This window comes from Manacus candei, unplaced genomic scaffold (assembly GCF_025592945.1).
Source record: "Manacus candei isolate 608988 ecotype Guabito, Panama unplaced genomic scaffold, ASM2559294v1 h1tg000117l, whole genome shotgun sequence".
NCBI lineage: Eukaryota > Metazoa > Chordata > Aves > Passeriformes > Pipridae > Manacus > Manacus candei.
The window spans coordinates 775,067-844,708 of NW_026138165.1; the positions used below are offsets into that span (position 1 = coordinate 775,067).

The window sequence follows — 69,642 nt, forward strand, 5'->3', positions numbered from 1 at the left end:
ATGGCATGTGCAATCTCTTGCTTGATCTGCCTGAAAGCTTGTTGTTGTTCAGGACCCCACTGGAAATTGTTCTTTTTACGGGTCACAAAGGAAAGAGGGCTCACCATCTGGCTGTACTCTGGGATGTGCATCCTCCAGAAGCCAATGGTTCCCAGAAAAGCTTGGGTTTCTTTCTTGTTTGTGGGTGGAGCCATTGCTACAATCTTGTGGATGACGTCTGTTGGTATCTGGTGTCGTCCATTTGCCATTTCAGCCCTAGGAACTGGATCTCTTGGGCAGGGCCCTTGACCTTACTCTTCTTGATGGCAAAACCAGCCTTGAGGAGAATCTGGATGATCTTCTGTCCTTTCTCGAAAACTTCTTCTGCTGTGTCCCCCCACACAATGATGTCATGGATGTACTGGATGTATGGATGGGGGTCACAGCATCTCGGTTCCTCCGATACTGTTGCCTGTGTACAGTTGTCGTGGTCCTTGGCACTTCTTGTCCCCAGAGCTCCAGCGATTCCTTTCGTACAACAAGGGGACCAATGCAGCACCACCTCTCCAATTTTAAGTAGCATTTTCGCTGCCTTCACCACTAGGATCATTGTCACTGAGCAATGGAGGGATGGGTTAGAGCTGATCTTGGAGTCTTTGCTACCAAACCTTGAAGGCCACCATTAAGGAAACTGGCTACCAGGTCGTGGATGTCCAAATTAAGGAAAGGAAGCAATTTGTTCCATCCATCTGAACGGTCCCTTACAGGATGTCCTAGGACAGGCACAAAACCAGCAAGAATCAGGAAAAAAATTAGTAAAAAGACCATTGTTATTATTTTTCTTTCTCCTTGTTCCTAAACAAAGCTATGTTTAGATAAACACAATCCTTCTTGGCAGTTCTCCCAGGAGTGTCCCAAAACAATGGTGGATGTTTACAAACAAACCTGCTCTTGGCAGCTTTCCCAGACAATATTCCCACAAAACCAAAGGAACCAAAACAATCCCACTTCTGACACCAAAACCATCTGTAGCCAGTTGGAGTTGGCTTCCTGCCAAACCCCACAGACTACAGAAGATTACTACGTGTAAATTTAGGGTAGAACTTAGGTGGGAGGTTCCTGTGCCACAGAGCTCTTGCCCACAGTTTCTCTTGGAAAAGAATGGAGTTCCACAGCTCATTGCTTCCATTTCAATCTTTTTTGACCACTCTGGAAAATCTGGACAAACCTGATGAGCAGAAGTCTTGGGCTTTACCACAGGTGTCTGGGTGGTGTTCTGAGAGCCAGACTTCTGCTCAGCCCAAACTGATGCCAAGATGTCCCAGGTCAGGTGAATCCAGAAGTGGACTTGCAGCCAGAAGTCCGCTGACAGCGCTGCTTGGGACTGCAGATCTGCTTCTGTGGCGCTCCAAAAAGAGCTTGGTGTTGGCCTCTGCAAGTCTCTCAGTAGCTCTGAAACATTCACAAGCACACACAGAGTCATCTTTGGCAGGAAGGCTTTCGCAAAGTTACCCTCCACAGCCTTGGCTACTACTCGACTTCTAAAAGCCAAGGGCATGAAGAGCGTCCAAAACCAGCACATCCTTTGATCTGAGCTTGTTCACAGGGCCTGTTTCTAAGAAATCACACCAAGTGCAAGGAGTAGGCAGTGTCACCTCCAGAAGAACTCTGGTCTACCCTGGCCTTCTCAAGGAAAGCTCAACCCTCAGACCCGCTGCCAAAACAGAAGCCAAGAAAGAGCCGCCTTATTTTGGATTCACAGAATCCAACTCTCTTCTCCCAGAGGCCTCTCCTTATTCAAACAGGAAAGGGCACAAGATTCATCTTTTCTGTCACCCACGGGATGAGGAGAGTAGAGACTGGCAGAAAGACTGCCTGCTAAAACAACCTCAACTTGAAAAGACACCAATAATGCCATAGTGGTGGTGCTGTGGGGTTACTGCTGGAACTCTAAAGAGAAAGGAAGACAGGCCTGAGGAAGGGAAGGGTCTGAAGGAACGTTCCCCACAAAGATGCCACATTCTGCTTTCACACCTGACGCTGGCCAGATGTAGAAAAGGGATTTCCAAGGAAAATGCAGGAGGAAAAAGGAGTCTGTTCTTACCAGTCCAAAAAAGCATGGACTTACCTTTCCAGTCTCTTGGCGAAGCTTTTTCTTCTTTGGGCTTCCACCAGATACAGCTCTTTGTACTTGTCCACTTCTGCCTGGGTGGATTCCTTTTGAAAAGGTCTTTCTGCTTGGTTGCTTTTTGTCCTTCCCAGTGCACGTTCAAGATCTCTAATTCTGTCTTCCAGCTGCTTTTTCAGTGAGTCGAAATGACTGGTTCTGATTTCTTCTAATGTGTCCTGGTGGGCTGCCTGTGCCTGAAGGAGACAGTGCACCTTCAACCACCACAAGAAAAAGTGAGCTCTGCCCAGCACAAAATTGCACACACCCACTTTCAAGGGTCCAGCCTTACTCAGAGAGGTGGCTCTGCCTCCTCACTCCCAGCAGCAACCAAGGCAGAACCCAGGAGCTGCCAGGGCAAACAATTCTTTTCATTGGGAAAGAAGCCCAAATGAGCACTCTGCTTCAAAGTTCCTAATGAAGAGACACTGGGTCTGTAGGACAGGGCATGTCCAAAGGGATTCTTCAAAGACAAGAAGAGCTTCCACCTCCACCTCCACCCCCTCCCTCCCATCCCTGGAATTTCAGTGACTCCTTTTCTGAGCACTTTCACCCCCTACAAGGACAAAGCAGCACCTGTAGGTCTGGCCATGACAGCTGCAAGTTGCCAAACCCATTCAAGGATGAGCAGTGAGAAGCAGAGCAGCGCACAGAGATCCCCCCAAGCACTGCAAAGTGGGAATCTGCCTTGGGCAGCCTTTGCATTCAGGGACCTGCCGGCACATTCCACACCCATGACAGCACTCCTGCCCAACCAGATTGCCTTCTGCCACTGCCTTCAGCAAAGACAGAAGCTAACCCACAGAATACAGGAGCAAAAGAAAAAGACCAAACACCATGGCCACAAGAGAAGTTTAGGAAGTGCCTGTGGACACTGGGGAGAAATTCACTTACTTGCAAAAACTCATTGACTTCTTGGAGTTTTTGTCTTATTTCCTGGTCTGCTTCTTCTTCCACCTCTCTTTTACACTGTTCGAGTTGGCTGCGATCCACCACGTTGGTCTCCAAATGATGGTGGAGTTTTGCCAGCTCTTCTTGCAGCTGGCATTTGTCCATGGCCAGGTTCTCGCACTCCCCACGCAGGGTAGACAGCTCTTCTTGCAAAGCCTGATTTTTGGCCTCCAGCTGCGTGCACTGTTCACGTTCCCTGTCCAACTGCTGGGAAAGTTCAGCAACCTGCAGACAGAAAATAAAAAAAGGAGCTCAGCGTGGTGTAAAGGCAGTGAATTCTGGGAAAATCCAAAACTGGCTGCCCAGGGAGACTTTATTCATCATCTGCTGGCTCAGGACTAGACACAAAGTGCAACCAGGCTTTTCTTTTCCAGCAAGAACAGCTTTCCCATCATTTGCCATAGGATTCCTCAGCTTCCCAGCCTTTTGGAGTTCCTCATGCAAAAATGCTCCACGCTTCTGGACTCCAAAGGAATCACTGCAAAGGCAGGAAGCCATTCTACAGGGATGCCTTCAAACCCAGGCGTGACTCTGACAGACGCCGCTTTAGCAACGGATCCGAGTGACGAGCGGAGAAGGGATGAGAGGTTCTGTGCCACTGCTGCACAGGTAGAGCAGTCTCAAAAGCACTGCTGGGAACAGCCCTTCTGGCTCCCCACCACAGGATGGGCTGAAACAGCTCCCTGTGAGCAAGAAGGGACAGATTTTCCCCTGGGAGGCCCCTGTCCTCCTTGGGCCCTGGGCAGCAACAACACTGTGCAGAAAAGCAAAGCCTCAAGTGCCTCCTGCTCAGCTCGTGCCTGAGACAGGGTTCAGGGGCTGATGGTGCCCTGCCAGTGACAGTGCTGTTCCTCCCCTCTCTGCCAGGGCAGCAATTCATCTGTCACACCCAGAGGACGCTGTCACAGCCTCCCTCCAGCTGCAGCCAGGCCTCAGCTGGGCCCCACTGCTCTCAGCCCATGGACGTGATGTCCTGCCAGGACGGCAGACCTGCCCATCCCTAGGGCCCAGCCGAGGGATCTGCACTCTTGGCTGACCCCGCTCACTGTCAGGGGGCCTGTTCTGCTCTTCCTGCTCAGGGCCTGTGGGACGGCTCCCTGGCCCGGGAGCTCACGCACCCTGCCAGGTTGGCTGCCACTCCTGGCTTGCCCCTCCTCTGCAGGACAGCCTGGCCTCCATCAGCCCTTACACCTACTGCTTTGCCCTCAACATTTGCATCTTTCCCCAGAAGGAGAACTACCCCGGATTAGTTCGAGTCATCTCCCACTGGAACAGCAGGAGGAGCATTAAGAAAAGCCCATCACATCCAAAATGCAACCAAGGGGAATAAAAATCATCAGCATGACAAGAAACAGAGGGAAAGCATATCCCAGCTTTCAAAAGAAGGAACACCACAACCAAAGAGCCCCACCCAGAGCGCAGCTCACCTCTCTTTGGAATCTATCAACTTCCTTGACCTTTTCAGAATATCTCTTCTTCATTTCTTCCAGCTGGGACTGACTTTCTTTCTCTTCATTAACCTGGAGTTTCCTCCTCTCTATCCTCAGAAGCTTTTCCAGCCTGCACAGCAAATTAGTCAAGAAAACCATGAAACACAGGAAGAACCAGCCTTTCCCCCACAGTCTCACAGAAACAGCACAGACAGCATCCAAGCCTAGAATGGCTTGGCTTGGCAGGAATCTTAAAGATCATCCAGTTCCAAGCCTCCTGCTCTGGGCAGGGACACCTTCCACCAGACCAGCTTGTTCACAACCCCATCCAACCTGGCCTTGAACACTTCCAGCCATGGGGCATCCACAGCTTCTCTGGGCAACCTGTTGCAGTTCCTCACCACCCCCACAGCAACCAATTTCTTCCTAGGATCAAATCTAAACCTACTCTCTTTCCATTTGAAGCCATTCCCCCTTGTCCTCTCACTACCTGCTCTTTTAAATGCACTCTCTCCATCCTTCTTGTAGGCTCCCTTCACACCCCAAAAGGTCACAATTAGGTCACCCCAAAGCCTTCTCTTTTCCAGGCTGAAGTGTTGCAATTGTCCCAGCCTTTCCTCCTAGCAGAGGTGCTCCATCTTTCCAAGCACCTTGGTGGCCTCCTCTGGGCTCAGTCCAACAGCTGGAGGTCCTTGCTGTGCTGAGGAGCCCAGAGCTGGATGCAGCACTCCAGCTGGGCTCTCCCAAGGGTAGAGCAGAGAGGCAGAATGCCCTCCCTCCACCCGCTGGCCACGCTGCCTTGGACACAGCCCAGGACACAATTGGCTTTCTGGGCTGCGAGCGCACATCGCCGGCTCATGTCCGGCCTCTCCTCCAGCCCAAGGGCTTCTCGGCAGGGCTGCTCTGCCCCTCTTCACCCCCCAGCCTGCACTGATACAGGGGCTGCCCTGAGCCACGGCCAGCATCTTGCACTGGCTCTTGGTAAACCATCAGCAGATTGCCATGGGCCCACTTCTCCAGCTTGTCCAGGGCCCTCTGGATGGCATCAGCTGTGTCAACCACACCCCTCAGCTTGGTGTCAGCTGCAAATTTGCTGAGGGTGCACTCCATCCCTTCCTCTGGATCATTAGTGAAGACATTAAAGAACACTGGGCCCAGTCCAGACCCCTGAGGGACACCACTTGGCACTGATGACCCTCAGCACTCTGAGCCATTGATCACCACCTCTGCATGGCACTGTTCACCCAATTTCTTCTCCATCTAACAGTCCACACATCCAATCTATCTCTCTCCGCTTTGGAGAGAAGGATGTTGTGGGGGACTGTGTCAAAGGGTTTCCAGAATGACAGGGAGATGACATGGGTAGCCCTTGTCCACTGAGGCAGTCGCTCCATCTTAGAAGGCCACCAGGTCGGTCAAGCAGCACTTGCCCTTGGGGAAGCTGTGCTGGTGCTTCCAATCATCTCCCTGCCGTCCATGTGCCTTGACAGAGCTTCTAGAAGGATCTTTTCCATCACCTCCCCAGGCACAGAGGGCAGGCTGACACGTTGGCAGTTCCCAGGGCCCTCTTTTCTACCCCTTTCAAAGATGGGCACAGTGGGTTTCCCTTTTCCCCCTCACCTGGGACTTCCCCTGACTGCCACGACTTTTCAAATATCAAGGAGAGGGTCTTGGCAACTCCATCAGACCCTGTTGGCCAATGGAGGGCAATAATGCTGGCCAGATGTAGAAGATGGATTTCCAAGGAAAATGCAGGAAGAAAAGGACTCTCTTATTACCACTCCAAACAAGCACGGACGTACCTTTCCAGTTTCTTGGCAAGGCATCTTCTGGTTTTCACTTCCTCCAGATACAGCTCTTTGTACATCCCCATCTCTCCCTGCGTTGCTTCTTTACGAGAAGCACTCTCTTGTTGGGTGTTTTTGATCCTCTCCAATTCACTTTCCAGATTTCTAATCCTTTCTTCCAACTGGATTCTCATGGAATCACAATGACTGTCTCCAGTTTGTCCTAGTGGGGCCTGGTGGGCTGCCTGTGCCTGAAGGAGACAGTGCACCTTCAACCACCACAAGAAAAAGAGAGCTCTGCCCAGCACAAAATTGCACACACCCACTTTCAAGGGCCCAGCCTTACTCAGAGAGGCGGCTCTGCCTCCTCACTCCCAGCAGCAACCAAGGCAGAACCCAGGAGCTGCCAGGGCAAACAATTCTTTGCATTGGGAAAGAAGCCCAAATGAGCACTCTGCTTCCAAGCTCCTAATGAAGAGCCTGTGGACACTGGGGAGAAATTCACTTACTTGCAAAACGAGGCTGACCTCTTGTAGCTTTGCACTTCTTTCCTGGTCAGCTCCTTCTGCCACCTCTCTTGTACACTGTTCTCTTTGGCTGCCATCCAGCACCAAAGTCTCCAAATGGTGGTGGTGTTTTGTCACCTCTTCTTGCAGCTGACATTTGCTCTTCTCCAGTTGTTCACACTTCCCAAGCAGAGTGGACAGCTCTTCTTGCACAGCCTGGTTTAGGGCCTCGAGCTGCATGCCTGTTCCAGGCTCCATGTCCAGCTGCTGGGAAAGTTCACCACCCTGGACACAGAAAAATAAAAGAAAAGGAAACTCTAAAGGCAGTGAATTCTGGGACAATCTCTGAAGGGGGTGGCCATGGCAACTGTATTTATCATCTACTGGAAATGAGCGTAGGAAACACTTGAAAGATTCCCTGACAGAAAGAAGAAACTTTACACCTACTTAAGAATTTGGGAGACACTTCTGGCAACAATACTTCTGGCAACAATACTTCTGGGTCCCTTGGAGCTCATGATGAAACTCCTCATTTAGAATCTAAGAATTCCTCCAGTGTCCAGCACACCAAATACCCTCAGGGCTTTTGTAGCAGCTGGGGAAAGGACCAGGCTGCTTTCTGAGCAGCCTCTGCAGAGGAGAAGGCAGAAACTGAGCTCCCCAGGCTCTCCAGGAAAACTTCATCTGACAATTGCCCCTTACAAGCAACTAGGCTCCAGAGTCACAAAAAGGCAAATTTAGGACCAGCTTACTGAGGCAGAGGCTTGCAGGGCTCTCGGAAGGGCTTCAACGCTCTCGCTTGGCTGCTGGACAGTGGCTTCCAATCTGCTGTTCTCACTTGCAAAGCTTAAGAAGAAATACAGCTCTTATTACCAGAAAAGCCAATGCCAGACAAACTGTGCTAAGGAACAGAAGCCACAGCAGAAGTGTCCTTCAAAATCCCACTGACTCTTCCCCTGTTTCCACCCAATCCCCAAAGCCACAGACCCCTCACTTCACTGGGTTCCTCTCTTACTCTTGTGTGTCTTCTTCCAGTTGGTTCACAGTCGGATTGGTCTCGCAAGATGCCAACAGGAGGTCCTGCAGTTCCTGGGAAGAAGTTACTGCCTCTCTTTTCTTGGCATCCAAAGCAGTCTTCAAGTCAGGAACACAATGTTCAGACTGAAGATGCTTTTCTTCCTCCTCCCTCAGCTGTAAAATCACGGGAAGAATGCACAGTTGTCAGGGGAGCTTTTCCAGAGAGGAGCCAGCTGCTGCTGAAGAACTCAGGTGCTGCATGTCTGTGTGCATCCCCTCGGCCCAAAGAACTGCAATCCATTCAAGTCCCTTCAAAGCTTCACTTCTGCTCCCCAATGAACACACTGAACACTGTTTTGTCCGTTTTCAGGATGGATAGGAAGCAACAGGCACCCCCAGGTTTCTCCCTGTGGGGACAGGCTTTCCATACCTCCGCGCCAGCCCTGTCCAGCTCCTCCTGCAAGCGCAGATTATCTTCCTCCAGGTGAGCCTCAGGGCTTCCAGGAACCACAAGAGCAGTCCTAAAGCATGCAAAATTTCATCGGAAACATGTCTGATCCTGCATCAGTTTTCCCCTGCTTGCTCCCAAAACAGCTCTTCCCCCCTTTCCTACAAGCTCCGGGAAAGCAAAGCCAAGTCCATGGAAGCATTGGAGAATTTCTCTTACAAGGGGCCTCCCTAAAGCAGCCTCAGCTACCAGCTCAGGCCATGCTGTTCAGGGCTCCTTGCACTGCTCTTCAAAGTCCCCCCAGATGCGGCTGCACAAACTCCCAGGGCAAGCCCTTTGACCCCCTGACCATCTCCATGGCAGGAAGTTTTCTCCTTCTGTGCGCTCGGAGCCCCTCGTGTCCCCTGGGACAGTGTTGGTTCTCTTTCCCCCAACGCTTCCCTTCAGAGCACTTAACACACCAACTCTGCCGTGCCTTAAACCCCCCTGGCCTGCAGAGCAGCCACGCTGCTGAGCTACTGGCAAGTTTCCCCGGGGCTCTGGCTCTGGGTGGGGAGAGGGCACCACAGACAAGGCTTTCTTGCAGACCTCAGCGGGCAAAGGACGAGAGCCCCTGAGGTAGGAGAGCAGCCAAGGGCAGACCTGCATTTACCAGTCCCACGGGGAACTGCTTCCACGGGGCTGCTCCTTCTTTTTCCCAGCTCATTGCCACGCCCCTCGTCTGGGTCACACTTGCAGACTACCCAGAACACCCGGGTGCTGTTCTGACAAAGCCCTCACCTTTCCCCCTGGGCTTGAGCAGGCCTGTCAGCTGCTTTGTTCACAAGGCACTCCAGAATCTCCTCGTGCTCTTGCAAGGCTGCAAGTTTCAAGGGGGTAAATCCCCACTAAAAGGAGAAAGAATCCCCATTAGAAAGACACAGACAAGCTCTGCAGCTGTTGGAAAGAGCAGCTTTAGCCCCGTGCCAAGGTTACCTGGTTCTGAGCATCACTGTTGGCATGATGCTCCAGTAACAGCCCTGCTACAGCTGTGTTTTTAGAGAGGACAGCCAGGTGAAGGGCAGTGTTGCCGTCAGCGTCTGCCAGATTGGGGTCGGCACCGTGTTCCAGCAGAACAGCAACACATTCTTCCTGCTCCTGCTGGACTGCCTGGCAACAACACACCAAAAGGGAAAGGCTTCCAACTTTTCCATCCCCCTCTGTCACAACGCCCTCAGCTCCTGAGTGCTGGCATAGAAGACCATCTTCAAAGATCAGCTAACAGAGGCTGTGCCGTGCCCATGGCAATAGGTGTGTTTCTATGGCCCTGCTCTGCAAGGAATCCTGCCAGACACCTCCCCTTTAACACCCCAGCACTAAGCCCCACCTCCAAGCTCAGAAGGCATTGCACACACCTTCAACAGGGCCGTTCTCTTGAAGCTGTCAGCGAGGTTGGGCTGGCTGTTCTTCCTTAGCAGATATCTGACGACATCTGCGTGGCCATTGGCCGAAGCCAGATGCAGAGGTGTCCTGAAAATTAAACAGACTCTCTTAACCCAGACAGACAAAGGATGAGCCCAAGCTGTGTCTGTACCCAACACCCTGGGGACCCCGCCCGGACTCTGCTCCTCCTGCTGCTGCTGCTGCTGCTGCTGCTGCTGCTGCAACCCTGCCCTGATGAGCCAGAGGGCAGAAGAGAACAGGTGAGGGCTGAGCAGCTGCAGAACAGCCCTGCAGAGAGAGCACGGCCAAGGCGCAGGTGGGCAACACGCGTTTGCAGCAGCGCTGGAGCCCGGGCGGCAGCTGCAAGCAGTGAAAAGCTCAAGAGTTCCCTGTCCCAGCTGACAGGGCAAATGTCACTTTTCAAGCCTTGTCCCTAAGAGAGGGCTGGCGAGGACTACTGCAGCTTGGCTCAGGAGCAGGCAAGGTGTGCCATCAGCGTGGCCCAGAACTCACCGCATCTCCTGGTCTGGCCTGTCGATGCCGACTACCTTGACGTACCAGCGCCAGCGCCTCAGCCAGCCCAGGTCACCGCGGGCGGCCGCGCGGTGCAGCCTGCCCAGCCCCTGCTCCCGGAGCTGGGAGGCGCTGCTGGAGCTGGTGGCAGCCCAGGGCTGCCCACTGGGGCTGCTGGAGGGCGACTGCCGTCGCTTCTTGCTCAGAAGCCACGGCATGGCCCTGCTTGGAGCTCCCAGCAGCAGGAAGGGCAAGAAGGCCCCGGCGGGCTGCCGGGAGCCAAGTGGGGATGAGGAATGGGACGGGGCGAGGTTTAGGGGGAGGGTGACAAAGGGGCGAGAATAAGGACGGGCACAGGGTATGAAGCACAAGGCAGACGAGGTCGCCCTGCGCAGTGGTCGTGGCCTGCAGCTGCCCAGACGGCGATGCAGGCGCGCAATGCTCCCCGAGCGGGATGTGCTGCTGCTCCCCGAGAGGCTACAGCAGCTCTGAGCGCCGGCTGCGGGCACCAACAAAGCCGTGCCCGACTGGCGCCTGTGGCGTCACAATGGCTGGTGGAAGGCTCAGCACGTCAGCGTGGGGTGTGACAGAGGCCACGGGGCAGGGTGGGGCCGGGCGGGACAGGGCAGGGCGGGGCAGGTGTGAGGGCGGCCCTGCTGGGCCTTGTGGCAAGGAGGCGGCCTGGGCCTTGTGAGGGCGGCCGGCGGGAGTGGGCACTGCCCCGCCTCAGGGCGCCCGGGGCAGGGCCCGGGACGCTCCCACCGGGCCGGAGGCTGCGGTAGGCGCTGGAGCAGCTCCCGCATCACCCGCTCTGGCTTTTTGCTTCAGCCTGGAGCCGGGCTGCCTCTGGACACACTGCCATCAATGAGGCTCAGGAGGAAGTGGGGCCACCACAGCTCTCAAGAAATGCCCACCCAGCGCTCCAAGCCTGCCAGGCCAGAGTTCCAGGACAATTCCCCAACTCCTTTGTCTTGTCCCTCTTGAAGAGCAGACACCTCACCCCCTCTCCCCCTCACAACTGCTCTCTCCTGCTGCTTTGCCAGATGCCAACAGTGAATTTCTGCTCTGCTCCTCCACCAGCCAACGGGCAGCACACAGCAGGGCAGGAAGAAACTTTCAAACACATCTTGTCCCACTTTGTCTCGATGACAACACCAACTGAAAGATCAGAGGTTCTGCACCAGCTTTCTCAGCGGAGGGACACTACAATGGACCACAAACAGGCTGAAGAAATTTCCCTTTTTCTTTATGGGCTACAAACTGATCTGCTTCCCACGGGATCAGGGATTTGCCTGTGTTTTAAGGCTACCAGGAGCTTACTCACTATCTTCTGCCCAGAACACAAAGAGGAGGGCTCGAAAGCACTGCAAGAGTCTGGCAACTGAGTAGTAGCAATAGCTCACCTGGAGGCCATGATCTTAACACCACTGTGCTTCAAGCCTTCCCAGAGGAAGGGCACACATTTGCCTGGCCTCTGGGACAGGCTGAAGATGCAGCTGTGAGCAGAGCTGAAGGGAGCAGAGGACAGCTCTGGCTCGGCCTTCAGGCCTGGCTTCTCTTTCGGCCTTGAAGATGTCTGCTGGACTGATTTGCACTCAGATGGAGGGCAGAGAGAGAAGTCTTAACTGCCAGCCCGGGAAGAAAGCCTGTCGCAGAGGCAAGCAGAGGGAAGAAGAGGGGACAGCCTTGGGATGGGGGAATGGGAGAAGCAAAGTCGGCAGGGGGAACAGAAGAAAACGAGGACACATCCTGGAGTCTTGATGGCGACTGCCGTTGGTTCTTGCGGAGGAGCCCCTCTATGCTGTGTGTGCTTTTGCACAGGCTGCACTGTGGGTATGGCCCTGCTCTGCTGGTGGCCACTGCTCACCCTCTGCACAGAATCACGGAAAGACTATCAGTCCCTGAAGAAGGGCCCTGGAATTCCCCCCACCTGGTGGATCTGTTTGGTGGAGGGTTCCTGGGTGGAATATGGGACAGACTAGATGGGACTGACAGGGTTTTGTTTTTCCCTGGGGCACCAGCAGACAAACAAATCTCCAAGAGTCGGGTGAATTCCCCTTCCCCCGTTTCCCGGCACACACGGGAATCTGCTGAGGTTGGACAAGACCAAGGTGGTGCAGCCGGGTCAGGGCAACCCCCGGGATCGGTGCAGGCTGGGGGAGGAAGGGATGGAAGAACCTGCTGGGAGAGGGCTCTGGGGGTGCTGGTGGGTGACAAATGGGACACGAGCCAGCCCTCTGCCCAGAGCTGGAGGCAGCACTGCAGGGGGGGTCTCAGCTGAGCGGAGCAGAGGGGCAGAACCCCCCTCCCCTGCTGCCCACGCTGTGGGATGAGCCCAGGACACGGGGGGGTTGTGGGCTGTGAGCTCCCATTGCTGGCTCCCATCCTGCTTTTCATCCCCCACTATCCCCATGGCCTTGGATGCAGGGCTGCTCTCCATCCCTTCAGCCCCGAGCCTGGCCCTTGAGATCTGGGGGCATTTGGCACCCGCTGGCTCCTTTGATCCCCTTTCCCATCCCTCCCAGAGCCCAGGGAAGGACTGAGGGGCCTTGGCTGATTGTCCCTGACCCTCCCCTGCCCCGACACCAAGCTGTGCTCCTTGGGGACGGTGCTTGGACAGCCCCAGTCAGACCCTGTTTCCCGCTGTGCCCCCAAACTGTGCCAGCAGTGCCAGGGCCTGTCCCTGCCTGTGATCCCAGCACGGACACGCAGCAGGACTGTGACCAAGCTGCCAGAGCACTCAGGCCTTGCACCCACAGCAGGACTGGCAAGGGGAGTGTGGAGCTGCAAAGAGCAGCTGTGGAAAGAGCAGGAGCCCCTGGCCCTGGCCCTGCTGCTGGGCTGGGAATCTCTTCCCTCCTCCTCTGCACAAAGGCACTGCCCCTGCAGCTCCAGAGAAGGGCTGAGGAAGCATCTTGGACACACAGGTCACTGCAGGGCACTTGATTTTCTTGAAATACACAGGGATCGTGGCACCTCAGTGTGTCTGTACACAGCAATGGTAGGTACTGGTGTAGCAATGGAATGACTAATGACAGTCCTTTATGGAAAACAGTAACACAAGTGAAGAAAAAAAAGGAATGCAAATATAAAATACCCCAATACAACAACAACAAAATGGACAACAACAAAATGGCACAAAGCAGTCTGACATCCTGGATGCTGTGAAGAAGAAAAAAGGCACTTCATTGCTTCTGGAAAGCATCCAGTCATTTTCCTCCAGGCACCCTTGAGGTCCTGGTTCCTCCTGGGGGGGTTCAGTGCTGGAGGCACCACCGAGTCCAGAACTGACCTCAGCAGTTCCAGCAGCGGGGAGGAGATGGAGGGGGGCTTCAGGTGGGCAAACCTGACAGTGCTGACAAACAGGGAGACCACAGCCAGGGGAGGGAGGCCCGTGGAAAAGGCTCTAAAAAACCCTCCCCGAAGTTCACTCCCTCTGCTCTCTGCACTTTGGGGTTCTGGGGGTCCCCCCGTTCAGGCTGTTGCAGGTCCCTCGTGTTTTGGGGGCCCCCTCTCCGGGTTCTGCCTTTTCCGGGCTGCTGGAGATGCCGGGAATCCCAGGGGTCCCCCCTCTCGGAGCCCCCTCTTCCAGGGGCCGGGGGTCCCCGGCCCCCCCACCCCTCTGGGCTCCCCCTCTCCGCGCTTCCCCTCCCGCCCCCCCAGGCTGCCGGGGGTCCCCCAGCTCCGCTGTCGCCCCTCTCTGCTCTCCCCACTCCGGGGGCCCTAAAAAAGGGGCTCGTCGCGTCCCCCCCCGCCGGCACCGGGCTGACAATGGGGGCGGCGGGGCCTGACCCCGCAACACCGACCCCCACCGCGGGGGGTCCCCGCATCCCCCCGCCCACCTCCCGCCTCTGCCGGGAACCCACCCCGGGATCCCCCCCAACAAAACACCAACGGACCCACCAGTAAGGGAAGCCCTGCAAGTGCCTCGACTGCGGGAAGAGCTTCATCTGCTGCTCCAACTCCATCACCTGTCGGAGGACTCACCTTGGGAACAGGTGACCCACATTCCCAGTGACCCACCTTGGGAACAGGTTTGGTGACCCACATTCCCAGTGACCCACATTGGGAACAGGTGACCCACATTCCCAGTGACCCACCTTGGGAACAGGCTTGGTGACCCACATTCCCAGTGACCTACCTTGGGAACATGTTTGGTGACCCACATTCCCAGTGACCCACTTTGGAAACGGGCTTGGTGACCCACATTCCCAGTGACCCACATTGGGGAGCCCCCTGGCTGGTGGACTGTGGCAGGATAGTCCCATGTGTGATTTGTGTGGGCACGGACCCAGTTACACACAGGGCATGCGGCTGAATCAAATTTATTAAGAACAGCATGAGCTGATACAGACAGTCCAAACTGTGACACGTCATGACGTGACCTCTCAGCCAGTGACATTCGAGCACTCCCTTGTGCATGTGCAGCAGAGCACCGAAGGAACTACAAGTCCCAGAATGCCTTGTGGCACTTCCTGTAATATAAATCACTACATTTCCCCTTTATTATAATTAGAACGAGTTACAGAACAATTTTTAAACCTTTTTCCTAAACATTTCTTAACATAAACAAACTTTTCTTAAACATTTATAAAAACCAGGGCCTAATGCAGTAAGGCCTTTATTAAAACTGGTCACAACCTTATTAACTGTGTCACTTTCAATTATTCAGGGTTTGTAAATGTGGTTTGTGTAAGACTTTTTATCTGAGGGTATTTGTGTAACTGGGAGAGAAGCATCAATTTTATCTCAAAGGGAAGTGTGTCAGGTTATGGGTGTTGTGTTCAATTGTATTTGCTGGGGTTGAGGTAGTGTTATTGTAGGACTGTATTTTATTTAAGGCATCTCTGTGTGCAAGTTTGGAGTTGGCTTCCTGCCAAATCTCCGAAACTCGACAACAGGGTCTCCTTCCCAGAGAGGGAAGGAAAAAAAAATGAAAAACCAGGCAGCCAAAGTTCTAGCCAAAATATATATATATTATGTATAAAACAGAGATATACAATGAGAATTATATATATGAATCTATGACCCCAAATAGCTTCCCGAAGTCGAAGGGAAGAGGGGGGAAGGGAGAAGGGAAAAGGATAAAATAGGGTGAAAAGGGGCAAATAATAAAACAGATCTACACAATCTAAAAACCCAGCAAAGCTGAAGAATTGGCAAGAGCTCACCACTTCCCTTGAAAGAAAGCAGTACGTCTGGACACGGCCCAGCACTCCCCCCTCACGCGTGGCCGATAACAGCAGTTACTGTAGGCCTCAGCTCCAGATAAGCCAGGCCCAGACAGGGACCACCGTTCTCCAACCTCGCCGGAAGAGAAGAGAGGGAACTCTCTTATCAATACCTTATTTATACCCTAGGTTACGTAAAGGAATAGCATGGAATACTTCCTTGGTCACCTTCCCAGTTCCTTCCTGGTTACAAACTGGTTTCCAGGAAGGCCTAGACTGAAACCATCACATTCTGGCATAAAGTGGGTTTGAATTCACTCTCATACGTACGTCCACACAACGTTCCTCATTCATACGTAGGTGGCCACTTCTCAGTCTCTCCTCACACATGCACACTTAAGCCTTTTATTATGTCTCTGTATTTCAGTCACGTAGTTCAGGTCTGGTAGTGGTCATTAGTTATGTGTTTCTTCGATTCCAGTTTCTTCATCTGTCACTTCTGTTGATTGCTCTTGCTCTGAAGAAGGGCTAATATAAGGCCTGACACATCTGGAAGGAATCCATTGTAATTTACCTGTGGATACACAGGCATCTCCCCTCCCCCACGTTACGAGGTCCACTGGTCCTGACCATTGCCCTGATATTAAATATTTATCATGACTGGTGGTTTGGGAGAGGAAAGTACCTGAGATTCGTGTTGATGTTGGTACCTGCCGTGATCTGTGTCATCACAGTTTAAGAAATTTAGGACATATGACACTTTCCACAGGTGTTCCTGGGACTATAGATAGATTCCCCCCTTTTTTGTTTTTGCAGCATTCCCTTCAATGTCCAGTGTGCTCTCTCCACCATAGCTTGTCCCGTGGGTGAATGTGGTCTGCCTGTGGAATGAAATATCCCCCAATCCATGAGAAATGTTTTGACCTTTGAGGAACAATAGGCAGGAGCATTGTCTGTCTTTGTGGTTTTTGGAATTCCCAAAGTTGCAAAGCAACTAAGCCAGTGTCGGAAAACATCCCTTGCCTTTTCCCCAGGGTGTGCAGTGGCATTTATGTGTTTGGAATGTGTGTCTGCTGTGACATGGACATACTTTAGCTGACCAAGTTCAGCTCTGTGAGTAACGTCCGTTTGCCAAATTCCATTGGCTGTTGTGCCTCGGGGATCAACCCCTTCCTCAGATGGCACTGGGGCAATTTGCTGCCAGTCAGGACATGACATGCTGATACCTCGAGCTTGATTCACTGTGAGTTGGAACTGCCTCTTTAACGAGCGTGCATTTTGCTCAAAGAATAGGTGGGAGAGTTTGGCCTGCTCGAGAGTTTTGGGAACTGCAGCAACCACAGCAGCAGCATCTGCTCTTTGATTGCCCTCTGCTCTGGGCCCTGGCAGTTCTGTGTGGGAGCGGGCATGCATTATGTAAAAGTCAAATTTTCTGTGGTTGACAAGGGACCATATAGTACGTATCTCTGTGAACAAATAAGGATTAGTGACATCTCAAAGGAAAGAGGCCTCGAGACGTGAAACCAACCCCGCAGCATAACACGAATCAGTAATGATATTCAGTGGCTGCTCACAAAACAACTCAAAGGCTATGCAGATAGCAGCAAGCTCTAAAACCTGGACAGAGCCTTGGTCTATGGTCTGTACTTGATTGTCCCAGTGTCCTGTGACAGGATTTATCCATGTCACTGCGGCCTTTTTTGACGTCCAGACGTGTCAGTAAAAACAGTGATGCCTGATACGGGTTATGGCCGGCAGCGACACGTGGCCATTAGAGGTAGATTCCCCATTTGTGCCCAGAGTCTGTGCTTTGGGAAGTGAATGGAAATGTCACCACTGTAGCCTGCCAACGCAGCCTGAAATCCAGCGTCCTCTGCGAGAAGCCAGTCCAAGTTGTCTTTGGTTGCTGGAATGTAGATGGTTTCGGGGTCTCGTCCATCCATCTCCTGCAGACGTCCTCTACCTTTAACAACAAGCTTAGCAAACATGGTATTAATAGTCCAGAAAGTCTTAGGTGGAGAGTGGGGCAGAAACAACCATTCCAGAATCCTCAGGGGGCCAGACTCTGTCTGATCCCCCTGGAAAAGGACGGCAAACAGTTGAAACTTGCTGGGCAAGGCAAATGTGTAGATCAGGGTGTCATCGTCCACCTTGCCTGTTTTCAATAGCCTGAGAGCATATTTTAGAGCCTGTTTTGCTTCTGTGGTTAGGGACCGAGTAGGGGTTAAAGTTGGGTCACCTTTAAGTAATTCAAAAAGGGGGTGCAGTTCCTCCGTTGGGATGCCCAGAATAGGCTGAAGCCAGTTAATGGCTCCTAATAGTCACTGTAAATCATTTAGTGTCAAAGTGTCTGTCACCTTAAGAGTCCATGGCTGTGGTACGATCTCCTGCTGCGTGATCTTCCACCCGAGGTGGGCCCAGGGTTGAGTTGGTTGGATCTTTTCTGGAGCGACCTGCAACCCTGCTCCTCGAACAGCATTAGTTAAGGCAGTCAAAATAGATTGGAATTCAGTCTCTTGGGCAGCAGCCACCGAAGTGTCTCCATGTAGTGGTAAATGTGGGCTGAAGGGTAGAGCTCCCGGACAGGGTGTATGGCATTAGCTACCACTGTCTGGCAAACAGTCGGACTGTTACGCACGCCTTGAGGCAAAACAACCCAGTGGTACCTCTGCACGGGCTCCGTGTGATTGAAGGCCGGAATTGAGAAGGTGAAGGGAGGAGCATCATCTGGATGTAGAAGGAGAGTAAAAGAACAGTCCTTCAGGTCAATTCCTGTCAGTGGCCACCCTGCAGGAAGCGTGGCAGGTGAGGGAAGTCCTGGTTGCAACGTTCCCATTGGCTCAATGACTGTATTAACCGCCCTGAGATCATGGAACATGCGCCACTTGCCACTCTTCTTAGGGATGCAGAACACAGGGGTGCTCCATGGGCCAGAAGTTGGTCCTATACGCCCAGCATCCAGCTGTTCCTGCACCAGGTCTCGCAGGTGAACTGGCCATTCCCTCTTTAGGGGCCATTGATCGACCCAGATGGGGTCGTCTGTTTTCCAATTAATTTGGTAAGTCCATGGAACAGCTCATCAGTGACCCTCACTGAGAAACCTGAGTGTTCTTTGTCGTAATCTGCACAGTGGTACCGACCGGACCCAAGACATCTCCCCCACAAGGTACACGGAATAGGAGCTGTGAAAGGAGCAATTCTGAAGGTCTGTCCCTCTGGCCCCAGTACCGTGCACAGATGTGCGCTTTGTCTAGGCCTCTGCATACCTCCTACCCCCAAAATGGTCGAAGTAGGGAAGATTGTGGGCCAATCAGAAGGCCATTCTGTGTCTTTTCCAATAGAACCGTCAGCACCAGTGTCTACCAAGCCTTTAAACCTGTGCCATCTGTGACAAGTCAGCATAGGCTGAGAAGCAGGGACAGTCTTTGCCTAAAATATTTGTGGCTCACCTGTGCTCCCAAAAGCCCCGGAGCCTCTCTTTCCCTTCCCAGAGGCTGAGGCGCTGTAAAAAGGGATTAGCTGAGCAAGCTGCTGCCCTTCAGGGATATAGCAGGGTGGTACAGGTGTCTGGGGAACGGGGGCCCCAGCCCTACAAATGTGGGGAATGCAAGAAAAGCTTCACATACAGTTCTCAGTTCGTCACCCACCAGTGTGTGCACACAGGGGAGAAGCCCTACGAGTGTGGGGAGTGTGGGAAGAGGTTTTGGAGCAGCTCACATCTTCTCCAGCACCAGCGGATGCACATGGGGGAGAGGCCCTTCCACTGCACTGACTGAAGGGGATCTCGTATGCAGAGACCCCCAGGAGCCCCCTGAGCCTCTCTGCTCATGGCAGGGGTGCGGCCAGAGAGGCACCGGGTGTGCAGGGGCTGGAGAAGGAGGGGAAAGGGACACGGGAATGCAGGCATGGAGATGGGAACACACCCATGGAGATGGGAACACACCCATGGAGATGGGAACACACACACAGAGATGGGAACACACATGGAGATGGGAACACACACATGGAGATGGGAACACACACATGGAGATGGGAACACACACACAAGATCAAGCAGAGTAGCTTTGCTGAAGGGATTTATTGATCATTCAAGGAAAATGCTCCAGGGCTCTGAGGGAAATCAGGGGCTTCTTCCAGGGATGATCATCTCCTCATGCCACTGGAGGGGGACAGGGCATGGGTGTCACCACCAGTCCTGAAAGACAGAGCCCAAAACGTCACCCCCAAAGTCCACTGCAACACGAGAGGGGCCTTGTCCTGACCCCTCTCCCTGCAGGCACTGCTCACCTCAGCCATCCAGGGATGCAGCCACGCGTTTCTCACCAACAAGACCCACCACCTTCTCCACCACAGGGGCTGGGGACAAAGACAGGCTCAGAGACACACTGGGTGCAGTGGAATGTACTGGGAGCCAGGGAAAAGAAATCGGATCACTGGAGAAGGTGCACTGGGGTATACTGGGGCAGACTGGGATGGCTAAGGAGTGTCATGGCCATGTGAGGGGAGGACCCGACTCAGGCAGAACTCCTGGTACCCACCTGAGCCGTCTTCAGGATCCCAACGTCCACTAAATGCAGGTGGAGAGAGACCAGGAGTCCTGGCTGGTCACTGGGATGTCCCCAGAGCCAGTGAGGGATGGGGGGACCAAAGTGTCTCCCAGTTCCCAGACTGGATGCCCTCCAGTCCCCCCGGTTCACTCACCTCTCGCAGATCATTTTGGGTTCTTGCCAAGAGTGCCTGGACAAGGAGAGCAAAGGGTTGCTCAGGATTGGTCCCTGTGGGGCTGGGGGAGGGACACGGGTGTCCCCAGCCCCCCCAGCCCAGGACTGCCTCGGTCTGAGGGGGAAAATCCCTTCTGCTCCCCCCGCTCCCACTGCACCCAGTTTCACCTCCAACCCCTGTGCCTGCAGGGCCCAGGGTGGGGATGGAGACAAGGAGAGCCAGGGGAATTCAGGGCCTGCAGGGAGGGTGGGGGGAGGTTGGGGGGGACCCAAAGATGCTGAACTGGGGGGAACTGGGGAGCCCACGGGACTGGGATTGGGGTGTTGAAGGGGCCCTGTGAGGGATGCAGGGGAGGGGAAAGGAATTCAAGTGTAGGGACATGGGGACTGCAAGGGAGAGGCTTGGTGGGGACTGGAGGAGGAGGATGGAGGAGGGCACTGGGAGATGGTTGGGAGTGGAGAGGGAGGCAAGGAATGGTCTTGGGAGGTACCAGGGCAGTGGCCTGGGTGAAAGGCAAAGGTCTGAGGGGAAGGATGGAAAGAAAAGCTTTGGGAATGATCAATGGGAGGATGTTTGGGGACCCTGGGTAGGACACAGAGCAGATGCTGGGGAGGTGATGCCTGAGGGGACCAAAAAGGATGGGATTGGGAGGCCCAAGGGGTGGGATTTGGGAGCACCATTAAAAGAAACAGGTGGGGGCCCTCCCAGCAATTGACAGTGGACCTCCCTTGTCAGGGATGGCTGAATGGCTTCCTGCCGTTGCATCTTTCATTTCTTATCAAAAATCACCCAAATAGTTTTCAAACAGTGCCTGCCAGTGGAGCTTGAAGGCACTCGTTCCATCAAAGCCATACCTGTAATTCAGAGGCATAAATAGAGAATGTAGATTTGTCTCTTAAGGTGCTGTCTCAGTTCTACTAGATGTCAATTAGTATCATGTAAAACATGATCATTAAAATTAAAAACTCTTACCCTTCTATTTCCCTTTGAAAAATAATTCTGCTGTTAAAACACTCACTTCTGTTTGATTGTTTAAAATCAAAATGAATGTGTGTAATAGTGAGCACAGACAGGGCTCCCTCACAGAGAAGCCCATGAAGTATGGACTGGATGAGCAGACAGCAGGCTGGTTGAAATCTGCTGGCCAGGGTGGTGATCAGGAGTGTAACATCCAGCTGGAGGCCAGTGATCAGCAATTCCTGGTGAACATCTCCATTGATGATCTGGATGATGGGATACAGTGCTCAAGTTTAATGGAGTTGATGAGTTTACATTCCGACTGCAAGGGACATGTTTTCACATCTGAAGCAGGGGATGGGAAACCAGAGACTCACTGTGAACACCAAATGATTTCCAGAGCCTTTCCAGAGCATTTCATTCAAATCTGGGAATTTTGGCTTAAAAAATCACGGTGCTCCTCCATTACTCTGGAAAGGGGATCCTGGTCTGTCGGGAGTGAGGACATTGCTGAATCTGAAAGCTGGAGAAGACAACAAGAAATGTGTGACCCTCCAGAGGATGAAAGCCCTGGATGAAGTTGTCAAGAAGTTCAGACCCAAAGCCTTTCAAGTTTTACAGTTGTGTCTTAACATTTCTTGTAGTTTTTCCCTTGCTGTCCCCTGAAATTGTTTGATGAAAAATCCCCTTGATGTCTGTATCCTTAGACCCCGCTCCCCGATTGGCCAAAGTTTGCTGCATTGCAGTATTTCCTTTTTTGGCCACCCTTTCCCTAAAATGGATAAACCCTACCCCCTTTTTCCCTTATCTAGTTACACTTTGCATGCTGGGGTCCCATCTGGGGTGCCAAGAAGAGCTGTGCTTTGGTACCAATTACCTCTGAAGCTGCTCCTATGCCTTCATAGGCTGCTAAGATTTCCTTCTCCACAGGGGTGGAATTGGCCTCAGAACCTCTGTAGCTTCGGCTCCAGAAACCCAGTGGTCGCCCTCACGTCTCACCAGGCACCTTTGGCCAGAGGCTCCAGGAGGGACCTTTATCTCCAGCTGCAGAGTAGAGCACATTCTTTACATCTGGTCCTGTCCTGACTGCTCCAAGAGCCACGGCATGTGCAATCTCTTGCTTGATCTGCCTGAAAGCTTGTTGTTGTTCAGGACCCCACTGGAAATTGTTCTTTTTACGGGTCACAAAGGAAAGAGGGCTCACCATCTGGCTGTACTCTGGGATGTGCATCCTCCAGAAGCCAATGGCTCCCAGAAAAGCTTGGGTTTCTTTCTTGTTTGTGGGTGGAGCCATTGCTACAATCTTGTGGATGACGTCTGTTGGTATCTGGTGTCGTCCATTTGCCATTTCAGCCCTAGGAACTGGATCTCTTGGGCAGGGCCCTTGACCTTACTCTTCTTGATGGCAAAACCAGCCCTGAGGAGAATCTGGATGATCTTCTGTCCTTTCTCGAAAACTTCTTCTGCTGTGTCCCCCCACACAATGATGTCATGGATGTACTGGATGTATGGATGGGGGTCACAGCATCTCGGTTCCTCCGATACTGTTGCCTGTGTACAGTTGTCGTGGCCCTTGGCACTTCTTGTCCCCAAAGCTCCAGCGATTCCTTTCGTACAACAAGGGGACCAATACAGCACCACCTCTCCAATTTTAAGTAGCATTTTCGCTGCCTTCACCACTAGGATCATTGTCACTGAGCAATGGAGGGATGGGTTAGAGCTGATCTTGGAGTCTTTGCTACCAAACCTTGAAGGCCACCATTAAGGAAACTGGCTACTAGGTCGTGGATGTCCAAATTAAGGAAAGGAAGCAATTTGTTCCATCCATCTGAACGGTCCCTTACAGGATGTCCTAGGACAGGCACAAAAACAGCAAGAATCAGGAAAAAAATTAGTAAAAAGACCATTGTTATTATTTTTCTTTCTCCTTGTTCCTAAACAAAGCTATGTTTAGATAAACAAAATCCTTCTTGGCAGCTCTCCCAGGAGTGTCCCAAAACAATGGTGGATGTTTACAAACAAACCTGCTCTTGGCAGCTTTCCCAGACAACGTTCCCACAACAAAACCAAAGGAACCAAAACAATCCCACTTCTGACACCAAAACCATCTGTAGCCAGTTGTGTTGCAAAGCAGTTTAAATTTAGTAGTAGAATGGCTAAGGCTTAAGTAAAAGGGTAGGCCTAGAAAGCAACACATTACAGTAGTGAGTTAAGCAGCAGCCTTGTTCGTGGGAATAGAATGTACTGAAGAAGTAGAAACAATAATCAAAAGATGTAGTCAAGCATGTACGTAACGATTTGTACCTTAGATGTGGTAAGGGTCTGTTAAACAGTTTCTAGGGGGGTAGGACAACTTAAGCAGATTTATGATTAAAGTAGATGATTGTTAATTGTTATAAACTACTGCACCTGGGTTGCTATAGAAACTGTAATTGTTTTAGCCGTGAGAATACATGTAAACTTGTTTGTGTATAAAAGTTGAACTGAGAACGAGGGTCGTCGGAATCCTGACTTGGGGCGTTAGCCCGCAGGTTCCCGGGGCCCCGAATAAAGCACCCATAAACCGGCACTCTGTTGGTTTGTGTCTTTGTTTACGGGCAACAGTTGGAGTTGGCTTCCTGCCAAACCCCACAGACTACAGAAGATTACTACGTGTAAATTTAGGGTAGAACTTAGGTGGGAGGTTCCTGTGCCACAGAGCTCTTGCCCACAGTTTCTCTTGGGAAAGAATGGAGTTCCACAGCTCATTGCTTCCATTTCAATCTTTTTTGACCACTCTGGAAAATCTGGACAAACCTGATGAGCAGAAGTCTTGGGCTTTACCACAGGTGTCTGGGTGGTGTTCTGAGAGCCAGACTTCTGCTCAGTCCCAAACTGATGCCAAGATGTCCCAGGCCAGGTGAATCCTGAAGTGGACTTGCAGCCAGAAGTCCGCTGACAGCGCTGCTTGGGACTGCAGATCTGCTTCTGTGGCGCTCCAAAAAGAGCTTGGTGTTGGCCACTGCAAGTCTCTCAGTAGCTCTGAAACATTCACAAGCACACACAGAGTCATCTTTGGCAGGAAGGCTTTCGCAAAGTTACCCTCCACAGCCTTGGCTACTACTCGACTTCTAAAAGCCAAGGGCATGAAGAGCGTCCAAAACCAGCACATCCTTTGATCTGAGCTTGTTCACAGGGCCTGTTTCTAAGAAATCACACCAAGTGCAAGGAGTAGGCAGTGTCACCTCCAGAAGAACTCTGGCCTACCCTGGCCTTCTCAAGGAAAGCTCAACCCTCAGACCCGCTGCCAAAACAGAAGCCAAGAAAGAGCCGCCTTATTTTGGATTCACAGAATCCAACTCACTTCTCCCAGAGGCCTCTCCTTATTCAAACAGGAAAGGGCACAAGATTCATCTTTTCTGTCACCCACGGGATGAGGAGAGTAGAGACTGGCAGAAAGACTGCCTGCTAAAACAACCTCAACTTGAAAAGACACCAATAATGCCATAGTGGTGGTGCTGTGGGGTTAATGCTGGAACTCTAAAGAGAAAGGAAGACAGGTCTGAGGAAGGGAAGGGTCTGAAGGAACGTTCCCCACAAAGATGCCACGTTCTGCTTTCACACCTGACGCTGGCCAGATGTAGAAAAGGGATTTCCAAGGAAAACGCAGGAGGAAAAAGGAGTCTGTTCTTACCAGTCCAAAAAAGCACGGACTTACCTTTCCAGTCTCTTGGTGAGGCTTTTTCTTCTTTGGGCTTCCACCAGATACAGTTCTTTATACTTGTCCACTTCTGCCTGGGTGGATTCCTTTTGAAAAGGTCTTTCTGCTTGGTTGCTTTTTGTCCTTCCCAGTGCACGTTCAAGATCTCTAATTCTGTCTTCCAGTTGCTTTTTCAGTGACTCCACATGACTGGTTCTGATTTCTTCTAAGGTGTCCTGGTGGGCTGCCTGTGCCTGAAGGAGACAGTGCACCTTCAACCACCACAAGAAAAAGAGAGCTCTGCCCAGCACAAAATTGCACACACCCACTTTCAAGGGCCCAGCCTTACTCAGAGAGGTGGCTCTGCCTCCTCACTCCCAGCAGCAACCAAGGCAGAACCCAGGAGCTGCCAGGGCAAACAATTCTTTTCATTGGGAAAGAAGCCCAAATGAGCACTCTGCTTCAAAGCTACTAATGAAGAGACACTGGGTCTGTAGGACAGGGCATGTCCAAAGGGATTCTTCAAAGACAAGAAGAGTTTCCACCTCCACCTCCACCCCCTCCCTCCCATCCCTGGAATTTCAGTGACTCCTTTTCTGAGCACTTTCACCCCCTACAAGGACAAAGCAGCACCTGTAGGTCTGGCCATGACAGCTGGAAATTGCCAAACCCATTCAAGGATGAGCAGTGAGAAGCAGAGCAGTGCACAGAGATCCCCCCAAGCACTGCAAAGTGGGAATCTGCCTTGGGCAGCCTTTGCATTCAGGGACCTGCCGGCACATTCCACACCCATGACAGCACTCCTGCCCAACCAGATTGCCTTCTGCCACTGCCTTCAGCAAAGACAGAAGCTAACCCACAGAATACAGGAGCAAAAGAAAAAGACCAAACACCATGGCCACAAGAGAAGTTTAGGAAGTGCCTGTGGACACTGGGGAGAAATTCACTTACTTGCAAAAACTCATTGACTTCTTGGAGTTTTTGTCTTATTTCCTGGTCTGCTTGTTCTTCCACCTCTCTTTTACACTGTTCGAGTTGGCTGCGATCCACCACGTTGGTCTCCAAATGATGGTGGAGTTTTGCCAGCTCTTCTTGCAGCTGGCATTTGTCCATGGCCAGGTTCTTGCACTCCCCACGCAGGGTAGACAGCTCTTCTTGCAAAGCCTGATTTTTGGCCTCCAGCTGCGTGCACTGTTCACGTTCCCTGTCCAACTGCTGGGAAAGTTCAGCAACCTGCAGACAGAAAATAAAAAAAGGAGCTCAGCGTGGTGTAAAGGCAGTGAATTCTGGGAAAATCCAAAACTGGCTGCCCAGGGAGACTTTATTCATCATCTGTTGGCTCAGGACTAGACACAAAGTGCAACCAGGCTTTTCTTTTCCAGCAAGAACAGCTTTCCCATCATTTGCCATAGGATTCCTCAGCTTCCCAGCCTTTTGGAGTTCCTCATGCAAAAATGCTCCACGCTTCTGGACTCCAAAGGAATCACTGCAAAGGCAGGAAGCCATTCTACAGGGATGCCTTCAAACCCAGGCGTGACTCTGACAGACGCCGCTTTAGCAACGGATCCGAGTGACGAGCGGAGAAGGGATGAGAGGTTCTGTGCCACTGCTGCACAGGCAGAGCAGCCTCAAAAGCACTGCTGGGAACAGTCCTTCTGGCTCCCCACCACAGGATGGGCTGAAACAGCTCCCCGTGAGCAAGAAGGGACAGATTTTCCCCTGGGAGGCCCCTGTCCTCCTTGGGCCCTGGGCAGCAACAACACTGTGCAGAAAAGCAAAGCCTCAAGTGCCTCCTGCTCAGCTCGTGCCTGAGACAGGGCTCAGGGGCTGATGGTGCCCTGCCAGTGACAGTGCTGTTCCTCCCCTCTCTGCCAGGGCAGCAATTCATCTGTCACACCCAGAGGACGCTGTCACAGCCTCCCTCCAGCTGCAGCCAGGCCTCAGCTGGGCCCCACTGCTCTCAGCCCATGGACGTGATGTCCTGCCAGGACGGCAGACCTGCCCATCCCTAGGGCCCAGTCGAGGGATCTGCACTCTTGGCTGACCCCGCTCACTGTCAGGGGGCCTGTTCTGCTCTTCTTGCTCAGGGCCTGTGGGACGGCTCCCTGGCCCGGGAGCTCACGCACCCTGCCAGGCTGGCTGCCACTCCTGGCTTGCCCCTCCTCTGCAGGACAGCCTGGCCTCCATCAGCCCTTACACCTACTGCTTTGCCCTCAACATTTGCATCTTTCCCCAGAAGGAGAACTACCTCTGGATTAGTTCGAGTCATCTCCCACTGGAACAGCAGGAGGAGCATTAAGAAAAGCCCATCACATCCAAAATGCAGCCAAGGGGAAAAAAAATCATCAGCATGACAAGAAACAGAGGGAAAGCATCTCCCAGTTTTCAAAAGAAGGAACACCACAACCAAAGAGCCCCACCCAGAGCGCAGCTCACCTCTCTTTGGAATCTATCAACTTCCTTGACCTTTTCAGAATATCTCTTCTTCATTTCTTCCAGCTGGGACTGACTTTCTTTCTCTTCATTAACCTGGAGTTTCCTGCTCTCTATCCTCAGAAGCTTTTCAAGCCTGCACAGCAAATTAGTCAAGAAAACCATGAAACACAGGAAGAACCAGCCTTTCCCCCACAGTCTCACAGAAACAGCACAGACAGCATCCAAGCCTAGAATGGCTTGGCTTGGCAGGGACCTTAAAGATCATCCAGTTCCAAGCCTCCTGCTCTGGGCAGGGACACCTTCCACCAGACCAGCCTGTTCACAACCCCACCCAACCTGGCCTTGAACACTTCCAGCCATGGGGCATCCACAGCTTCTCTGGGCAACCTGTTGCAGTTCCTCACCACCCTCACAGCAACCAATTTCTTCCGAGGATCAAATCTAAACCTATTCTCTTTCCATTTGAAGCCAATCCCCCTTGTCCTCTCACCACCTGCTCTTTTAAATGCACTCTCTTCATCCTTCTTGTAGGCTCCCTTCACACCCCAAAAGGCCACAATTAGGTCACCCCAAAGTCTTCTCTTTTCCAGGCTGAAGTGTTGCAATTGTCCCAGCCTTTCCTCCTAGCAGAGGTGCTCCATCTTTCCAAGCACCTTGGTGGCCTCCTCTGGACTCTGTCCAACAGCTGGAGGTCCTTGCTGTGCTGAGGAGCCCAGAGCTGGATGCAGCACTCCAGCTGGGCTCTCCCAAGGGCAGAGCAGAGAGGCAGAATGCCCTCCCTCCACCCGCTGGCCACGCTGCCTTGGACACAGCCCAGGACACAATTGGCTTTCTGGGCTGCGAGCGCACATCGCCGGCTCATGTCCGGCCTCTCCTCCAGCCCAAGGGCTTCTCGACAGGGCTGCTCTGCCCCTCTTCATCCCCCAGCCTGCACTGATACAGGGGCTGCCCTGAGCCACGGCCAGCATCTTGCACTGGCTCTTGGTAAACCATCAGCAGATTGCCATGGGCCCACTTCTCCAGCTTGTCCAGGGCCCTCTGGATGGCATCAGCTGTGTCAACCACACCCCTCAGCTTGGTGTCAGCTGCAAATTTGCTGAGGGTGCACTCCATCCCTTCCTCTGGATCATTAGTGAAGACATTAAAGAACACTGGGCCCAGTCCAGACCCCTGAGGGACACCACTCGGCACTGATGGCCCTCAGCACTCTGAGCCATTGATCACCACCTCTGCACGGCACTGTTCACCCAATTTCTTCTCCATCTAACAGTCCACACATCCAATCCATCTCTCTCCACTTTGGAGAGAAGGATGTTGTGGGGGACTGTGTCAAAGGCTTCCCAGAATGACAGGGAGATGACATGGGTAGCCCTTGTCCACTGAGGCAGTCGCTCCATCTTAGAAGGCCACCAGGTCGGTCAAGCAGGACTTGCCCTTGGGGAAGCTGTGCTGGTGCTTCCAATCACCTCCCTGTCATCCACGTGCCTTGACAGAGCTTCTAGAAGGATCTTTTCCATCACCTCCCCAGGCACAGAGGGCAGGCTGACAGGTTGGCAGTTCCCAGGGTCCTCCTTTCTACCCCTTTCAAAGATGGGCACAGTGGGTTTCCCTTTTTCCCCTCACCTGGGACTTCCCCTGACTGCCATGACTTTTCAAATATCAAGGAGAGGGTCTTGGCAACTCCATCAGACCCTGTTGGCCAGTGGAGGGCAATAATGCTGGCCAGATGTAGAAGATGGATTTCCAAGGAAAATGCAGGAAGAAAAAGGACTCTCTTATTACCACTCCAAACAAACAAGGACTTACCTTTCCAGTTTCTTGTCAAGGCATCTTCTGGTTTTCACTTCCTCCAGATACAGCTCTTTGTACATCCCCATCTCTCCCTGCGTTGCTTCTTTACGAGAAGCACTCTCTTGTTGGGTGTTTTTGACCCTCTCCAATTCACTTTCCAGATTTCTAATTCTTTCTTCCAACTGGATTCGCATGGAATCACAATGAATGTCTCCAGTTTGTCCTAGCGGGGCCTGGTGGGCTGCCTGTGCCTGAAGGAGACAGTGCACCTTCAACCACCACAAGAAAAAGAGAGCTCTGCCCAGCACAAAATGCACACACCCACTTTCAAGGGCCCAGCCTTACTCAGAGAGGTGGCTCTGCCTCCTCACTCCCAGCAGCAATCAAGGCAGAACCCAGGAGCTGCCAGGGCAAACAATTCTTATCATTGGGAAAGAAGCCCAAATGAGCACTCTGCTTCCAAGCTCCTAATGAAGAGCCTGTGGACACTGGGGAGAAATTCACTTACTTGCAAAACGAGGCTGACCTCTTGTAGCTTTGCACTTCTTTCCTGGTCAGCTCCTTCTGCCACCTCTCTTGTACACTGTTCTCTTTGGCTGCCATCCAGCACCAAAGCCTCCAAATGGTGGTGGTGTTTTGTCACCTCTTCTTGCAGCTGACATTTGCTCTTCTCCAGTTGTTCACACTTCCCAAGCAGAGTGGACAGCTCTTCTTGCAAAGCCTGGTTTAGGGCCTCGAGCTGCATGCCTGTTCCAGGCTCCATGTCCAGCTGCTGGGAAAGTTCACCACCCTGTGCACAGAAAAAAAAAAGAAAAGGAAACTCAGCGTGATCTAAAGGCAGTGAATTCTGGGAAAATCTCTCAAGGGGGTGGCCATGGCAACTGTATTTATCATCTACTGGAAATGAGCCTAGGAAACACTTGAAAGATTCCCCGACAGAAAGAAGAAACTTTACACCTACTTAAGAATTTGGGAGACACTTCTGGCAACAATACTTCTGGGTCCCTTGGAGCTCATGATGAAACTCCTCATTTAGAATCTAAGAATTCCTCCAGTGTCCAGCACACCAAATACCCTCAGGGCTTTTGTAGCAGCTGGGGAAAGGACCAGGCTGCTTTCTGAGCAGCCTCTGCTGAGGAGAAGGCAGAAACTGAGCTCCCCAGGCTCTCCAGGAAAACTTCATCTAACAGTTGCCCCACAGAAATAGGCAACTAGGCTCAAGAGTCACAAAAAGGCAAATTTAGGACCAGCTTACTGAGGCAGAGGCTTGCAGGGCTCTCGGAAGGGCTTCAACGCTCTCGCTTGGCTGCTGGACAGTGGCTTCCAATCTGCTGTTCTCACTTGCAGAGCTTAAGAAGAAATACAGCTTTATTACCAGAAAAGCCAATGCCAGACAAACTGTGCTAAGGAACAGAAGCCACAGCAGAAGTGTCCTTCAAAATCCCACTGACTCTCCCCCTGTTTCCACCCAATCCCCCAAAGCCAGAGCCCCCTCGCTTCACTGGGTTCCTCTCTTACTCTTGCGCGTCTTCTTCCAGTTGGTTCACAGTCGGATTGGTCTCGCAAGATGCCAACAGGAGGTCCTGCAGTTCCTGGGAAGAAGTTACTGCCTCTCTTTCCTTGGCATCCAAGGCAGTCTTCAAGTCAGGAACACAATGCTCAGACTGAAGATGCTTTTCTTCCTCCTCCCTCAGCTGTAAAATCACGGGAAGAATGCACAGTTGTCAGGGGAGCTTTTCCAGAGAGGAGCCAGCTGCTGCTGAAGAACTCAGGTGCTGCATGTCTGTGTGCATCCCCTCTGCCCAAAGAACTGCAATCCATTCAAGTCCCTTCAAAGCTTCACTTCTGCTCCCCAATGAACACACTGAACACTGTTTTGTCCGTTTTCAGGATGGATAGGAAGCAACAGGCACCCCCAGGTTTCTCCCTGTGGGGACAGGCTTTCCATACCTCCGCGCCAGCCCTGTCCAGCTCCTCCTGCAAGCGCAGATTATCTTCCTCCAGGTGAGCCTCAGGGCTTCCAGGAACCACAAGAGCAGTCCTAAAGCATGCAAAATTTCATCGGAAACATGTCTGATCCTGCATCAGTTTTCCCCTGCTTGCTCCCAAAACAGCTCTTCCCCCCTTTCCTACAAGCTCCGGGAAAGCAAAGCCAAGTCCATGGAAGCATTGGAGAATTTCTCTTACAAGGGGCCTCCCTAAAGCAGCCTCAACTACCAGCTCAGGCCATGCTGTTCAGGGCTCCTTGCACTGCTCTTCAAAGTCCCCACAGATGTGGCTGCACAAACTCCCAGGGCAAGCCCTTTGACCCCCTGACCATCTCCATGGCAGGAAGTTTTCTCCTTCTGTGCACTAGGAGCCCCTCATGTCCCCTGGGACAGTGTTGGTTCTCTTTCCCCCAACGCTTCCCTTCAGAGCACTTAACACACCAACTCTGCCGTGCCTTAAACCCCCCTGGTCTGCAGAGCAGCCACGCTGCTGAGCTACTGGCAAGTTTCCCCGGGGCTCTGGCTCTGGGTGGGGAGAGGGCACCACAGACAAGACTTTCTTGCAGACCTCAGCGGGCAAAGGATGAGAGCCCCTGAGGTAGGAGAGCAGCCAAGGGCAGACCTGCATTTACCAGTCCCACGGGGAACTGCTTCCACGGGGCTGCTCCTTCTTTTTCCCAGCTCATTGCCACGCCCCTCGTCTGGGTCACACTTGCAGACTACCCAGAACACCCGGGTGCTGTTTTGACAAAGCCCTCACCTTTCCCCCTGGGCTTGAGCAGGCCTGTCAGCTGCTTTGTTCACAAGGCACTCCAGAATCTCCTCATGCTGTTGCAAGGCTGCAAGTTTGAAGGGGGTAAATCCCCACTAAAAGGAGAAAGAATCCCCATTAGAAAGACACAGACAAGCTCTGCAGCTGTTGGAAAGAGCAGCTTTAGCCCCGTGCCAAGGTTACCTGGTTCTGAGCATCACTGTTGGCATGATGCTCCAGTAACAGCCCTGCTACAGCTGTGTTTTTAGAGAGGACAGCCAGGTGAAGGGCAGTGTTGCCGTCAGCGTCTGCCAGATTGGGGTCGGCACCGTGTTCCAGCAGAACAGCAACACATTCTTCCTGCTCCTGCTGGACTGCCTGGCAACAACACACCAAAAGGGAAAGGCTTCCAACTTTTCATCCCCCTCTGTCACAACTCCCTCAGCTCCTGAGTGCTGCCATAGAAGACCATCTTCAAAGATCAGCTAACAGAGGCTGTGCCGTGCCCATGGCAATAGGTGTGTTTCTATGGCCCTGTAGTGGAAGGAATCCTGCCAGACACCTCCCCTTTAACACCTCAGCACTAAGCCCCACCTCCAAGCTCAGAAGGCATTGCACACACCTTCATCAGGGCCGTTCTCTTGAAGCTGTCAGCGAGGTTGGGCTGGCTGTTCTTCCTTAGCAGATATCTGACGACATCTGCATGGCCATTGGCCGAAGCCAGATGCAGAGGTGTCCTGAAAATTAAACAGACTCTCTTAACCCAGACAGACAAAGGATGAGCCCAAGCTGTGTCTGTACCCAACACCCTGGGGACCCTGCCCGGACTCTGCTCCTCCTGCTGCTGCTGCTGCTGCTGCTGCTGCAACCCTGCCCTGATGAGCCAGAGGGCAGAAGAGAACAGGTGAGGGCTGAGCAGCTGCAGAACAGCCCTGCAGAGAGAGCACGGCCAAGGGGCAGGTGGGCAACACGCGTTTGCAGCAGCGCTGGAGCCCGGGCGGCAGCTGCAAGCAGTGAAAAGCTCAAGAGTTCCCTGTCCCAGCTGACAGGGCAAATGTCACTTTTCAAGCCTTGTCCCTAAGAGAGGGCTGGCGAGGACTACTGCAGCTTGGCTCAGGAGCAGGCAAGGTGTGCCATCAGCGTGGCCCAGAACTCACCGCATCTCCTGGTCTGGCCTGTCGATGCCGACTACCTTGACGTACCAGCGCCAGCGCCTCAGCCAGCCCAGGTCACCGCGGGCGGCCGCGCGGTGCAGCCTGCCCAGCCCCTGCTCCCGGAGCTGGGAGGCGCTGCTGGAGCTGGTGGCAGCCCAGGGCTGCCCACTGGGGCTGCTGGAGGGCGACTGCCGTCGCTTCTTGCTCAGAAGCCACGGCATGGCCCTGCTTGGAGCTCCCAGCAGCAGGAAGGGCAAGAAGGCCCCGGCGGGCTGCCGGGAGCCAAGTGGGGATGAGGAATGGGACGGGGCGAGGTTTAGGGGGAGGGTGACAAAGGGGCGAGAATAAGGACGGGCACAGGGTATGAAGCACAAGGCAGACGAGGTCGCCCTGCGCAGTGGTCGTGGCCTGCAGCTGCCCAGACGGCGATGCAGGCGCGCAATGCTCCCCGAGCGGGATGTGCTGCTGCTCCCCGAGAGGCTACAGCAGCTCTGAGCGCCGGCTGCGGGCACCAACAAAGCCGTGCCCGACTGGCGCCTGTGGCGTCACAATGGCTGGTGGAAGGCTCAGCACGTCAGCGTGGGGTGTGACAGAGGCCACGGGGCAGGGTGGGGCCGGGCGGGACAGGGCAGGGCGGGGCAGGTGTGAGGGCGGCCCTGCTGGGCCTTGTGGCAAGGAGGCGGCCTGGGCCTTGTGAGGGCGGCCGGCGGGAGTGGGCACTGCCCCGCCTCAGGGCGCCCGGGGCAGGGCCCGGGACGCTCCCACCGGGCCGGAGGCTGCGGTAGGCGCTGGAGCAGCTCCCGCATCACCCGCTCTGGCTTTTTGCTTCAGCCTGGAGCCGGGCTGCCTCTGGACACACTGCCATCAATGAGGCTCAGGAGGAAGTGGGGCCACCACAGCTCTCAAGAAATGCCCACCCAGCGCTCCAAGCCTGCCAGGCCAGAGTTCCAGGACAATTCCCCAACTCCTTTGTCTTGTCCCTCTTGAAGAGCAGACACCTCACCCCCTCTCCCCCTCACAACTGCTCTCTCCTGCTGCTTTGCCAGATGCCAACAGTGAATTTCTGCTCTGCTCCTCCACCAGCCAACGGGCAGCACACAGCAGGGCAGGAAGAAACTTTCAAACACATCTTGTCCCACTTTGTCTCGATGACAACACCAACTGAAAGATCAGAGGTTCTGCACCAGCTTTCTCAGCGGAGGGACACTACAATGGACCACAAACAGGCTGAAGAAATTTCCCTTTTTCTTTATGGGCTACAAACTGATCTGCTTCCCACGGGATCAGGGATTTGCCTGTGTTTTAAGGCTACCAGGAGCTTACTCACTATCTTCTGCCCAGAACACAAAGAGGAGGGCTCGAAAGCACTGCAAGAGTCTGGCAACTGAGTAGTAGCAATAGCTCACCTGGAGGCCATGATCTTAACACCACTGTGCTTCAAGCCTTCCCAGAGGAAGGGCACACATTTGCCTGGCCTCTGGGACAGGCTGAAGATGCAGCTGTGAGCAGAGCTGAAGGGAGCAGAGGACAGCTCTGGCTCGGCCTTCAGGCCTGGCTTCTCTTTCGGCCTTGAAGATGTCTGCTGGACTGATTTGCACTCAGATGGAGGGCAGAGAGAGAAGTCTTAACTGCCAGCCCGGGAAGAAAGCCTGTCGCAGAGGCAAGCAGAGGGAAGAAGAGGGGACAGCCTTGGGATGGGGGAATGGGAGAAGCAAAGCCGGCAGGGGGAACAGAAGAAAACGAGGACACATCCTGGAGTCTTGATGGCGACTGCCGTTGGTTCTTGCGGAGGAGCCCCTCTATGCTGTGTGTGCTTTTGCACAGGCTGCACTGTGGGTATGGCCCTGCTCTGCTGGTGGCCACTGCTCACCCTCTGCACAGAATCACGGAAAGACTATCAGTCCCTGAAGAAGGGCCCTGGAATTCCCCCCACCTGGTGGATCTGTTTGGTGGAGGGTTCCTGGGTGGAATATGGGACAGACTAGATGGGACTGACAGGGTTTTGGTTTTTCCTGGGGCACCACCAGACAAACAAATCTCCAAGAGTCGGGTGAATTCCCCTTCCCCCGTTTCCCGGCACACACGGGAATCTGCTGAGGTTGGACAAGACCAAGGTGGTGCAGCCGGGTCAGGGCAACCCCCGGGATCGGTGCAGGCTGGGGGAGGAAGGGATGGAAGAACCTGCTGGGAGAGGGCTCTGGGGGTGCTGGTGGGTGACAAATGGGACACGAGCCAGCCCTCTGCCCAGAGCTGGAGGCAGCACTGCAGGGGGGGTCTCAGCTGAGCGGAGCAGAGGGGCAGAACCCCCCTCCCCTGCTGCCCACGCTGTGGGATGAGCCCAGGACACGGGGGGGTTGTGGGCTGTGAGCTCCCATTGCTGGCTCCCATCCTGCTTTTCATCCCCCACTATCCCCATGGCCTTGGATGCAGGGCTGCTCTCCATCCCTTCAGCCCCGAGCCTGGCCCTTGAGATCTGGGGGCATTTGGCACCCGCTGGCTCCTTTGATCCCCTTTCCCATCCCTCCCAGAGCCCAGGGAAGGACTGAGGGGCCTTGGCTGATTGTCCCTGACCCTCCCCTGCCCCGACACCAAGCTGTGCTCCTTGGGGACGGTGCTTGGACAGCCCCAGTCAGACCCTGTTTCCCGCTGTGCCCCCAAACTGTGCCAGCAGTGCCAGGGCCTGTCCCTGCCTGTGATCCCAGCACGGACACGCAGCAGGACTGTGACCAAGCTGCCAGAGCACTCAGGCCTTGCACCCACAGCAGGACTGGCAAGGGGAGTGTGGAGCTGCAAAGAGCAGCTGTGGAAAGAGCAGGAGCCCCTGGCCCTGGCCCTGCTGCTGGGCTGGGAATCTCTTCCCTCCTCCTCTGCACAAAGGCACTGCCCCTGCAGCTCCAGAGAAGGGCTGAGGAAGCATCTTGGACACACAGGTCACTGCAGGGCACTTGATTTTCTTGAAATACACAGGGATCGTGGCACCTCAGTGTGTCTGTACACAGCAATGGTAGGTACTGGTGTAGCAATGGAATGACTAATGACAGTCCTTTATGGAAAACAGTAACACAAGTGAAGAAAAAAAAGGAATGCAAATATAAAATACCCCAATACAACAACAACAAAATGGACAACAACAAAATGGCACAAAGCAGTCTGACATCCTGGATGCTGTGAAGAAGAAAAAAGGCACTTCATTGCTTCTGGAAAGCATCCAGTCATTTTCCTCCAGGCACCCTTGAGGTCCTGGTTCCTCCTGGGGGGGTTCAGTGCTGGAGGCACCACCGAGTCCAGAACTGACCTCAGCAGTTCCAGCAGCGGGGAGGAGATGGAGGGGGGCTTCAGGTGGGCAAACCTGACAGTGCTGACAAACAGGGAGACCACAGCCAGGGGAGGGAGGCCCGTGGAAAAGGCTCTAAAAAACCCTCCCCGAAGTTCACTCCCTCTGCTCTCTGCACTTTGGGGTTCTGGGGGTCCCCCCGTTCAGGCTGTTGCAGGTCCCTCGTGTTTTGGGGGCCCCCTCTCCGGGTTCTGCCTTTTCCGGGCTGCTGGAGATGCCGGGAATCCCAGGGGTCCCCCCTCTCGGAGCCCCCTCTTCCAGGGGCCGGGGGTCCCCGGCCCCCCCACCCCTCTGGGCTCCCCCTCTCCGCGCTTCCCCTCCCGCCCCCCCAGGCTGCCGGGGGTCCCCCAGCTCCGCTGTCGCCCCTCTCTGCTCTCCCCACTCCGGGGGCCCTAAAAAAGGGGCTCGTCGCGTCCCCCCCCGCCGGCACCGGGCTGACAATGGGGGCGGCGGGGCCTGACCCCGCAACACCGACCCCCACCGCGGGGGGTCCCCGCATCCCCCCGGCCACCTCCCGCCTCTGCCGGGAACCCACCCCGGGATCCCCCCCAACAAAACACCAACGGACCCACCAGTAAGGGAAGCCCTGCAAGTGCCTCGACTGCGGGAAGAGCTTCATCTGCTGCTCCAACTCCATCACCTGTCGGAGGACTCACCTTGGGAACAGGTGACCCACATTCCCAGTGACCCACCTTGGGAACAGGTTTGGTGACCCACATTCCCAGTGACCCACATTGGGAACAGGTGACCCACATTCCCAGTGACCCACCTTGGGAACAGGCTTGGTGACCCACATTCCCAGTGACCTACCTTGGGAACATGTTTGGTGACCCACATTCCCAGTGACCCACTTTGGAAACGGGCTTGGTGACCCACATTCCCAGTGACCCACATTGGGGAGCCCCCTGGCTGGTGGACTGTGGCAGGATAGTCCCATGTGTGATTTGTGTGGGCACGGACCCAGTTACACACAGGGCATGCGGCTGAATCAAATTTATTAAGAACAGCATGAGCTGATACAGACAGTCCAAACTGTGACACGTCATGACGTGACCTCTCAGCCAGTGACATTCGAGCACTCCCTTGTGCATGTGCAGCAGAGCACCGAAGGAACTACAAGTCCCAGAATGCCTTGTGGCACTTCCTGTAATATAAATCACTACATTTCCCCTTTATTATAATTAGAACGAGTTACAGAACAATTTTTAAACCTTTTTCCTAAACATTTCTTAACATAAACAAACTTTTCTTAAACATTTATAAAAACCAGGGCCTAATGCAGTAAGGCCTTTATTAAAACTGGTCACAACCTTATTAACTGTGTCACTTTCAATTATTCAGGGTTTGTAAATGTGGTTTGTGTAAGACGTTTTATCTGAGGGCATTTGTGTAACTGGGAGAGAAGCATCAATTTTATCTCAAAGGGAAGTGTGTCAGGTTATGGGTGTTGTGTTCAATTGTATTTGCTGGGGTTGAGGTAGTGTTATTGTAGGACTGTATTTTATTTAAGGCATCTCTGTGTGCAAGTTTGGAGTTGGCTTCCTGCCAAATCTCCGAAACTCGACAACAGGGTCTCCTTCCCAGAGAGGGAAGGAAAAAAAAATGAAAAACCAGGCAGCCAAAGTTCTAGCCAAAATATATATATATTATGTATAAAACAGAGATATACAATGAGAATTATATATATGAATCTATGACCCCAAATAGCTTCCCGAAGTCGAAGGGAAGAGGGGGGAAGGGAGAAGGGAAAAGGATAAAATAGGGTGAAAAGGGGCAAATAATAAAACAGATCTACACAATCTAAAAACCCAGCAAAGCTGAAGAATTGGCAAGAGCTCACCACTTCCCTTGAAAGAAAGCAGTACGTCTGGACACGGCCCAGCACTCCCCCCTCACGCGTGGCCGATAACAGCAGTTACTGTAGGCCTCAGCTCCAGATAAGCCAGGCCCAGACAGGGACCACCGTTCTCCAACCTCGCCGGAAGAGAAGAGAGGGAACTCTCTTATCAATACCTTATTTATACCCTAGGTTACGTAAAGGAATAGCATGGAATACTTCCTTGGTCACCTTCCCAGTTCCTTCCTGGTTACAAACTGGTTTCCAGGAAGGCCTAGACTGAAACCATCACATTCTGGCATAAAGTGGGTTTGAATTCACTCTCATACGTACGTCCACACTACGTTCCTCATTCATACGTAGGTGGCCACTTCTCAGTCTCTCCTCACACATGCACACTTAAGCCTTTTATTATGTCTCTGTATTTCAGTCACGTAGTTCAGGTCTGGTAGTGGTCATTAGTTATGTGTTTCTTCGATTCCAGTTTCTTCATCTGTCACTTCTGTTGATTGCTCTTGCTCTGAAGAAGGGCTAATATAAGGCCTGACACATCTGGAAGGAATCCATTGTAATTTACCTGTGGATACACAGGCATCTCCCCTCCCCCACGTTACGAGGTCCACTGGTCCTGACCATTGCCCTGATATTAAATATTTATCATGACTGGTGGTTTGGGAGAGGAAAGTACCTGAGATTCGTGTTGATGTTGGTACCTGCCGTGATCTGTGTCATCACAGTTTAAGAAATTTAGGACATATGACACTTTCCACAGGTGTTCCTGGGACTATAGATAGATTCCCCCCTTTTTTGTTTTTGCAGCATTCCCTTCAATGTCCAGTGTGCTCTCTCCACCATAGCTTGTCCCGTGGGTGAATGTGGTCTGCCTGTGGAATGAAATATCCCCCAATCCATGAGAAATGTTTTGACCTTTGAGGAACAATAGGCAGGAGCATTGTCTGTCTTTGTGGTTTTTGGAATTCCCAAAGTTGCAAAGCAACTAAGCCAGTGTCGGAAAACATCCCTTGCCTTTTCCCCAGGGTGTGCAGTGGCATTTATGTGTTTGGAATGTGTGTCTGCTGTGACATGGACATACTTTAGCTGACCAAGTTCAGCTCTGTGAGTAACGTCCGTTTGCCAAATTCCATTGGCTGTTGTGCCTCGGGGATCAACCCCTTCCTCAGATGGCACTGGGGCAATTTGCTGCCAGTCAGGACATGACATGCTGATACCTCGAGCTTGATTCACTGTGAGTTGGAACTGCCTCTTTAACGAGCGTGCATTTTGCTCAAAGAATAGGTGGGAGAGTTTGGCCTGCTCGAGAGTTTTGGGAACTGCAGCAACCACAGCAGCAGCATCTGCTCTTTGATTGCCCTCTGCTCTGGGCCCTGGCAGTTCTGTGTGGGAGCGGGCATGCATTATGTAAAAGTCAAATTTTCTGTGGTTGACAAGGGACCATATAGTACGTATCTCTGTGAACAAATAAGGATTAGTGACATCTCAAAGGAAAGAGGCCTCGAGACGTGAAACCAACCCCGCAGCATAACACGAATCAGTAATGATATTCAGTGGCTGCTCACAAAACAACTCAAAGGCTATGCAGATAGCAGCAAGCTCTAAAACCTGGACAGAGCCTTGGTCTATGGTCTGTACTTGATTGTCCCAGTGTCCTGTGACAGGATTTATCCATGTCACTGCGGCCTTTTTTGACGTCCAGACGTGTCAGTAAAAACAGTGATGCCTGATACGGGTTATGGCCGGCAGCGACACGTGGCCATTAGAGGTAGATTCCCCATTTGTGCCCAGAGTCTGTGCTTTGGGAAGTGAATGGAAATGTCACCACTGTAGCCTGCCAACGCAGCCTGAAATCCAGCGTCCTCTGCGAGAAGCCAGTCCAAGTTGTCTTTGGTTGCTGGAATGTAGATGGTTTCGGGGTCTCGTCCATCCATCTCCTGCAGACGTCCTCTACCTTTAACAACAAGCTTAGCAAACATGGTATTAATAGTCCAGAAAGTCTTAGGTGGAGAGTGGGGCAGAAACAACCATTCCAGAATCCTCAGGGGGCCAGACTCTGTCTGATCCCCCTGGAAAAGGACGGCAAACAGTTGAAACTTGCTGGGCAAGGCAAATGTGTAGATCAGGGTGTCATCGTCCACCTTGCCTGTTTTCAATAGCCTGAGAGCATATTTTAGAGCCTGTTTTGCTTCTGTGGTTAGGGACCGAGTAGGGGTTAAAGTTGGGTCACCTTTAAGTAATTCAAAAAGGGGGTGCAGTTCCTCCGTTGGGATGCCCAGAATAGGCTGAAGCCAGTTAATGGCTCCTAATAGTCACTGTAAATCATTTAGTGTCAAAGTGTCTGTCACCTTAAGAGTCCATGGCTGTGGTACGATCTCCTGCTGCGTGATCTTCCACCCGAGGTGGGCCCAGGGTTGAGTTGGTTGGATCTTTTCTGGAGCGACCTGCAACCCTGCTCCTCGAACAGCATTAGTTAAGGCAGTCAAAATAGATTGGAATTCAGTCTCTTGGGCAGCAGCCACCGAAGTGTCTCCATGTAGTGGTAAATGTGGGCTGAAGGGTAGAGCTCCCGGACAGGGTGTATGGCATTAGCTACCACTGTCTGGCAAACAGTCGGACTGTTACGCACGCCTTGAGGCAAAACAACCCAGTGGTACCTCTGCACGGGCTCCGTGTGATTGAAGGCCGGAATTGAGAAGGTGAAGGGAGGAGCATCATCTGGATGTAGAAGGAGAGTAAAAGAACAGTCCTTCAGGTCAATTCCTGTCAGTGGCCACCCTGCAGGAAGCGTGGCAGGTGAGGGAAGTCCTGGTTGCAACGTTCCCATTGGCTCAATGACTGTATTAACCGCCCTGAGATCATGGAACATGCGCCACTTGCCACTCTTCTTAGGGATGCAGAACACAGGGGTGCTCCATGGGCCAGAAGTTGGTCCTATACGCCCAGCATCCAGCTGTTCCTGCACCAGGTCTCGCAGGTGAACTGGCCATTCCCTCTTTAGGGGCCATTGATCGACCCAGATGGGGTCGTCTGTTTTCCAATTAATTTGGTAAGTCCATGGAACAGCTCATCAGTGACCCTCACTGAGAAACCTGAGTGTTCTTTGTCGTAATCTGCACAGTGGTACCGACCGGACCCAAGACATCTCCCCCACAAGGTACACGGAATAGGAGCTGTGAAAGGAGCAATTCTGAAGGTCTGTCCCTCTGGCCCCAGTACCGTGCACAGATGTGCGCTTTGTCTAGGCCTCTGCATACCTCCTACCCCCAAAATGGTCGAAGTAGGGAAGATTGTGGGCCAATCAGAAGGCCATTCTGTGTCTTTTCCAATAGAACCGTCAGCACCAGTGTCTACCAAGCCTTTAAACCTGTGCCATCTGTGACAAGTCAGCATAGGCTGAGAAGCAGGGACAGTCTTTGCCTAAAATATTTGTGGCTCACCTGTGCTCCCAAAAGCCCCGGAGCCTCTCTTTCCCTTCCCAGAGGCTGAGGCGCTGTAAAAAGGGATTAGCTGAGCAAGCTGCTGCCCTTCAGGGATATAGCAGGGTGGTACAGGTGTCTGGGGAACGGGGGCCCCAGCCCTACAAATGTGGGGAATGCAAGAAAAGCTTCACATACAGTTCTCAGTTCGTCACCCACCAGTGTGTGCACACAGGGGAGAAGCCCTACGAGTGTGGGGAGTGTGGGAAGAGGTTTTGGAGCAGCTCACATCTTCTCCAGCACCAGCGGATGCACATGGGGGAGAGGCCCTTCCACTGCACTGACTGAAGGGGATCTCGTATGCAGAGACCCCCAGGAGCCCCCTGAGCCTCTCTGCTCATGGCAGGGGTGCGGCCAGAGAGGCACCGGGTGTGCAGGGGCTGGAGAAGGAGGGGAAAGGGACACGGGAATGCAGGCATGGAGATGGGAACACACCCATGGAGATGGGAACACACCCATGGAGATGGGAACACACACACAGAGATGGGAACACACATGGAGATGGGAACACACACATGGAGATGGGAACACACACATGGAGATGGGAACACACACACAAGATCAAGCAGAGTAGCTTTGCTGAAGGGATTTATTGATCATTCAAGGAAAATGCTCCAGGGCTCTGAGGGAAATCAGGGGCTTCTTCCAGGGATGATCATCTCCTCATGCCACTGGAGGGGGACAGGGCATGGGTGTCACCACCAGTCCTGAAAGACAGAGCCCAAAACGTCACCCCCAAAGTCCACTGCAACACGAGAGGGGCCTTGTCCTGACCCCTCTCCCTGCAGGCACTGCTCACCTCAGCCATCCAGGGATGCAGCCACGCGTTTCTCACCAACAAGACCCACCACCTTCTCCACCACAGGGGCTGGGGACAAAGACAGGCTCAGAGACACACTGGGTGCAGTGGAATGTACTGGGAGCCAGGGAAAAGAAATCGGATCACTGGAGAAGGTGCACTGGGGTATACTGGGGCAGACTGGGATGGCTAAGGAGTGTCATGGCCATGTGAGGGGAGGACCCGACTCAGGCAGAACTCCTGGTACCCACCTGAGCCGTCTTCAGGATCCCAACGTCCACTAAATGCAGGTGGAGAGAGACCAGGAGTCCTGGCTGGTCACTGGGATGTCCCCAGAGCCAGTGAGGGATGGGGGGACCAAAGTGTCTCCCAGTTCCCAGACTGGATGCCCTCCAGTCCCCCCGGTTCACTCACCTCTCGCAGATCATTTTGGGTTCTTGCCAAGAGTGCCTGGACAAGGAGAGCAAAGGGTTGCTCAGGATTGGTCCCTGTGGGGCTGGGGGAGGGACACGGGTGTCCCCAGCCCCCCCAGCCCAGGACTGCCTCGGTCTGAGGGGGAAAATCCCTTCTGCTCCCCCCGCTCCCACTGCACCCAGTTTCACCTCCAACCCCTGTGCCTGCAGGGCCCAGGGTGGGGATGGAGACAAGGAGAGCCAGGGGAATTCAGGGCCTGCAGGGAGGGTGGGGGGAGGTTGGGGGGGACCCAAAGATGCTGAACTGGGGGGAACTGGGGAGCCCACGGGACTGGGATTGGGGTGTTGAAGGGGCCCTGTGAGGGATGCAGGGGAGGGGAAAGGAATTCAAGTGTAGGGACATGGGGACTGCAAGGGAGAGGCTTGGTGGGGACTGGAGGAGGAGGATGGAGGAGGGCACTGGGAGATGGTTGGGAGTGGAGAGGGAGGCAAGGAATGGTCTTGGGAGGTACCAGGGCAGTGGCCTGGGTGAAAGGCAAAGGTCTGAGGGGAAGGATGGAAAGAAAAGCTTTGGGAATGATCAATGGGAGGATGTTTGGGGACCCTGGGTAGGACACAGAGCAGATGCTGGGGAGGTGATGCCTGAGGGGACCAAAAAGGATGGGATTGGGAGGCCCAAGGGGTGGGATTTGGGAGCACCATTAAAAGAAACAGGTGGGGGCCCTCCCAGCAATTGACAGTGGACCTCCCTTGTCAGGGATGGCTGAATGGCTTCCTGCCGTTGCATCTTTCATTTCTTATCAAAAATCACCCAAATAGTTTTCAAACAGTGCCTGCCAGTGGAGCTTGAAGGCACTCGTTCCATCAAAGCCATACCTGTAATTCAGAGGCATAAATAGAGAATGTAGATTTGTCTCTTAAGGTGCTGTCTCAGTTCTACTAGATGTCAATTAGTATCATGTAAAACATGATCATTAAAATTAAAAACTCTTACCCTTCTATTTCCCTTTGAAAAATAATTCTGCTGTTAAAACACTCACTTCTGTTTGATTGTTTAAAATCAAAATGAATGTGTGTAATAGTGAGCACAGACAGGGCTCCCTCACAGAGAAGCCCATGAAGTATGGACTGGATGAGCAGACAGCAGGCTGGTTGAAATCTGCTGGCCAGGGTGGTGATCAGGAGTGTAACATCCAGCTGGAGGCCAGTGATCAGCAATTCCTGGTGAACATCTCCATTGATGATCTGGATGATGGGATATAGTGCTCAAGTTTAATGGAGTTGATGAGTTTACATTCCGACTGCAAGGAACATGTTTTCACATCTGAAGCAGGGGATGGGAAACCAGAGACTCACTGTGAACACCAAATGATTTCCAGAGCCTTTCCAGAGCATTTCATTCAAATCTGGGAATTTTGGCTTAAAAAATCACGGTGCTCCTCCATTACTCTGGAAAGGGGATCCTGGTCTGTCGGGAGTGAGGACATTGCTGAATCTGAAAGCTGGAGAAGACAACAAGAAATGTGTGACCCTCCAGAGGATGAAAGCCCTGGATGAAGTTGTCAAGAAGTTCAGACCCAAAGCCTTTCAAGTTTTACAGTTGTGTCTTAACATTTCTTGTAGTTTTTCCCTTGCTGTCCCCTGAAATTGTTTGATGAAAAATCCCCTTGATGTCTGTATCCTTAGACCCCGCTCCCCGATTGGCCAAAGTTTGCTGCATTGCAGTATTTCCTTTTTTGGCCACCCTTTCCCTAAAATGGATAAACCCTACCCCCTTTTTCCCTTATCTAGTTACACTTTGCATGCTGGGGTCCCATCTGGGGTGCCAAGAAGAGCTGTGCTTTGGTACCAATTACCTCTGAAGCTGCTCCTATGCCTTCATAGGCTGCTAAGATTTCCTTCTCCACAGGGGTGGAATTGGCCTCAGAACCTCTGTAGCTTCGGCTCCAGAAACCCAGTGGTCGCCCTCACGTCTCACCAGGCACCTTTGGCCAGAGGCTCCAGGAGGGACCTTTATCTCCAGCTGCAGAGTAGAGCACATTCTTTACATCTGGTCCTGTCCTGACTGCTCCAAGAGCCACGGCATGTGCAATCTCTTGCTTGATCTGCCTGAAAGCTTGTTGTTGTTCAGGACCCCACTGGAAATTGTTCTTTTTACGGGTCACAAAGGAAAGAGGGCTCACCATCTGGCTGTACTCTGGGATGTGCATCCTCCAGAAGCCAATGGCTCCCAGAAAAGCTTGGGTTTCTTTCTTGTTTGTGGGTGGAGCCATTGCTACAATCTTGTGGATGACGTCTGTTGGTATCTGGTGTCGTCCATTTGCCATTTCAGCCCTAGGAACTGGATCTCTTGGGCAGGGCCCTTGACCTTACTCTTCTTGATGGCAAAACCAGCCCTGAGGAGAATCTGGATGATCTTCTGTCCTTTCTCGAAAACTTCTTCTGCTGTGTCCCCCCACACAATGATGTCATGGATGTACTGGATGTATGGATGGGGGTCACAGCATCTCGGTTCCTCCGATACTGTTGCCTGTGTACAGTTGTCGTGGCCCTTGGCACTTCTTGTCCCCAAAGCTCCAGCGATTCCTTTCGTACAACAAGGGGACCAATACAGCACCACCTCTCCAATTTTAAGTAGCATTTTCGCTGCCTTCACCACTAGGATCATTGTCACTGAGCAATGGAGGGATGGGTTAGAGCTGATCTTGGAGTCTTTGCTACCAAACCTTGAAGGCCACCATTAAGGAAACTGGCTACTAGGTCGTGGATGTCCAAATTAAGGAAAGGAAGCAATTTGTTCCATCCATCTGAACAGTCCCTTACAGGATGTCCTAGGACAGGCACAAAAACAGCAAGAATCAGGAAAAAAATTAGTAAAAAGACCATTGTTATTATTTTTCTTTCTCCTTGTTCCTAAACAAAGCTATGTTTAGATAAACAAAATCCTTCTTGGCAGCTCTCCCAGGAGTGTCCCAAAACAATGGTGGATGTTTACAAACAAACCTGCTCTTGGCAGCTTTCCCAGACAACGTTCCCACAACAAAACCAAAGGAACCAAAACAATCCCACTTCTGACACCAAAACCATCTGTAGCCAGTTGTGTTGCAAAGCAGTTTAAATTTAGTAGTAGAATGGCTAAGGCTTAAGTAAAAGGGTAGGCCTAGAAAGCAACACATTACAGTAGTGAGTTAAGCAGCAGCCTTGTTCGTGGGAATAGAATGTACTGAAGAAGTAGAAACAATAATCAAAAGATGTAGTCAAGCATGTACGTAACGATTTGTACCTTAGATGTGGTAAGGGTCTGTTAAACAGTTTCTAGGGGGGTAGGACAACTTAAGCAGATTTATGATTAAAGTAGATGATTGTTAATTGTTATAAACTACTGCACCTGGGTTGCTATAGAAACTGTAATTGTTTTAGCCGTGAGAATACATGTAAACTTGTTTGTGTATAAAAGTTGAACTGAGAACGAGGGTCGTCGGAATCCTGACTTGGGGCGTTAGCCCGCAGGTTCCCGGGGCCCCGAATAAAGCACCCATAAACCGGCACTCTGTTGGTTTGTGTCTTTGTTTACGGGCAACAGTTGGAGTTGGCTTCCTGCCAAACCCCACAGACTACAGAAGATTACTACGTGTAAATTTAGGGTAGAACTTAGGTGGGAGGTTCCTGTGCCACAGTGCTCTTGCCCACAGTTTCTCTTGGGAAAGAATGGAGTTCCACAGCTCATTGCTTCCATTTCAATCTTTTTTGACCACTCTGGAAAATCTGGACAAACCTGATGAGCAGAAGTCTTGGGCTTTACCACAGGTGTCTGGGTGGTGTTCTGAGAGCCAGACTTCTGCTCAGCCCAAACTGATGCCAAGATGTCCCAGGCCAGGTGAATCCTGAAGTGGACTTGCAGCCAGAAGTCCGCTGACAGCGCTGCTTGGGACTGCAGATCTGCTTCTGTGGCGCTCCAAAAAGAGCTTGGTGTTGGCCACTGCAAGTCTCTCAGTAGCTCTGAAACATTCACAAGCACACACAGAGTCATCTTTGGCAGGAAGGCTTTTGCAAAGTTACCCTCCACAGCCTTGGCTACTACTCGACTTCTAAAAGCCAAGGGCATGAAGAGCGTCCAAAACCAGCACATCCTTTGATCTGAGCTTGTTCACAGGGCCTGTTTCTAAGAAATCACACCAAGTGCAAGGAGTAGGCAGTGTCACCTCCAGAAGAACTCTGGCCTACCCTGGCCTTCTCAAGGAAAGCTCAACCCTCAGACCCGCTGCCAAAACAGAAGCCAAGAAAGAGCCGCCTTATTTTGGATTCACAGAATCCAACTCACTTCTCCCAGAGGCCTCTCCTTATTCAAACAGGAAAGGGCACAAGATTCATCTTTTCTGTCACCCACGGGATGAGGAGAGTAGAGACTGGCAGAAAGACTGCCTGCTAAAACAACCTCAACTTGAAAAGACACCAATAATGCCATAGTGGTGGTGCTGTGGGGTTAATGCTGGAACTCTAAAGAGAAAGGAAGACAGGTCTGAGGAAGGGAAGGGTCTGAAGGAACGTTCCCCACAAAGATGCCACGTTCTGCTTTCACACCTGACGCTGGCCAGATGTAGAAAAGGGATTTCCAAGGAAAACGCAGGAGGAAAAAGGAGTCTGTTCTTACCAGTCCAAAAAAGCATGGACTTACCTTTCCAGTCTCTTGGTGAGGCTTTTTCTTCTTTGGGCTTCCACCAGATACAGTTCTTTATACTTGTCCACTTCTGCCTGGGTGGATTCCTTTTGAAAAGGTCTTTCTGCTTGGTTGCTTTTTGTCCTTCCCAGTGCACGTTCAAGATCTCTAATTCTGTCTTCCAGTTGCTTTTTCAGTGACTCCACATGACTGGTTCTGATTTCTTCTAAGGTGTCCTGGTGGGCTGCCTGTGCCTGAAGGAGACAGTGCACCTTCAACCACCACAAGAAAAAGAGAGCTCTGCCCAGCACAAAATTGCACACACCCACTTTCAAGGGCCCAGCCTTACTCAGAGAGGTGGCTCTGCCTCCTCACTCCCAGCAGCAACCAAGGCAGAACCCAGGAGCTGCCAGGGCAAACAATTCTTTTCATTGGGAAAGAAGCCCAAATGAGCACTCTGCTTCAAAGCTACTAATGAAGAGACACTGGGTCTGTAGGACAGGGCATGTCCAAAGGGATTCTTCAAAGACAAGAAGAGTTTCCACCTCCACCTCCACCCCCTCCCTCCCATCCCTGGAATTTCAGTGACTCCTTTTCTGAGCACTTTCACCCCCTACAAGGACAAAGCAGCACCTGTAGGTCTGGCCATGACAGCTGGAAATTGCCAAACCCATTCAAGGATGAGCAGTGAGAAGCAGAGCAGTGCACAGAGATCCCCCCAAGCACTGCAAAGTGGGAATCTGCCTTGGGCAGCCTTTGCATTCAGGGACCTGCCGGCACATTCCACACCCATGACAGCACTCCTGCCCAACCAGATTGCCTTCTGCCACTGCCTTCAGCAAAGACAGAAGCTAACCCACAGAATACAGGAGCAAAAGAAAAAGACCAAACACCATGGCCACAAGAGAAGTTTAGGAAGTGCCTGTGGACACTGGGGAGAAATTCACTTACTTGCAAAAACTCATTGACTTCTTGGAGTTTTTGTCTTATTTCCTGGTCTGCTTGTTCTTCCACCTCTCTTTTACACTGTTCGAGTTGGCTGCGATCCACCACGTTGGTCTCCAAATGATGGTGGAGTTTTGCCAGCTCTTCTTGCAGCTGGCATTTGTCCATGGCCAGGTTCTTGCACTCCCCACGCAGGGTAGACAGCTCTTCTTGCAAAGCCTGATTTTTGGCCTCCAGCTGCGTGCACTGTTCACGTTCCCTGTCCAACTGCTGGGAAAGTTCAGCAACCTGCAGACAGAAAATAAAAAAAGGAGCTCAGCGTGGTGTAAAGGCAGTGAATTCTGGGAAAATCCAAAACTGGCTGCCCAGGGAGACTTTATTCATCATCTGTTGGCTCAGGACTAGACACAAAGTGCAACCAGGCTTTTCTTTTCCAGCAAGAACAGCTTTCCCATCATTTGCCATAGGATTCCTCAGCTTCCCAGCCTTTTGGAGTTCCTCATGCAAAAATGCTCCACGCTTCTGGACTCCAAAGGAATCACTGCAAAGGCAGGAAGCCATTCTACAGGGATGCCTTCAAACCCAGGCGTGACTCTGACAGACGCCGCTTTAGCAACGGATCCGAGTGACGAGCGGAGAAGGGATGAGAGGTTCTGTGCCACTGCTGCACAGGCAGAGCAGCCTCAAAAGCACTGCTGGGAACAGCCCTTCTGGCTCCCCACCACAGGATGGGCTGAAACAGCTCCCCGTGAGCAAGAAGGGACAGATTTTCCCCTGGGAGGCCCCTGTCCTCCTTGGGCCCTGGGCAGCAACAACACTGTGCAGAAAAGCAAAGCCTCAAGTGCCTCCTGCTCAGCTCGTGCCTGAGACAGGGCTCAGGGGCTGATGGTGCCCTGCCAGTGACAGTGCTGTTCCTCCCCTCTCTGCCAGGGCAGCAATTCATCTGTCACACCCAGAGGACGCTGTCACAGCCTCCCTCCAGCTGCAGCCAGGCCTCAGCTGGGCCCCACTGCTCTCAGCCCATGGACGTGATGTCCTGCCAGGACGGCAGACCTGCCCATCCCTAGGGCCCAGTCGAGGGATCTGCACTCTTGGCTGACCCCGCTCACTGTCAGGGGGCCTGTTCTGCTCTTCTTGCTCAGGGCCTGTGGGACGGCTCCCTGGCCCGGGAGCTCACGCACCCTGCCAGGCTGGCTGCCACTCCTGGCTTGCCCCTCCTCTGCAGGACAGCCTGGCCTCCATCAGCCCTTACACCTACTGCTTTGCCCTCAACATTTGCATCTTTCCCCAGAAGGAGAACTACCTCTGGATTAGTTCGAGTCATCTCCCACTGGAACAGCAGGAGGAGCATTAAGAAAAGCCCATCACATCCAAAATGCAGCCAAGGGGAAAAAAAATCATCAGCATGACAAGAAACAGAGGGAAAGCATCTCCCAGTTTTCAAAAGAAGGAACACCACAACCAAAGAGCCCCACCCAGAGCGCAGCTCACCTCTCTTTGGAATCTATCAACTTCCTTGACCTTTTCAGAATATCTCTTCTTCATTTCTTCCAGCTGGGACTGACTTCCTTTCTCTTCATTAACCCGGAGTTTCCTCCTCTCTATCCTCAGAAGCTTTTCAAGCCTGCACAGCAAATTAGTCAAGAAAACCATGAAACACAGGAAGAACCAGCCTTTCCCCCACAGTCTCACAGAAACAGCACAGACAGCATCCAAGCCTAGAATGGCTTGGCTTGGCAGGGACCTTAAAGATCATCCAGTTCCAAGCCTCCTGCTCTGGGCAGGGACACCTTCCACCAGACCAGCCTGTTCACAACCCCACCCAACCTGGCCTTGAACACTTCCAGCCATGGGGCATCCACAGCTTCTCTGGGCAACCTGTTGCAGTTCCTCACCACCCTCACAGCAACCAATTTCTTCCGAGGATCAAATCTAAACCTATTCTCTTTCCATTTGAAGCCAATCCCCCTTGTCCTCTCACCACCTGCTCTTTTAAATGCACTCTCTTCATCCTTCTTGTAGGCTCCCTTCACACCCCAAAAGGCCACAATTAGGTCACCCCAAAGCCTTCTCTTTTCCAGGCTGAAGTGTTGCAATTGTCCCAGCCTTTCCTCCTAGCAGAGGTGCTCCATCTTTCCAAGCACCTTGGTGGCCTCCTCTGGACTCTGTCCAACAGCTGGAGGTCCTTGCTGTGCTGAGGAGCCCAGAGCTGGATGCAGCACTCCAGCTGGGCTCTCCCAAGGGCAGAGCAGAGAGGCAGAATGCCCTCCCTCCACCCGCTGGCCACGCTGCCTTGGACACAGCCCAGGACACAATTGGCTTTCTGGGCTGCGAGCGCACATCGCCGGCTCATGTCCGGCCTCTCCTCCAGCCCAAGGGCTTCTCGACAGGGCTGCTCTGCCCCTCTTCATCCCCCAGCCTGCACTGATACAGGGGCTGCCCTGAGCCACGGCCAGCATCTTGCACTGGCTCTTGGTAAACCATCAGCAGATTGCCATGGGCCCACTTCTCCAGCTTGTCCAGGGCCCTCTGGATGGCATCAGCTGTGTCAACCACACCCCTCAGCTTGGTGTCAGCTGCAAATTTGCTGAGGGTGCACTCCATCCCTTCCTCTGGATCATTAGTGAAGACATTAAAGAACACTGGGCCCAGTCCAGACCCCTGAGGGACACCACTCGGCACTGATGGCCCTCAGCACTCTGAGCCATTGATCACCACCTCTGCACGGCACTGTTCACCCAATTTCTTCTCCATCTAACAGTCCACACATCCAATCCATCTCTCTCCACTTTGGAGAGAAGGATGTTGTGGGGGACTGTGTCAAAGGCTTCCCAGAATGACAGGGAGATGACATGGGTAGCCCTTGTCCACTGAGGCAGTCGCTCCATCTTAGAAGGCCACCAGGTCGGTCAAGCAGGACTTGCCCTTGGGGAAGCTGTGCTGGTGCTTCCAATCACCTCCCTGTCATCCACGTGCCTTGACAGAGCTTCTAGAAGGATCTTTTCCATCACCTCCCCAGGCACAGAGGGCAGGCTGACAGGTTGGCAGTTCCCAGGGTCCTCCTTTCTACCCCTTTCAAAGATGGGCACAGTGGGTTTCCCTTTTCCCCCTCACCTGGGACTTCCCCTGACTGCCACGACTTTTCAAATATCAAGGAGAGGGTCTTGGCAACTCCATCAGACCCTGTTGGCCAATGGAGGGCAATAATGCTGGCCAGATGTAGAAGATGGATTTCCAAGGAAAATGCAGGAAGAAAAAGGACTCTCTTATTACCACTCCAAACAAACAAGGACTTACCTTTCCAGTTTCTTGTCAAGGCATCTTCTGGTTTTCACTTCCTCCAGATACAGCTCTTTGTACATCCCCATCTCTCCCTGCGTTGCTTCTTTACGAGAAGCACTCTCTTGTTGGGTGTTTTTGACCCTCTCCAATTCACTTTCCAGATTTCTAATTCTTTCTTCCAACTGGATTCGCATGGAATCACAATGAATGTCTCCAGTTTGTCCTAGCGGGGCCTGGTGGGCTGCCTGTGCCTGAAGGAGACAGTGCACCTTCAACCACCACAAGAAAAAGAGAGCTCTGCCCAGCACAAAATGCACACACCCACTTTCAAGGGCCCAGCCTTACTCAGAGAGGTGGCTCTGCCTCCTCACTCCCAGCAGCAATCAAGGCAGAACCCAGGAGCTGCCAGGGCAAACAATTCTTATCATTGGGAAAGAAGCCCAAATGAGCACTCTGCTTCCAAGCTCCTAATGAAGAGCCTGTGGACACTGGGGAGAAATTCACTTACTTGCAAAACGAGGCTGACCTCTTGTAGCTTTGCACTTCTTTCCTGGTCAGCTCCTTCTGCCACCTCTCTTGTACACTGTTCTCTTTGGCTGCCATCCAGCACCAAAGCCTCCAAATGGTGGTGGTGTTTTGTCACCTCTTCTTGCAGCTGACATTTGCTCTTCTCCAGTTGTTCACACTTCCCAAGCAGAGTGGACAGCTCTTCTTGCAAAGCCTGGTTTAGGGCCTCGAGCTGCATGCCTGTTCCAGGCTCCATGTCCAGCTGCTGGGAAAGTTCACCACCCTGTGCACAGAAAAAAAAAAGAAAAGGAAACTCAGCGTGATCTAAAGGCAGTGAATTCTGGGAAAATCTCTCAAGGGGGTGGCCATGGCAACTGTATTTATCATCTACTGGAAATGAGCCTAGGAAACACTTGAAAGATTCCCCGACAGAAAGAAGAAACTTTACACCTACTTAAGAATTTGGGAGACACTTCTGGCAACAATACTTCTGGGTCCCTTGGAGCTCATGATGAAACTCCTCATTTAGAATCTAAGAATTCCTCCAGTGTCCAGCACACCAAATACCCTCAGGGCTTTTGTAGCAGATGGGGAAAGGACCAGGCTGCTTTCTGAGCAGCCTCTGCTGAGGAGAAGGCAGAAACTGAGCTCCCCAGGCTCTCCAGGAAAACTTCATCTAACAGTTGCCCCACAGAAATAGGCAACTAGGCTCCAGAGTCACAAAAAGGCAAATTTAGGACCAGCTTACTGAGGCAGAGGCTTGCAGGGCTCTCGGAAGGGCTTCAACGCTCTCGCTTGGCTGCTGGACAGTGGCTTCCAATCTGTTGTTCTCACTTGCAGAGCTTAAGAAGAAATACAGCTTTATTACCAGAAAAGCCAATGCCAGACAAACTGTGCTAAGGAACAGAAGCCACAGCAGAAGTGTCCTTCAAAATCCCACTGACTCTCCCCCTGTTTCCACCCAATCCCCAAAGCCACAGACCCCTCACTTCACTGGGTTCCTCTCTTACTCTTGCGCGTCTTCTTCCAGTTGGTTCACAGTCGGATTGGTCTCGCAAGATGCCAACAGGAGGTCCTGCAGTTCCTGGGAAGAAGTTACTGCCTCTCTTTCCTTGGCATCCAAAGCAGTCTTCAAGTCAGGAACACAATGCTCAGACTGAAGATGCTTTTCTTCCTCCTCCCTCAGCTGTAAAATCACGGGAAGAATGCACAGTTGTCAGGGGAGCTTTTCCAGAGAGGAGCCAGCTGCTGCTGAAGAACTCAGGTGCTGCATGTCTGTGTGCATCCCCTCTGCCCAAAGAACTGCAATCCATTCAAGTCCCTTCAAAGCTTCACTTCTGCTCCCCAATGAACACACTGAACACTGTTTTGTCCGTTTTCAGGATGGATAGGAAGCAACAGGCACCCCCAGGTTTCTCCCTGTGGGGACAGGCTTTCCATACCTCCGCGCCAGCCCTGTCCAGCTCCTCCTGCAAGCGCAGATTATCTTCCTCCAGGTGAGCCTCAGGGCTTCCAGGAACCACAAGAGCAGTCCTAAAGCATGCAAAATTTCATCGGAAACATGTCTGATCCTGCATCAGTTTTCCCCTGCTTGCTCCCAAAACAGCTCTTCCCCCCTTTCCTACAAGCTCCGGGAAAGCAAAGCCAAGTCCATGGAAGCATTGGAGAATTTCTCTTACAAGGGGCCTCCCTAAAGCAGCCTCAACTACCAGCTCAGGCCATGCTGTTCAGGGTTCCTTGCACTGCTCTTCAAAGTCCCCACAGATGTGGCTGCACAAACTCCCAGGGCAAGCCCTTCGACCCCCTGACCATCTCCATGGCAGGAAGTTTTCTCCTTCTGTGTGCTCGGAGCCCCTCGTGTCCCCTGGGACAGTGTTGGTTCTCTTTCCCCCAACGCTTCCCTTCAGAGCACTTAACACACCAACTCTGCCGTGCCTTAAACCCCCCTGGTCTGCAGAGCAGCCACGCTGCTGAGCTACTGGCAAGTTTCCCCGGGGCTCTGGCTCTGGGTGGGGAGAGGGCACCACAGACAAGACTTTCTTGCAGACCTCAGCGGGCAAAGGATGAGAGCCCCTGAGGTAGGAGAGCAGCCAAGGGCAGACCTGCATTTACCAGTCCCACGGGGAACTGCTTCCACGGGGCTGCTCCTTCTTTTTCCCAGCTCATTGCCACGCCCCTCGTCTGGGTCACACTTGCAGACTACCCAGAACACCCGGGTGCTGTTTTGACAAAGCCCTCACCTTTCCCCCTGGGCTTGAGCAGGCCTGTCAGCTGCTTTGTTCACAAGGCACTCCAGAATCTCCTCATGCTGTTGCAAGGCTGCAAGTTTCAAGGGGGTAAATCCCCACTAAAAGGAGAAAGAATCCCCATTAGAAAGACACAGACAAGCTCTGCAGCTGTTGGAAAGAGCAGCTTTAGCCCCGTGCCAAGGTTACCTGGTTCTGAGCATCACTGTTGGCATGATGCTCCAGTAACAGCCCTGCTACAGCTGTGTTTTTAGAGAGGACAGCCAGGTGAAGGGCAGTGTTGCCGTCAGCGTCTGCCAGATTGGGGTCGGCACCGTGTTCCAGCAGAACAGCAACACATTCTTCCTGCTCCTGCTGGACTGCCTGGCAACAACACACCAAAAGGGAAAGGCTTCCAACTTTTCATCCCCCTCTGTCACAACTCCCTCAGCTCCTGAGTGCTGCCATAGAAGACCATCTTCAAAGATCAGCTAACAGAGGCTGTGCCGTGCCCATGGCAATAGGTGTGTTTCTATGGCCCTGTAGTGGAAGGAATCCTGCCAGACACCTCCCCTTTAACACCTCAGCACTAAGCCCCACCTCCAAGCTCAGAAGGCATTGCACACACCTTCATCAGGGCCGTTCTCTTGAAGCTGTCAGCGAGGTTGGGCTGGCTGTTCTTCCTTAGCAGATATCTGACGACATCTGCATGGCCATTGGCCGAAGCCAGATGCAGAGGTGTCCTGAAAATTAAACAGACTCTCTTAACCCAGACAGACAAAGGATGAGCCCAAGCTGTGTCTGTACCCAACACCCTGGGGACCCTGCCCGGACTCTGCTCCTGCTGCTGCTGCTGCTGCTGCTGCTGCTGCAACCCTGCCCTGATGAGCCAGAGGGCAGAAGAGAACAGGTGAGGGCTGAGCAGCTGCAGAACAGCCCTGCAGAGAGAGCACGGCCAAGGGGCAGGTGGGCAACACGCGTTTGCAGCAGCGCTGGAGCCCGGGCGGCAGCTGCAAGCAGTGAAAAGCTCAAGAGTTCCCTGTCCCAGCTGACAGGGCAAATGTCACTTTTCAAGCCTTGTCCCTAAGAGAGGGCTGGCGAGGACTACTGCAGCTTGGCTCAGGAGCAGGCAAGGTGTGCCATCAGCGTGGCCCAGAACTCACCGCATCTCCTGGTCTGGCCTGTCGATGCCGACTACCTTGACGTACCAGCGCCAGCGCCTCAGCCAGCCCAGGTCACCGCGGGCGGCCGCGCGGTGCAGCCTGCCCAGCCCCTGCTCCCGGAGCTGGGAGGCGCTGCTGGAGCTGGTGGCAGCCCAGGGCTGCCCACTGGGGCTGCTGGAGGGCGACTGCCGTCGCTTCTTGCTCAGAAGCCACGGCATGGCCCTGCTTGGAGCTCCCAGCAGCAGGAAGGGCAAGAAGGCCCCGGCGGGCTGCCGGGAGCCAAGTGGGGATGAGGAATGGGACGGGGCGAGGTTTAGGGGGAGGGTGACAAAGGGGCGAGAATAAGGACGGGCACAGGGTATGAAGCACAAGGCAGACGAGGTCGCCCTGCGCAGTGGTCGTGGCCTGCAGCTGCCCAGACGGCGATGCAGGCGCGCAATGCTCCCCGAGCGGGATGTGCTGCTGCTCCCCGAGAGGCTACAGCAGCTCTGAGCGCCGGCTGCGGGCACCAACAAAGCCGTGCCCGACTGGCGCCTGTGGCATCACAATGGCTGGTGGAAGGCTCAGCACGTCAGCGTGGGGTGTGACAGAGGCCACGGGGCAGGGTGGGGCCGGGCGGGACAGGGCAGGGCGGGGCAGGTGTGAGGGCGGCCCTGCTGGGCCTTGTGGCAAGGAGGCGGCCTGGGCCTTGTGAGGGCGGCTGGCGGGAGTGGGCACTGCCCCGCCTCAGGGCGCCCGGGGCAGGGCCCGGGACGCTCCCACCGGGCCGGAGGCTGCGGTAGGCGCTGGAGCAGCTCCCGCATCACCCGCTCTGGCTTTTTGCTTCAGCCTGGAGCCGGGCTGCCTCTGGACACACTGCCATCAATGAGGCTCAGGAGGAAGTGGGGCCACCACAGCTCTCAAGAAATGCCCACCCAGCGCTCCAAGCCTGCCAGGCCAGAGTTCCAGGACAATTCCCCAACTCCTTTGTCTTGTCCCTCTTGAAGAGCAGACACCTCACCCCCTCTCCCCCTCACAACTGCTCTCTCCTGCTGCTTTGCCAGATGCCAACAGTGAATTTCTGCTCTGCTCCTCCACCAGCCAACGGGCAGCACACAGCAGGGCAGGAAGAAACTTTCAAACACATCTTGTCCCACTTTGTCTCGATGACAACACCAACTGAAAGATCAGAGGTTCTGCACCAGCTTTCTCAGCGGAGGGACACTACAATGGACCACAAACAGGCTGAAGAAATTTCCCTTTTTCTTTATGGGCTACAAACTGATCTGCTTCCCACGGGATCAGGGATTTGCCTGTGTTTTAAGGCTACCAGGAGCTTACTCACTATCTTCTGCCCAGAACACAAAGAGGAGGGCTCGAAAGCACTGCAAGAGTCTGGCAACTGAGTAGTAGCAATAGCTCACCTGGAGGCCATGATCTTAACACCACTGTGCTTCAAGCCTTCCCGGAGGAAGGGCACACATTTGCCTGGCCTCTGGGACAGGCTGAAGATGCAACTGTGAGCAGAGCTGAAGGGAGCAGAGGACAGCTCTGGCTCGGCCTTCAGGCCTGGCTTCTCTTTCGGCCTTGAAGATGTCTGCTGGACTGATTTGCACTCAGATGGAGGGCAGAGAGAGAAGTCTTAACTGCCAGCCCGGGAAGAAAGCCTGTCGCAGAGGCAAGCAGAGGGAAGAAGAGGGGACAGCCTTGGGATGGGGGAATGGGAGAAGCAAAGCCGGCAGGGGGAACAGAAGAAAACGAGGACACATCCTGGAGTCTTGATGGCGACTGCCGTTGGTTCTTGCGGAGGAGCCCCTCTATGCTGTGTGTGCTTTTGCACAGGCTGCACTGTGGGTATGGCCCTGCTCTGCTGGTGGCCACTGCTCACCCTCTGCACAGAATCACGGAAAGACTATCAGTCCCTGAAGAAGGGCCCTGGAATTCCCCCCACCTGGTGGATCTGTTTGGTGGAGGGTTCCTGGGTGGAATATGGGACAGACTAGATGGGACTGACAGGGTTTTGTTTTTCCCTGGGGCACCAGCAGACAAACAAATCCCCAAGAGTCGGGTGAATTCCCCTTCCCCCCGTTTGCCGGCACACACGGGAATCTGCTGAGGTTGGACAAGACCAAGGTGGTGCAGCCGGGTCAGGGCAACCCCCGGGATCGGTGCAGGCTGGGGGAGGAAGGGATGGAAGAACACTTCTGGGAGAGGGCTCTGGGGGTGCTGGTGGGTGACAAATGGGACACGAGCCAGCCCTCTGCCCAGAGCTGGAGGCAGCACTGCAGGGGGGGTCTCAGCTGAGCGGAGCAGAGGGGCAGAACCCCCCTGCCCTGCTGCCCACGCTGTGGCATGAGCCCAGGACATGGGGGGGTTGTGGGCTGTGAGCTCCCATTGCTGGCTCCCATCCTGCTTTTCATCCCCCACTATCCCCATGGCCTTGGATGCAGGGCTGCTCTCCATCCCTTCAGCCCCGAGCCTGGCCCTTGAGATCTGGGGGCATTTGACACCCGCTGGCTCCTTTGATCCCCTTTCCCATCCCTCCCAGAGCACAGGGAAGGACTGAGGGGCCTTGGCTGATTGTCCCTGACCCTCCCCTGCCCCGACACCAAGCTGTGCTCCTTGGGGACGGTGCTTGGACAGCCCCAGTCAGACCCTGTTTCCCGCTGTGCCCCCAAACTGTGCCAGCAGTGCCAGGGCCTGTCCCTGCCTGTGATCCCAGCACGGACACGCAGCAGGACTGTGCCCAAGCTGCCGGAGCACTCAGGCCTTGCACCCACAGAGGACTGGCAAGGGGAGTGTGGAGCTGCAAAGAGCAGCTGTGGAAAGAGCAGGAGCCCCTGGCCCTGGCCCTGCTGCTGGGCTGGGAATCTCTTCCCTCCTCCTCTGCACAAAGGCACTGCCCCTGCAGCTCCAGAGAAGGGCTGAGGAAGCATCTTGGACACACAAGTCACTGCAGGGCACTTGATTTTCCTGAAATACACAGGGATCGTGGCACCTCAGTGTGTCTGTACACAGCAATGGTAGGTACTGGTGTAGCAATGGAATGACTAATGACAGTCCTTTATGGAAAACAGTAACACAAGTGAAGAAAAAAAAGGAATTCAAATATAAAACACAGCAATGGTAGGTACTGGTGTAGCAATGGAATGACTAATGACAGTCCTTTATGGAAAACAGTAACACAAGTGAAGAAAAAAAAGGAATGCAAATATAAAACACACCAATACAACAACAACAAAATGGACAACAACAAAATGGCACAAAGCAGTCTGACATCCTGGATGCTGTGAAGAAGAAAAAAGGCACTTCATTGCTTCTGAAAAGCATCCAGTCATTTTCCTCCAGGCACCCTTGAGGTCCTGGTTCCTCCTGGGGGGGTTCAGTGCTGGAGGCACCACCGAGTCCAGAACTGACCTCAGCAGTTCCAGCAGCGGGGAGGAGATGGAGGGGGGCTTCAGGTGGGCAAACCTGACAGTGCTGACAAACAGGGAGACCACAGCCAGGGGAGGGAGGCCCGTGGAAAAGGCTCTAAAAAACCCTCCCCGAAGTTCACTCCCTCTGCTCTCTGCACTTTGGGGTTCTGGGGGTCCCCCTGTTCAGGCTGTTGCAGGTCCCTCGTGTTTTGGGGGCTCCCTCTCCGGGGTTCTGCCTTTTCCGGGCTGCTGGAGATGCCGGGAATCCCAGGGGTCCCCCCTCTCGGAGCCCCCTCTTCCAGGGGCCGGGGGTCCCCGGCCCCCCCACCCCTCTGGGCTCCCCCTCTCCGCGCTTCCCCTCCCGCCCCCCCAGGCTGCCGGGGGTCCCCCAGCTCCGCTGTCGCCCCTCTCTGCTCTCCCCACTCCGGGGGCCCTAAAAAAGGGGCTCGTCGCGTCCCCCCCCGCCGGCACCGGGCTGACAATGGGGGCGGCGGGGCCTGACCCCGCAACACCGACCCCCACCGCGGGGGGTCCCCGCATCCCCCCGGCCACCTCCCGCCTCTGCCGGGAACCCACCCCGGGATCCCCCCCAACAAAACACCAACGGACCCACCAGTAAGGGAAGCCCTGCAAGTGCCTCGACTGCGGGAAGAGCTTCATCTGCTGCTCCAACTCCATCACCTGTCGGAGGACTCACCTTGGGAACAGGTGACCCACATTCCCAGTGACCCACCTTGGGAACAGGCTTGGTGACCCACATTCCCAGTGATCCACGTTGGGAACAGACTTGGTGACCCACATTCCCAGTGACCCACTTTGGAAACGGGCTTGGTGACCCACATTCCCAGTGACCCACCTTGGGAACAGGTTTGGTGACCCACATTCCCAGTGACCCACATTGGGGAGCCCCCTGGCTGGTGGACTGTGGCAGGATAGTCCCATGTGTGATTTGTGTGGGCACGGACCCAGTTACACACAGGACATGCAGCTGAATCAAATTTATTAAGAACAGCATGAGCTGATACAGACAGTCCAAACTGTGACACGTCATGACGTGACCTCTCAGCCAGTGACATTCGAGCACTCCTTGTGCATGTGCAGCAGAGCACCAAAGGAACTACAAGTCCCAGAATGTCTTGTGGCACTTCCTGTAATATAAATCGCTACATTTCCCCTTTATTATAATTAGAACAAGTTACAGAACAATTTTTAAACCTTTTTCCTAAACATTTCTTAACATAAACAAACTTTTCTTAAGCATTTATAAAAACCAGGGCCTAATGCAGTAAGGCCTTTATTAAAACTGGTCACAACCTTATTAACTGTGTCACTTTCAATTATTCAGGGTTTGTAAATACGGTTTGTGTAAGACATTTTATCTGAGGGTATTTGTGTGACTGGGAGAGAAGCATCAATTTTATCTCAAGGGGAAGTGTGACAGGTTATGGGTGTTGTGTTCAATTGTATTTGCTGGGGTTGAGGTAGTGTTATTGTATGACTGTATTTTATTTAAGGCATCTCTGGCATAAAGTGGGTTTGATTTCACTCTCATACGTACGTCCACACAACGTTCCTCATTCATACGTAGGTGGCCACTTCTCAGTCTCTCCTCACACATGCACACTTAAGCCTTTTATTATGTCTCTGTACTTCAGTCACGTAGTTCAGGTCTGGTAGTGGTCATTAGTTATGTGTTTCTTCGATTCCAGTTTCTTCATTTGTCACTTCTGTTGATTGCTCTTGCTCTGAAGAAGGGCTAATATAAGGCCTGACACATCTGGAAGGAATCCATTGTAATTTACCTGTGGATACACAGGCATCTCCCCTCCCCCACGTTACGAGGTCCACTGGTCCTGACCATTGCCCTGATATTAAATATTTATCATGACTGGTGGTTTGGGAGAGGAAAGTACCTGAGATTCGTGTTGATATTGGTACCTGCCGTGATCTGTGTCATCACAGTTTAAGAAATTTAGGACATATGACACTTTCCACAGGTATTCCTGGGACTATAGATAGATTCCCCCCTTTTTTGTTTTTGCAGCATCCCCTTCCATGTGCAGTGTGCTCTCTCCACCATAGTTGTCCCGTGGTTGAGTGTGGTCTGCCTGTGAAATAAAATATCCCCCAATCCATGAGAAATGTTTTGACCTTTGAGGAACAATAGGCAGGAGCATTGTCTGTCTTTATGGTTTTTGGAATTCCCAAAGTTGCGAAGCAACTAAGCCAGTGTTGGAAAACATCCCTTGCCTTTTCCCCAGGGTGTGCAGTGGCATTTATGTGTTTGGAATGTGTGTCTGCTGTGACATGGACATACTTTAGCCGACCAAGTTCAGCTCTGTGAGTAACGTCCGTTTGCCAAATTCCATTGGCTGTTGTGCCTCGGGGATCAACCCCTTCCTCAGATGGCACTGGGGCAATTTGCTGCCAGTCAGGACATGACATGCTGATACCTCGAGCTTGATTCACTGTGAGTTGGAACTGCCTCTTTAACGAGCGTGCATTTTGCTGAAAGAATAGGTGGGAGAGTTTGGCCTGCTCGAGAGTTTTGGGAACTGCAGCAACCACAGCAGCAGCATCTGCTCTTTGATTGCCCTCTGCTCTGGGCCCTGGCAGTTCTGTGTGGGAGCGGGCATGCATTATGTAAAAGTCAAATTTTCTGTGGTTGACAAGGGACCATATAGTACGTATCTCTGTGAACAAGTAAGGATTAGTGACATCTCAAAGGAAAGAGGCCTCGAGACGTGAAACCAACCCCGCAGCATAACACGAATCAGTAATGATATTCAGTGGCTGCTCACAAAACAACTCAAAGGCTATGCAGATAGCAGCAAGCTCTAAAACCTGTACAGAGCCTTGGTCTATGGTCTGTACTTGATTGTCCCAGTGTCCTGTGACAGGATTTATCCATGTCACTGCGGCCTTTTTTGACGTCCAGACGTGTCAGTAAAAACAGTGATGCCTGATATGGGTTATGGCCGGCAGCGACACGTGGCCATTAGAGGTAGATTCCCCATTTGTGCCCAGAGTCTGTGCTTTGGGAAGTGAATGGAAATGTCACCACTGTAGTCTGCCAACGCAGCCTGAAATCCAGCGTCCTCTGCGAGAAGCCAGTCCAAGTTGTCTTTGGTTGCTGGAATGTAGATGCCAAGTCTCTGAGCAGTTCTGTTATTCCAAGGTTTTTCGGCATCAGTTCATATCCCCCCTTGGAGTCTGTTTTGCCCATGAAGGTGATCAGGAAGTGACCTCTGCCAGCTCCTGGCTCATGAATGAATCCTTGGCTGGTTTTTTCCTCTGTTCTGTCCAGTTGCAGAGGGGAGTGAGAGAGCGGCTTTAGGGGGACCCTGGTGTCCAGCCAGGGCCAACCCACTACACCTGCTGTCTGCACCCAGTGACTGGACCTGGTGACAGTGATGGAACGGAGCACGATGATCCTCCCTCCCTTCCCTGGGTGCTGCTGGACAGACCTGGTGTCTGAGCCCAGCGGGAACACCTGATCCCTGTCTGTGCACTTGTCCCTTGAGGGGACAGGCATCCCTCTCGTGCCCAGTCCTTCAGCCCCTCTGCCACCCACCACCACAGCAATAATTCTTCCCGTCAGACCCCAAAGCCAAACCCCAAAGCCGCCGAGCGCCGGCAGCGCCGGGAGCCCGACCCGGCAAAGGGCTCCTGCCCCTGCGCTCTCCCGGCGGGCGGGAGAAGCCGTGCCTGGAGCCGCTCGCTTTGCGCTGGGCTCTGCTGCCCCTGCCCCTTCCCACCACCCCACCTGCTTTTGGACAAACCTATTTCTTGATCCTGAAATGCGGGGCCGGGGCGGGATGGTGTTGCCAGGTCTTCCCAACTCCTTTTGTTTCTCAGCTCTGCCTGGCTCCAGGGCACGGCTCGGCCTTCGGCTCTGCCCGGCTCTTTTTGGCCTTTGAGTCTCCCCAGCTCCTTCCAGCCCTCAAGAGTTCACATTGACATCACTTTCGGGTCATAGAATCATAGAATCATAGATTGGGTTGGAAAAGACCTCCAAGATCATCAAGTCCAACCCCTGATCCAACTCCAATTGCTATATCATGGCACTAAGGGCCACATCCAATCTCTTTTTAAAAACCTCCAGGGATGGTGAATCCACCACCTCTCTGGGTAGGCCATTCCAATGCCTGATAACCCCCTCTGTAAAGAATTTCTTCCTAACATCTAACCTAAACCTCCCCTGGCAGAGCTTGAGCCCATGTCCTCTTGTCCTTTGATACTGGCCCAATGCTGCTCCTCTGTGGCACAGCGGGACCTCCTGGAGCCATGGGGACATTGGGACACTCCAGGGACACATGGAATCAAGGCTACCCCTTGACCCTGCGGGACCTCCTGGTGCCCTGGGGCACCTCTGACACTTCTTGGCCTCTTGATGGCAAGGAGGAGCCTGTGACAATGCAGGGCCTCAGGGACCCAAAGGCACCCCGTGACACTGGGGCACCTCGTGGTTATCGGTCTCTTCTGACAGTTCTGTGCAACCACAGAGAGGCAAAACTGTGGAGCCTGAGTGTGTTGATCCAAACTATTCCCACCTCACCTGAAGATGTCCCTGCTAACAGAGGTCCTGTGTGTTCCCTCTGCTCTCTGGGCACTTGCATCCTTTGAGAGCTGCCCATCACTCTGGTAGCCAAGAGCACAGGGCAGGGGATCCCCTGGAGGGGGAGCAGAGACATCTTTCCTAGATCACCTTGTTCAGAGCCCCATCCAACCTGGCCTTGAATGTTTGCAGGGATGGGGCATCCACCACCTCCCTGCAAATGTCTTCCTATGTTTCATTCTCATCATCAAATGTTTCTTCCCTCTCTCTAGTTTGAACCTCCCCTCTTTTAGTTGAACTCTCTCACTCCCTGTCCTATTGTGACAGGCCCTACTGAACCCTTTGCCCACATGTTTCTAAAAAGCTGCCTTGAAGTAGTGGAAGGCCCCAAGGAGGTCTCCCCACAGGCTTTTCTTCTGCAGGCTGAAGAGCCCCCACTCTCTCAGCCTGTCTCCATGCGAGAGGTGTTGCAGCCCTGGGATCCCCTGGGTGGCCTCTTCTGGAAGTGCCCCAAGAGGTGCGTGTCTTTGCTGTGCTGAGGAGCCCATGGAGCTGCAGGAGATGCCAGGGCTGGCAGGGGAATCCCCCCAAGCCATTGCCATTGCGGGTGGGTGCGTTGCAGACAGCCAGAGGAGCCCAGAGCTGGAGGCAGCACTGCAGGGGGGTCTCAGCTGAGCGGAGCAGAGGGGCAGAACCCCCCTGCCCTGCTGCCCACGCTGTGGGATGAGCCCAGGACACGGGGGGGTTGTGGGCTGTGAGCTCCCATTGCTGGCTCCCATCCTGCTTTTCATCCCCCACTATCCCCATGGCCTTGGATGCAGGGTTGCTCTCCATCCCTTCAGCCCCGAGCCTGGCCCTTGAGATCTGGGGGCATTTGACACCCGCTGGCTCCTTTGATCCCCTTTCCCATCCCTCCCAGAGCACAGGGGAGGTCAAGGTGCTCCAGGGGCTGCCCCGTGTGCCCCTTGCCTGTCCCAGCCCCCAGCAGGGACATTCCATGATGCCCCTACCTGCACTGCTCAGGATGCACATGGAGGGGGTGAAGGGGATCTCGTGTGCAGAGACCCCCAGGAGCCCCCTGAGCCTCTCTGCTCATGGCAGGGGAGCGGCCAGAGAGGCACCGGGTGTGCAGGGGCTGGGGAAGGAGGGGACAGGGATATGGGAATGCAGGTACGGAGATGGGAACACACCCATGGAGATGGGAACACACCCATGGAGATGGGAACACACACATGGAGATGGGAACACACACATGGAGATGGGAACACACCCATGGAGATGGGAACACACACATGGAGATGGGAACACACACACAAGATCAAGCAGAGTAGCTTTGCTGAAGGGATTTATTGATCATTCAGGGGAAATGCCCCTGGGCTCTGAGGGAAATCAGGGGGTTCTTCCAGGGATAATCATCTCCTCATGCCACTGGAGGGGGACAGGGCACGGGTGTCACCACCAGTCCTGAAAGACAGAGCCCAAATCGTCACCCCCAAAGTCCACTGCAACACGAGAGGGGCCTTGTCCTGACCCCTCTCCCTGCAGGCACTGCTCACCTCAGCCATCCAGGGATGCAGCCACACGTTTCTCACCAACAGGACCCACCACCTTCTCCACCACAGGGGGCTGGGGACAAAGACAGGCTCAGAGATACACTGGGTGCAGTGGAATGTACTGGGAGCCAGGGAAAAGAAATCGGATCACTGGAGAAGGTGCACTGGGGTATACTGGGGCAGACTGGGATGGCTAAGGAGTGTCATGGCCATGTGAGGGGAGGACCCAACTCAGGCAGAACTCCTGGTACCCACCTGAGCTGTCTTCAGGATCCCAACGTCCACTAAATGCAGGTGGAGAGAGACCAGGAGCCCTGGCTGGTCTCTGGGATGCCCCTGGTGCCAGCGAGGGATGGGGGGACCAAAGTGTCCCCCAGTTCCCAGACTGGATGCCCTCCAGTCCCCCCGGCCCACTCACCTCCTGCAGATCATTTTGGGTTCCTGCCAAGAGTGTCTGGACAAGGAGAGCAAAGGGTTGCTCAGGATTGGTCCCTGTGGGGCTGGGGGAGGGACACGGGTGTCCCCAGACCCCCCAGTCCATGGCTGCCCCGGTCTGAGGGGGAAAATCCCTTCTGCTCCCCCCGCTCCCACTGCACCCAGTTTCACCTCCAACCCCTGTGCCTGCAGGGCCCAGGGTGGGGATGGAGACAAGGAGAGCCAGGGGAATTCAGGGCCTGCAGGGAGGGTGGGGGGAGGTTGGGGGGGACCCAAAGATGCTGAACTGGGGGGAACTGGGGAGCCCACGGGACTGGGATTGGGGTGTTGAAGGGGCCCTGTGTGGGATGCAGGGGAGGGGAAAGGAATTCAAGTGTAAGGACATGGGGACTGCAAGGGAGAGGCTTGGTGGGGACAGGAGGAGGAGGATGGAGGAGGACAAAAACGAGGGGACTGGGAGATGGTTGGGAGTGGAGAGGGAGGCAAGGAATGGTCTTGGGAGGTACCAGGGCAGTGGCCTGGGTGAAAGGCAAAGGTCTGAGGGGAAGGATGGAAAGAAAAGCTTTGGGAACGATCAACGGGAGGATATTTGGGGACCCTGGGTAGGACACAGAGCAGATGCTGGGGAGGAGATGCCTGAGGGGACCAAAAAGGATGGGATGGGAGGCCCAAGGGGTGGGATTTGGGAGCACCATTAAAAGAAAGAGGTGGGGGCCCTCCCAGCAATTGACAGTGGACCTCCCTTGTCAGGGATGGCTGAATGGCTTCCTGCCGTTGCATCTTTCATTTCTTATCAAAAATCACCCAAATAGTTTTCAAACAGTGCCTGCCAGTGGAGCTTGAAGGCACTCGTTCCATCAAAGCCATATCTGTAATTCAGAGGCATAAATAGAGAATGTAGATTTGTCTCTTAAGGTGCTGTCTCAGTTCTACTAGAGGTCAATTAGTATCATGTAAAACATGATAACTAAAATTAAAAACTCTTACCCTTCTATTTCCCTTTGAAAAATAATTCCGGTGTTAAAACTCTCACTTCTGTTTGATTGTTTAAAATCAAAATGAATGTGTGTACTAGTGGACACAGACAGGGCTCCCTCACAGAGAAGCCCATGAAGTATGGGCGGGATGAGCAGACAGCAGGCTGGTTGAAATCTGCTGGCCAGGGTGGTGATCAGTAGTGCAACATCCAGCTGGAGGCCAGTGATCAGCAATTCCTGGTGAACATCTCCATTGATGATCTGGATGATGGGATATAGTGCTCAAGTTTAATGGAGTTGATGAGTTTACATTCCGACTGCAAGGGACATGTTTTCACATCTGAAGCAGGGGATGGGAAACCAGAGACTCACTGTGAACACCAAATGATTTCCAGAGCCTTTCCGGAGCATTTCATTCAAATCTGGGAATTTTGGATTAAAAAATCACGGTGCTCCTCCATTACTCTGGAAAGGGGACCCTGGTCTGTCGGGAGTGAGGACATTGCTGAATCTGAAAGCTGGAGAAGACAACAAGAAATGTGTGACCCTCCAGAGGATGAAAGCCCTGGATGAAGTTGTCAAGAAGTTCAGACCCAAAGCCTTTCGAGTTTTACGGTTGTGTCTTAACATTTCTTGTAGTTTTTCCCTTGTTTGTCCCCTGAAGTTGTTTGATGAAAAATCCCCTTGATGTCTGTATCCTTAGACCCCGCTCCCCGATTGGCCAAAGTTTGCTGCATTGCAGTATTTCCTTTTTTGGCCACCCTTTCCCTAAAATGGATAAACCCTACCCCCTTTTTCCCTTATCTAGTTACACTTTGCATGCTGGGGTCCCATCTGGGGTGCCAAGAAGAGCTGTGCTTTGGTACCAATTACCTCGGAAGCTGCTCCTATGCCTTCATAGGCTGCTAAGATTTCCTTCTCCACAGGGGTGGAATTGGCCTCAGAACCTCTGTAGCTTTGGCTCCAGAAACCCAGTGGTCGCCCTCACGTCTCACCAGGCACCTTTGGCCAGAGGCTCCAGGAGGGACCTTTATCTCCAGCTGCAGAGTAGAGCACATTCTTTACATCTGGTCCTGTCCTGACTGCTCCAAGAGCCACGGCATGTGCAATCTCTTGCTTGATCTGCCTGAAAGCTTGTTGTTGTTCAGGACCCCACTGGAAATTGTTCTTTTTACGGGTCACAAAGGAAAGAGGGCTCACCATCTGGCTGTACTCTGGGATGTGCATCCTCCAGAAGCCAATGGTTCCCAGAAAAGCTTGGGTTTCTTTCTTGTTTGTGGGTGGAACCATTGCTACAATCTTGTGGATGACGTCTGTTGGTATCTGGTGTCGTCCATTTGCCATTTCAGCCCTAGGAACTGGATCTCTTGGGCAGGGCCCTTGACCTTACTCTTCTTGATGGCAAAACCAGCCCTGAGGAGAATCTGGATGATCTTCTGTCCTTTCTCGAAAACTTCTTCTGCTGTGTCCCCCCACACAATGATGTCATGGATGTACTGGATGTATGGATGGGGGTCACAGCATCTCGGTTCCTCCGATACTGTTGCCTGTGTACAGTTGTCGTGGCCCTTGGCACTTCTTGTCCCCAGAGCTCCAGCGATTCCTTTCGTACAACAAGGGGACCAATGCAGCACCACCTCTCCAATTTTAAGTAGCATTTTCGCTGCCTTCACCACTAGGATCATTGTCACTGAGCAATGTAGGGGTGGGTTAGAGCTGATCTTGGAGTCTTTGCTACCAAACCTTGAAGGCCACCATTAAGGAAACTGGCTACCAGGTTGTGGATGTCCAAATTAAGGAAAGGAAGCAATTTGTTCCATCCATCTGAACGGTCCCTTACAGGATGTCCTAGGACAGGCACAAAAACAGTAAGAATCAGGAAAAAAATTAGTAAAAAGACCATTGTTATTATTTTTCTTTCTCCTTGTTCCTAAACAAAGCTATGTTTAGATAAACAAAATCCTTCTTGGCAGCTCACCCAGGAGTGTCCCAAAACAATGGTGGATGTTTACAAACAAACCTGCTCTTGGCAGCTTTCCCAGACAACGTTCCCACAACAAAACCAAAGGAACCAAAACAATCCCACTTCTGACACCAAAACCATCTGTAGCCAGTTGGAGTTGGCTTCCTGCCAAACCCCACAGACTACAGAAGATTACTACGTGTAAATTTAGGGTAGAACTTAGGTGGGAGGTTCCTGTGCCACAGTGCTCTTGCCCACAGTTTCTCTTGGAAAAGAATGGAGTTCCACAGCTCATTGCTTCCATTTCAATCTTTTTTGACCACTCTGGAAAATCTGGACAAACCTGATGAGCAGAAGTCTTGGGCTTTACCACAGGTGTCTGGGTGGTGTTCTGAGAGCCAGACTTCTGCTCAGCCCAAACTGATGCCAAGATGTCCCAGGCCAGGTGAATCCTGAAGTGGACTTGCAGCCAGAAGTCCGCTGACAGCGCTGCTTGGGACTGCAGATCTGCTTCTGTGGCGCTCCAAAAAGAGCTTGGTGTTGGCCACTGCAAGTCTCTCAGTAGCTCTGAAACATTCACAAGCACACACAGAGTCATCTTTGGCAGGAAGGCTTTTGCAAAGTTACCCTCCACAGCCTTGGCTACTACTCGACTTCTAAAAGCCAAGGGCATGAAGAGCGTCCAAAACCAGCACATCCTTTGATCTGAGCTTGTTCACAGGGCCTGTTTCTAAGAAATCACACCAAGTGCAAGGAGTAGGCAGTGTCACCTCCAGAAGAACTCTGGCCTACCCTGGCCTTCTCAAGGAAAGCTCAACCCTCAGACCCGCTGCCAAAACAGAAGCCAAGAAAGAGCCGCCTTATTTTGGATTCACAGAATCCAACTCACTTCTCCCAGAGGCCTCTCCTTATTCAAACAGGAAAGGGCACAAGATTCATCTTTTCTGTCACCCACGGGATGAGGAGAGTAGAGACTGGCAAAAAGACTGCATGCTAAAACAACCTCAACTTGAAAAGACACCAATAATGCCATAGTGGTGGTGCTGTGGGGTTACTGCTGGAACTCTAAAGAGAAAGGAAGACAGGTCTGAGGAAGGGAAGGGTCTGAAGGAACGTTCCCCACAAAGATGCCACGTTCTGCTTTCACACCTGACGCTGGTCAGATGTAGAAAAGGGATTTCCAAGGAAAACGCAGGAGGAAAAAGGAGTCTCTTCTTACCAGTCCAAAAAAGCATGGAC

The 69,642-nt window shown here is 53.0% G+C and overlaps 2 protein-coding genes and 1 long non-coding RNA gene across 3 annotated transcripts in view; all 3 read right to left on the reverse strand.

Moving 5' to 3' along the window:
- Positions 1-611: 611 nt before the first annotated feature.
- On the reverse strand, positions 612-55,944 carry LOC127461966 (ankyrin repeat domain-containing protein 26-like). Its single transcript, XM_051770219.1, has 17 exons — positions 55,523-55,944; positions 54,988-55,102; positions 54,570-54,743; positions 31,725-31,831; positions 30,927-31,017; positions 30,495-30,670; positions 30,232-30,325; positions 29,485-29,766; positions 28,992-29,227; positions 27,186-27,318; positions 25,701-25,982; positions 6,330-6,565; positions 4,525-4,657; positions 3,041-3,322; positions 2,108-2,343; positions 1,208-1,431; positions 612-752 (listed from the first exon to the last, which is right to left on the reverse strand). Exons 1-16 carry the CDS (start codon positions 55,738-55,740, stop codon positions 1,275-1,277), a joined length of 2,952 nt encoding a protein of 983 aa, XP_051626179.1. The 5' UTR covers positions 55,741-55,944; the 3' UTR covers positions 612-752; positions 1,208-1,274.
- On the reverse strand, positions 22,782-24,927 carry LOC127461981 (uncharacterized). Its single transcript, XR_007900254.1, has 3 exons — positions 24,768-24,927; positions 23,867-24,091; positions 22,782-22,922 (listed from the first exon to the last, which is right to left on the reverse strand). It is a non-coding gene; the product is annotated as an uncharacterized LOC127461981 (long non-coding RNA).
- A 12,869-nt stretch (positions 55,945-68,813) lies between the features above and the next one.
- The window catches only part of LOC127461957 (ankyrin repeat domain-containing protein 26-like), a 5,374-nt gene continuing 4,545 nt past the window's right edge, over positions 68,814-69,642 (reverse strand). Inside the window, exon 5 of the mRNA XM_051770169.1 lies at positions 68,814-68,970. Within this exon, the coding sequence (XP_051626129.1) occupies positions 68,814-68,970 (157 nt within the window). The remainder of the gene's footprint in view (positions 68,971-69,642) is intronic.

Excerpts from the sequence above, each read along its gene's own strand:
- LOC127461966 (XM_051770219.1), bottom strand. The coding sequence starts at position 55,740 with ATGCCGTGGCTTCTGAGCAAGAAGCGACGGCAGTCGCCCTCCAGCAGC. Across the intron at positions 55,103-55,522 it reads AGGCCAGACCAGGAGATGCG|GACACCTCTGCATCTGGCTT; the intron begins GTGAGTTCTGGG and ends TTTAATTTTCAG. Across the intron at positions 2,344-3,040 it reads AAGTCAATGAGTTTTTGCAA|GCACAGGCAGCCCACCAGGA; the intron begins GTAAGTGAATTT and ends TGTCTCCTTCAG.